General features: G+C 39.7%; 3 protein-coding genes across 3 annotated transcripts; 2 read left to right on the top strand and 1 right to left on the bottom strand.

The window, feature by feature from the left end:
• The first annotated feature begins 11117 nt into the window (after positions 1-11117).
• LOC126381033 (uncharacterized) lies at positions 11118-15469 on the top strand. The gene is made up of 2 exons (XM_050030592.1): positions 11118-12044; positions 15331-15469. The coding sequence occupies exons 1-2, from the start codon at positions 11188-11190 to the stop codon at positions 15341-15343; spliced, it is 870 nt and encodes a 289-aa protein (XP_049886549.1). The 5' UTR covers positions 11118-11187; the 3' UTR covers positions 15344-15469.
• A 1642-nt stretch (positions 15470-17111) lies between these two features.
• LOC126381066 (uncharacterized) lies at positions 17112-28065 on the bottom strand. The gene is made up of 5 exons (XM_050030608.1): positions 27946-28065; positions 24927-25095; positions 19407-21537; positions 18049-18838; positions 17112-17192 (listed from the first exon to the last, which is right to left on the bottom strand). The coding sequence occupies exons 1-5, from the start codon at positions 28063-28065 to the stop codon at positions 17112-17114; spliced, it is 3291 nt and encodes a 1096-aa protein (XP_049886565.1).
• Positions 28066-31307: 3242 nt separating this feature from the next.
• LOC126381067 (reticulon-4-like) lies at positions 31308-38906 on the top strand. The gene is made up of 4 exons (XM_050030609.1): positions 31308-31338; positions 33397-33922; positions 34255-34321; positions 38682-38906. The coding sequence occupies exons 1-4, from the start codon at positions 31308-31310 to the stop codon at positions 38904-38906; spliced, it is 849 nt and encodes a 282-aa protein (XP_049886566.1).
• Positions 38907-72089: the final 33183 nt, after the last annotated feature.

Here is a 72089-nt window from a genome sequence, read left to right on the forward strand (position 1 = left end):
TCAACGAGGGAAAATAATCCTTACTAATATTATAAGGCTTATTATTTTCGAGGCGACTAAAAACTTAAAGGGCGACTAATTGTTTTGTAACAAATAATTTCCTGTTTAACTATCAGGTCCAGGGGTGGCAAGCTTAGAATTACTTCAAGTGCTGCAGTAGGTGTAGTCCTCATGCAGCCGGTGATAGCAGAGCAGGCCAATCTCTGGAACTGCTGTAGCTTTGTAATGGTTGTGCTGAGCTCGGTCCTGGGCCACCAAACTATTGCTCCATATGTCAGTAATTGTTTGTATTTCTTGATAGCATTGTATTGATGGGTAATGTTTCGCTCATGTTGATAATAGGCTTCCAAATCCTCGTGCAGCTCTTCTATTAGTTCTCGAGGGCGAACCATGAACGTTTTCTTTAGGTATTTGGTAACTGTTCGAGCATTCTTGGTCTTGGGGTCGTTGTAACTTTGTTTCTCAGATATCCATTTCTTAAATTCAATAGGCTTGCTTGCTATCATCAAACTCCCTGTACTCAGGATTCTTGTCAATACACCGTTGGCAGGTTCGTGACGAACATACCTCGTCATAGCGATTACAACAGGTCTTTGCAAGCAGTGCAGTGTGACTATTGTAAGTCAAAATTCTTCGCCTGTGCAATGCTGACAGTTTCAGATCGACGTTTGCGTGCTAAAGCACAGGCACGTGTCACGTTCGTTTACATTTGGTGTTACGACCCAGAAAGGACGTAGGCGACAAAACATTGTGTAGCTTATTTTAAAATGTTCAGCTTGAAACTTCTTGTATAAATTTGCGATTTTGCCAATAGATATATTTTCTGTTTTTTAACCCCTTTTCTGGTCAGGCATTCTCGTTTTCCTGCGCCAAGTCTGCTGTTGTCATCATTTTCATAGAATGTTCGTACAGTGTTTATGCAATCAGATGAAATTTTGTCTTTACGAGTCCGAGGCTTGGATACTAAAAGTGATTGACGCGCTGAATTCTGAATTGTTTTATAAGATATAAAATTACCTTTACTTCGCCATAACTAAGACTTGTGTATTAGTTTACCAGACACTACTTTTCCGAATATTTGTTTTTCTTTGCAGGTTCTACATGCGCTTGCGGTATAACAGCTGTTGAGCACTGCTCCCGTATATTTTAATTACTAGCTAGTACCCGCGACTTCTTCTGCGTACTTTTAATTTGAATATTAAGGATTTTATAAAAGGAACGGTATAGCATTTAATTAAAAGAGAGTAAGTAGGTATATTTAAAAAAAAATCTGTTTACAGTAGGTATAAAGTACCTATGTATTCCATTGAGTGGCAGAAAGTACCAAGGAACATTTATTGGTTAATAAATTTAAGTCGCGGGTACTAGCTAGTAATTAAAATATACGGGAGCAGTGCTCAACAGCTGTTATACCGCAAGCGCATGTAGAACCTGCAAAGAAAAACAAATATTCGGAAAAGTAGTGTCTGGTAAACTAATACACAAGTCTTAGTTATGGCGAAGTAAAGGTAATTTTATATCTTATAAAACAATTCAGAATTCAGCGCGTCAATCACTTTTAGTATCCAAGCCTCGGACTCGTAAAGACAAAATTTCATCTGATTGCATAAACACTGTACGAACATTCTATGAAAATGATGACAACAGCAGACTTGGCGCAGGAAAACGAGAATGCCTGACCAGAAAAGGGGTTAAAAAACAGAAAATATATCTATTGGCAAAATCGCAAATTTATACAAGAAGTTTCAAGCTGAACATTTTAAAATAAGCTACACAATGTTTTGTCGCCTACGTCCTTTCTGGGTCGTAACACCAAATGTAAACGAACGTGACACGTGCCTGTGCATAAAGCACGCAAACGTCGATCTGAAACTGTCAGCATTGCACAGGCGAAGAATTTTGACTTACAATAGTCACACTGCACTGCTTGCAAAGACCTGTTGTAATCGCTATGACGAGGTATGTTCGTCACGAACCTGCCAACGGTGTATTGACAAGAATCCTGAGTACAGGGAGTTTGATGATAGCAAGCAAGCCTATTGAATTTAAGAAATGGATATCTGAGAAACAAAGTTACAACGACCCCAAGACCAAGAATGCTCGAACAGTTACCAAATACCTAAAGAAAACGTTCATGGTTCGCCCTCGAGAACTAATAGAAGAGCTGCACGAGGATTTGGAAGCCTATTATCAACATGAGCGAAACATTACCCATCAATACAATGCTATCAAGAAATACAAACAATTACTGACATATGGAGCAATAGTTTGGTGGCCCAGGACCGAGCTCAGCACAACCATTACAAAGCTACAGCAGTTCCAGAGGTTGGCCTGCTCTGCTATCACCGGCTGCATGAGGACTACACCTACTGCAGCACTTGAAGTAATTCTAAGCTTGCCACCCCTGGACCTGATAGTTAAACAGGAAGCCACGATGGCAGCGATGAGACTTCGCAACACCGGGATATGGAATACAAATGGCATAGGCCCACATACCAAAATTCTAGACAGGGCAATACAACATCAAAAACTTTTACTCGCCCCATGCGACAGCATCCCACAAACGCAGATTACAGAAAGAAACTATGTGATAAGTCTGCAGGAAACAGAGCGAGATCAATCCGGCATCAGGGAACTTCGCATTTACACAGATGGTTCCAAAATGTCCTCAGGGACGGGTGCCGGAGTTTTCTCACTCGACTTAAACATTCAAAAATCAGTGGCTCTAGGAAGATACAGCTCCATTTTTCAATGTGAATGTGTAGCCATAATTCAAGCCGCCAGCACAGTGAGGAAGAGAAAGGTCAAGGGTTATGACATCAGAATCCTCTCAGACAGCGCAGCTGTCTTACAAGCCCTAAATAGTGACAACATAACCTCAGGGCTAATATACGAGTGCCACAGAGAACTGCAGAAGATGGCTTTCACTAACAAGGTTACCCTGCAGTGGATTAAAGGGCACAGTGGATCGCTGGGTAATGATGCCGCCGACGAACTGGCAAGGAGAGGATCAGACACCAGGGTATATGGACCCGAACCAATCCTGCCGATACCCTTCAGTCAGTTACGCTCGTGGGTACGGGACCATACCCAGCAACTACACAGCGACAGGTGGGCACAGCTGCCCACATGCAGACAGTCGAAGGATATCATGCCGATGATATCCAAGAGCTTCTTCACTCGCCGACTGCTTCGTTTAAACCGCAATGACCTTCGAATAGTAGTGGGCAGTATTACGGGTCACTGCCCACTCAACAAGCACCTATTTAACTTAGGGATAACGGACAGCCCACTTTGCAGAGGCTGTCTGGACGCAGAAGAAACTGCCCCCCATGTAATCCTGGAATCTGTTTTGTATGTTGTGTGCAATAAAGTATATTTGATTTGATTTGATTTGAATGCACGGGAGTGTCAGCACAACGGGCAAAAATCCTCAAAGGAATGGGGTCGCTCCGCGAAGCCTGTGAAAACCCCAGGAGGCTTCTGAGCTTCTGGAAGGAGTTAGGTTGGCTTACGTAGTCAACAATTACACGCATAATGGGCCATCTTAGAGTCTAAATGCGGAAAACAGAGCCCACTAACTAAACTAAACTAAACTAATAGAAACAAAACCTTACCGACTAAGACGCTATCATACATATGGATTTTTCTGAAAATTATTGTTCCAAATACAGCCAAGAAATACAAGCATTTCATTTTGGAGGGTCGAGACTTCAGCTAAGTCTTCATACTACGGTAGTGTATACCAAGAACTCTATCAAATCTTATTGCACCGTTTCCAAAAATGTCACACATTCACCAGCTGCTATATGGGCACATTTGCGGCCAATCTTTAAAACTCTCCCTCTCTCTCTCTCTCTCTCTCTCTCTTAAGGGGCATCCACTTCGTCAGCGATGGACCCGTAACTCAATACAAAAACAAAACGATGTTTTACATTCTGACATCACGGCTTCAACAAGAGGTTTTAAATGTGAAGAAGTTTACCTGGAACTATTCAGAGAGTGGCCATGGCAAAGGGGCCCCTGATGGCATTGGAGCGACCTGCAAGAGAACCGCTGACGCCGTCGTCGCTACAGGAGGTGATATTGATAGTTTGGAGTCATTTGTAGAGGCCATTCAACGAAGATGTTCCGCAATTACGTTGTTTACAATCGAAGATAAAGCCATCCAGGAATTGACCTTCAAAAAGAAACACGTAATTTAAAAAGCTTCAATGGCACTTTAAAAATACACCAAATAAAGGCTGAAATATTAAGAAGTCCCCTGGAATCAACTCCAAGTGCCACTAAACTCATAATGAAAAGTTTAAGTTGCATTTGTGAAGACGAGTACCAGCATTTCAATTTAGGAGTGTTAGAATAAAAAAACAAGATAAAACTTAACGTAGATGATATTTACACAGACTCTGAAAGTGAAAACATGGACAACTCACAGGATTCCACAATAAAGACCGACGACGACGCTGCACTGGCTGAACCTAGTTCAATCAACCAACAGAATTACACTATCGGAGATTACGTCTTGGTTAAATTTCAAGGAAGAAATATTGAATATAGTTATGCTGCAGCAATCAATAAGATAGACACGGAAGAAGGCGAATTAACAGTAACCTTCTTAAAACTTTGTGATGACAAAGGATAGACATTCAGAGTCGATGAAAATGATGTTTCTGATGTGTCCTTTAACCAAGTATTAAAGAAGTTGCCAAACCCAGATATTGCCCTAAAAGGGAAACGAATATTTTATTATTTTAATATACCTGTACCTGTTTTTGAGAAATAAGTCTGCGTTGATGTGCAAATAAGGCTGATTCTTAGTACTTAAGCTTAATTTTGATTATAATTATTTTAATTCGTTACTTAGAGAGCTAAGCTCGCAATTTGTTCCTGATAAATATAAGTATTTAAATTCTGTATGTGATACAGTATTCAATAAAGAAGATAATTTATTTGATTATTACATTTAAAAATTAATATTGTGTTTTTATTCATATAAACATTGACATAAACTTTATTCTGGGTGGAAAAAACAGTCCTCTGGTAGGCGAAACAGTCCTCTGCCGCATTTTTTTTACAAAATTGTCTATAATTCTAAAAATAAGGGAAAATTGTTATTGTTTCGTGTTAATGTGTATGTATATTATAATTATCTATCGACTTAACATATATGATTTTACATTTTCTAGAAAATAGGGTTGGGACAACTGTCAATAGACAAGTTTCCAGTTAGTAGAGAAAGGCCCATATACAATCGTAATATAGTGACAAAGTGATTGATTATACAATACATGAAACATTATTTAATATACAACATATTTATCTTATTGAAAAAATGAAATTAATAAAAACTTGCAACAACATTAATGGTTTTTGCCTTTGCTACATTATAACATAGAAAGTAAATAGGTACTTAACTGTGCACACCTTATCTAACGTTACTAATTGCAAACTAAGTTTATCAGTTTGTGTTATGTATGATATAGGCGTCATTTACTCCTTAACTTAATTTTACTTGACACAACGACAGGATCTAATGAAATACAAAATAAAGTTCTACACTTTTATAAACGCAATGCGCTTAGTGCGGCATCATTACTCGTTAAAAAGCAGAATTCTCGAAGTTTAAGAAATCTGTGTAAGAGAAACAAAATGGTGTACTTATTAACTGCCATTTTTCTTTTTCGTTTCGTTCCAGGAACTGCGAAAATGGAGGTCCTTTGTTTAAAGTTGCACGAATTTCTACTATTTCGACGGAATGAACAAGGATAGCGAATAGCCATACAGTAAGTGTTGCTTATGCAGATTTTATTTGCTGGGACTGAAGAAAACCCGCGGTGCAAGTGAAGATCCGGTTTATTTGTCAAACCACATTAAAAATACAAAGTTAAAAAATAAAATACAAGTAAAAAATCTTAAGTAAAAATTCGTAAATAATCGATGTAAAATCAGTGAGAAGTAGAGAAGAAGTAATTCGTGTCGTGTCCAATCGGATTCTTATTGGGAATTTTCGGTCCGGAACTAGCGGGCTGTGCGCGCATTACGTCGGCCAATCAAGAGCGCCGCGCCATGTATCCGCTCCTCGCGTCGCTCCCCGCGCCATGCCCCGCGTCGCTCCCCGCACCGCTCCCCGCGTCACTCCTCTGTTTCGTGACGTAATTAGCGGGTCGTGCGTGAATTTTCTTAGCCCGCGACCTCCTCTTCTCGGCTGTCCGTAACATCCTCCCCTCGGCGTAGATCTTCGCAGCCTTCTTTCACCGGGAGGACGGCGAGACGTCGTAGAGGTCGGCGGAATATCCCTCCTCTTGTTCGTACGTCAGCGACTCTGGTCAGTCCGTCGTGTCCTTGATGCAGTCGGATTACTTCACCTCGTGGCCAGATGTTCCTCGGCAGTACTGGATCAGTGATAATCACGACGTCACCAACTTTCAGGTCCGCTCCGCGCCCGCTCCGTGTGCCTCCACGTGGTATGAGTGTAGGTAGGTACTCCGTTAGCCATCGACGCCAAAACACGTCAGCCAGCGCCTGCGTGGCTTCGTCCCTGGGGTAGCGCTCGTGTAGTGTGGCGACTAACGCTGTCTTAACCGAGCGTATTAGCCGCTCCCATGCTCCACCTTGATTCGGTGCCCCGGGTGCGATGTATTTCCAGTTCGTTCGTTGTAGTAGAGCGAAGTCCTTAAGTTGTGGACCCCACTCTCGCTGCGCTGCTCGCAGCTCTTCGTCCGCGCCATGAAAGTTCGTCCCATTATCGCTGTAGATTGTTACTGGCCACCCCCGCCGCGCCGCCATCCGCCGTAGGCATATAATAGCAGAATCCGTAGATAGCGACGGTGAGATCTCTATATGGACCGCTCGCGTAGTGAGACACGTAAACAGGGCGCCCCAGCGCTTTTCCTTATGTCGCCCGACCGTCACGTACATAGGGCCGAAAAAGTCGAGGCCCGTGTAGCTAAATGGCCTCGCGTGCGCTGCGAGTCTTTCGCAGGGCAGGTCTCCGTGAACTTGCGGTCTCGGTCTGGCTTTCTTCACTTTGCAGAGTTGACATGAATGCTCCACGGCTGGTACTGTAGGTCGTATACGTGTGATATAGAACTTCTATTTCAGGTCGTTGACAATTTGCTCTCGGTTAGCGTGGTTCGCCGCCTTGTGTGCGTGCGCGACGAGTAGCCGGGTGAAAGCGTGGCGGCCGTCCATTATTAGCGGGCTTTTTGACTGCTCGCTTATTCTCGCCACGCCCACGCGACCGTGAAGTGTAAGTAAGCCTCTGTCGTCTATCCGTGGGTCGAGCTTACGCAGCGCGCTGTTCGGACGTAACTTCAAGTCCTTTTTCAGTCGTTCTATTTCGTCGGAGTACGAGTCCTCTTGCATTTTCTTATACCATAGCTCTTCTGCCTTTGTGATATGGGCGAGTTTCAGTGTTCGCGTTCGTTTCTTCATTTTATCGACGGCTAGTAAGACGTAGGCTGTCGCACGGACGAGTCTCTCGTAAGAGGAGAACCGACTTATGTCAGGTAGGTAGGCCGGCCCCTCGCTGTTGTCCGTGGCGCAGACTATCTCGTCTTGTCCGTTGTCATTTTCCTCTTCGGTGCGTTCCGATGGCCACCTTTCTTCTTCTTCCCGGAGGAACGCCGGGCCAATGAACCATCTTTGGTCGGCTCGCACCTCGTAGTTAGGTCGTGTGGCGTCGTCGGCTACATTTAACTCGCTCGGTATCCATCTCCATTGTTCGACGTGCGTGAGGTTAGCGATCTCGCCTACGCGGTGAGCTACGTACGGTGTGTACTTGATGATGTCGTTGCGAATCCAGTGGAGAGCGGTCTTCGAGTCTGACCAGAGCACGATCCTGTCAGCCTTCTGTCTATGTTCTTCTTGTATACTGTGGGCGAGTCGTGCGCCTATGAGGCTGGCTTGCAGTTCCAGTCGCGGTATGCTCTATGCCTTCACCGGTGCTACCTTAGCCTTTGCGCCGGCGAGCGTGATGATGACCTCTCCGTTTTCGTACTTGATTCGCCAGTACGCTACCGTGGCGTACGCTCTGTCGCTCGCGTCGTTAAATACGTGTAGCTGACGTTCCAGTACTCCCCTCGTTGGCGCATAGCAACGGGGCAGTTTAACTTCTCGCACGCTGTAGACCGCTCGTATCCATTTAGTGAAGTCCTCGGCGGCTTTTTCCGGCACTTGGTCATCCCATCCTATCCTCTGTTGTCTCCATAAGTCTTGCAGTAGGATTTTAGCCGTTATGGTGAGATGGCTTAGCAGTCCAAGTGGGTCGAAGATCGACATGACAGCGCTGAGGGCTTCGCGCTTAGTCGGCGGGCGTGCTGACGTCTTGACCTCCTCCGGTACCTTAGGCAGCGCGGTGTTGAACATTAGTTCATCTTTAGTGGCCTCCCATATTAGACCTAGAGTCTTGCCTTGATGACCAGCGGTTCCCATTTCCTTAGGTAGCTGCGCGCGGCGGTCCGGGGGTATGTCTCGTATTACGTCTTCATTACTCGAGTTCCAGCCGGCTAGTATGAACCCGGCTTGCTCGTGTACGTAGGTTACTTCGTGTACTGCTCGTGTTGCTTCCTCCTTAGTAGCATAGCTCTCCACGAAGTCGTCCATGTAGTGGCTCTCTGTTATCGCTCGGAGGGCCACGGGGTGTGTCTCAGCGTGCGCGCGTGCGTTGTGGTTGCGCACACAGTGCGCTAGGAATGGTGAGCTCCGAGCGCCGAATATCATCGATGACATGACGTATTCCGTGGGTGTTTTGTTATGATGGGAATTGCGTCAATCAAACTCCGGTGTTGGGCAGAGACTAAATATTTATTCAAAATAAAGGTACCTACATATAAAAATAATAATTATGAAACCACCTACAATCTCCCCGTTTAACAAAAAAAAATATAAATATAAATAATCCAAACAACTAATAGTTAAAATAAAATAATTATAAAATAACAATAAAATTAAATCCATCTATCCTCTTATTAAAACAAAATAAGTAAGTGAAAGAGAATTTATTTAAATACGTAGGTAATAACATTGCATCATTATAATAGTCATTTCATTCCAATTGCTAATTTTAACTCTGTCTATATACCCTTTTAATTTTATTTACTCTGTTTATAATTATACATAGTCTAGACGTGCAAAATCAATAATTGTATAAAAAAAAATTTGCTATATTGGTACTATTCATTCATTTTCAATTATATGTTTATACAATGTTTATTATCTTACCTTAATCATCATTCATTTGAATTATGTGTAAACATAACATAGACATGCAAAATCAATAAAGAGCATGAACATAAAAAAAACGTATAGAACTTGAACAGCTGTTTACAAACCGCACCGTGAGTCGCACCGTTAGCCGAGGCTGACGGCTCATGTGGAGGAGTAGCCCCACCGATCAGGAGGTCGCACTGTCCTGCCGGAACGAGTGGTATAATGATTACTAGAAGTACTTCTCGGACTACTGGGACTGATGTTAGTGCGTGCGTGAATGTCGTCATAGTTAGGACTTTGGAATGTGTTTGGTCTTTGGTTTGAGTCAATGATTAAATGCCTTCTATTTCTACGTATCGTATTTCCGGTATATGTTCTTACATTATACGACCTCAGTCCTACTTTACCACAAACAGTTCCACTTACCCACTGATTATTTAATTTAACTTTAACTTTTTTACCTTTTTCTAATTCCGTTAATGTTCGCGTTCCCCTATCGTAATAGTGTTTTTGTTTTGTTTGCCGTTTTTTCAATTCGGTTACGGTCTTATTAATGTTTTTTATTTTAGGTAATAATTTTATTGGTACACAGGGAAGAATGCTGCGCAATTTTCTACTGTTTAACAATTCCGCTGGAGATGCTATTTCCGAGTCTATTGGAGTATTTAAATATTCCAATAATGCCAAATTAAAGTCTTTTTGATCATATTCTGTTTTTTTCATCATTGTCTTGATAGTTTGGACTGCACGCTCAACCTGGCCGTTTGATTGAGGATATCGTGGAGATGATGTGACGTGTTGAATGTTCCATTTCATAGCAAATTCTTTAAATCTTCGTGATGCAAATTCCGGTCCATTGTCTGACATAATTATTTCAGGAATACCTTGCCTTCTAAAAATCATTTTTAATTTATTTATTATATGCTCAGATGTCATTGAATCTAGTGTGTCCACTTCTATATATTTGCTAAAATAATCTACTACAATCATAAACGTTTTTCTGCCAAGATGAAATAAATCTATGCCTAATTTGTACCAGGGTCGTTGAGGTATTTCATGAGGTATTAATGGTTCTCTCGGGTTTGATCTTTTATATGTTAAGCATGCCTGACAATTAGATAGGAAATCTTGTATTTGGGTGTTCATATTGGGCCAATACATTATTTCTCGAGCTCTTAATTTTGATTTTTCTAATCCCATATGGCCTGTGTGAATATTTTGTAACATTTCACGCCGCATACACTTTGGTATTATTACTCTTGCACCCCGCCATACAATTCCAAAATTTACTGTCAACTCGTCCCTGCAATCCCAATAGCATCTTATATTTTCATTTACATTTTTCTTTTCATTCGGCCAACCTTTTTTTATAATTTTTATTAATTCTTGTAAGTCATTGTCTTCCCTAGTGTATCGCTGTATCCTTAAGAAATGTGAATCAGTAAGCGGATTACTCGCGGTTAGCGCACACACTTGCGCTTGCGCATCGAGATGGTCGCGCGGCTGTGTGGGTGCGTTTGGGCCCGGTGCTACTGCACGTGATAGCGCGTCGGCTATATGTAGATATTTGCCTGGCTTGTAAACAAGTTTGAAAGTGTATGGCTGTAATCGCATAAGCATTCGCTGCAATCGGGGTGGAGCACTGTTCAACGGTTTGTTTATTATGGTAACAAGTGGTTTGTGATCCGTTTCTATTATTACGTCTGTCCTACCGTAAATATACATGTAAAACCTTTCGCAGGCGAAAACACAGGCATATAGTTCCTTTTCGATTTGTGCGTATGCTTGCTCCGTTTTGGTTAGTGATTTTGAAGCATAACTGGTGTATAAGTACGTAACCTGTTGTGAATTGTATCGAGTCATGTCGATTGTACCTACAGCGATCAGTAATAAACCAGTTCCTACTGTGAATAGACGTTTTACTTGCTCTAAACATATCAGTGGCCGACGAGGTAAATTCTACCCACTTCGAGGAAGATGAGTGCCTTATTTGGGAATCTTGGAGTTTTTGACCATAATACCCAAGATTGGGAAATATTTCACGGTCGCATGCAACAATTCTTAATATTGAATGCGGCTAATATTAAGGAGGAGAGCAAGAGTGCCTTGTTGTTGACACACTTGGGGGATGATACCTATCGCCTAGCGCGTAATTTAGTACATCCGCAGGCACTGGAAAAGGCAAGTTACACGGAGCTGGTTACTGCTCTAAACGGTCATTTCAAGGCAAAAAGAAGTACGTTCGCCGATAGGGCGAAGTTTTATGGGGCCAGAAGATCGCCGGGGGAAAGCGTAGAAGAATGGTCAGCGCGGTTACGAGGACTAGCCATTCATTGCGATTTCAGCAGTGCGCTAGAGATGTTGCTAAAAGACAAGTTCGTGCTGGGCATGAACCCGGGACCCGAACGGGATCGGCTGTTTGAGCAAGACGCGACTACGCTCTCATTCGCGAAGGCCGTGGAGGTGGCGCAGCAGGCGGCGTGTGCGCGGCACGCCCGCGAGCAGTTACAGGTGAAGCCCGAGCCTGTGTTCCGAGTGACAACACGACCCGCGACAGGCGGCGCGCCGGCACAGGCGTCACGACACCATGATACCGCGTTACGTTGTGGAGTATGTGGAATGAAAAATCATGCTTCCGATAAGTGTAAATATAAAAACTACCGTTGCCGTATATGTGGTGTAAAGGGCCATTTATCTAAAGTTTGTAAAAATAAAAATTCGATTCGCGTTAACAACATTGATGTGACCGCTGATTCGTCGATGTCACCACAGTCGTCGCCAGTGGAAGAAGCCGAACCGCACGACTGCGTCGAGTGCCAAATGTTTAACTTAAGGTCGGTAAATCAATCCCCTATTATAGTTCCGATTACTGTTAAAAACATAGATCTTAAGATGGAATTAGATTCGGGGTCAAGTGCTACTGTCATTTCTGATAAGTTATATAATATGTATTTTGTTAAGGAACGATTGCAAATGAGCGATTTAAAGATGTGTATGTATACGGGTCATAAAATTATGCCGTTAGGATATTTTGAAGCAAACGTCACCTATTCAGGGTTTACAAAAACATTAAAAATATATGTTATTAAAAATGGTGGGCCGCCGTTGCTGGGGCGTGATTTTATGACCAAGTTCCAAATACAATTTTCTATTACAAATAACAATTACGTTAGCTCGGAGGTTCACATGAGAGAAGTGCAACAATTACAGGACGAATATTCGGAACTATTTATGGATGAGTTAGGTTGTTTTAATAAGTTTAAAGTTGAATTACATTTGAAGGAAGAAGCAACACCAAAATTTTTTAAGCCGAGAACTGTCCCATTTGCTTTGAAGAAACAAGTAGAAGGGGAGATTGACCGATTAGTGGGTTTAGGAATATTGCAACCGGTTAGTTATTCAAAGTATGCGACGCCTATTGTTCCTGTTATGAAGGAAAATGGAAAAATACGTATTGCGGGCGATTACTCAATTACGCTAAATAAAGATCTTAAAATAGATAAATATCCACTTCCGCGCATCGAAGAGGTTTTTGCCAAAATCGGAGGGGGTGAACGTTATACAAAACTAGATCTCAGTAATGCATATAATCAGTTCCAGTTATCCGAATCATCACAGGAGTTAACCACAATTAGCACTAGCAAAGGGTTATTCAAATATACTCGGCTAGTGTATGGCCTCGCAAACGCACCTGCAATATTCCAACGTTCAATGGAAACATTATTAATGGGGATCGAAGGAGTCAGCTGTTGGCTCGATGACGTATGCGTAACCGGTCCTAATAAACAAACTCATTTGGCGCGGCTGCGTGAAGTGTTATGTAGATTACGAGATGCGGGACTGAGACTCCAACGGCAAAAATGCGTTTTCTTCCAACCTTCCGTAACGTATTTAGGTTACGTGATTGACAGGTTTGGTTTAAAAACATGCTCGAGTAAAATTGATGCTATAGTAAAAGCTCCGTGTCCTAGTAATGTATTAGAATTAAAAAGATTTCTTGGAGTAATAAATTACTACAGGAATTTCGTACCTAATGCATCTTCAATTTTACATCCCCTGCATGAACTATTAAAAGCGCGTGTACAGTGGCAATGGGGCGAAAGACAACAGAGTGCGTTTGATCGTATTAAAAGCGAATTGTCATCAGAGCGAGTGTTGAGTCATTTCGATCCGACCGCTCAGCTGATACTGTCGGTGGATGCAAGCCCAACCGGTTTGGGTGCCGTGCTGTCGCAGCGCGGCCGTGATGACGTGGAGCGCCCGCTGGCGTTTGCTTCTAGATCGTTGTCCTCCAGTGAGTGCAATTACAGCCAGATACATAAAGAGGCGACCGCTATTGTATTTGGGGTGAAACATTTTCACCAGTATCTTTATGGAAGACTCGAGCCTTTTATACTGAAGACAGATCACAAACCGTTGCTGTCAATATTCGGGAAAAAGTCTGGAATATCCGTTATGGCCGCATCTAGGTTACAAAGATATGCGTTAATTTTGTCTGCATATAACTACAATGTTCAATACATATGTAGCAAAAATAATATTGTGGCTGATTATTTTTCGCGCGCGTCCATGCCATTAAATAAACATGATAATCATTGGGAAGATGTCGATACGTCAATGTTTATTAAGTTTTTAGATGAAAGTATTGAGCCGGTATCATTTGACAACATAAAAGATGCAACGCGTCGTGATTACATCTTACAGACGGTAATTAATTACGTAAAAAACGGTTGGCCGCGTAAAATAACGTGTCCTTCTATATTGCCTTATTTCCAATGCAAAACAGATCTTGAATTAAATAACGAATGTTTATTTAGGAGTCATAGGGTCATTATACCGGCAATATATCACGATAGAATGCTAAAAGAATTACATTCAGGGCATTTTGGAATTGTAAAGACTAAACATAATGCACGGAGTCGCATGTGGTGGCCGGGCATTGATAAAGACATTGAGCGATGTGTGAGTGCGTGTGCGACGTGCAGCCACACGCGCAGCGCACCGCCGCGTGCGCCGCCCGCGCCCTGGCCGCGCCCCGCCGCCGCCTGGCAGCGGCTGCACATTGATTATATGACTATAGGTTCCAAGATATATCTCATCGTCATTGATGCGTATAGCAAATGGGTAGAATGTTTAGTCATGAATTGCGGCACTTCGACTCGTTCATTAATAAATAAATTAAAATATTTATTCTCAAGGTACGGTGTACCGACTACTATAGTGTCAGATAATGATGTCAAAATTAATTCATGGGAATTCAAAATTTTTTGCAAATTTAACGGGATTCAATATGTAACTTCTCCAATATACCATCCTAGTAGTAACGGACAAGCTGAGAATTCAGTCAAAACTTGTAAAAAGATGTTAAAATGTATTTTTAAAGAGGAAACACCTGTAAATGAAATAGAAAACAAATTATACAAGTTTTTATTCGATTATCGAAATACAGTCCATTGTACGACGGGGGTTACACCCGCAAAACTAATGTTGGGCAGAGACTTGCGTTCTAGGTTGGATTTAATTTTACCATGTAAAAATGATAGTTTAACTAATGACAGATTAAGGGATGCGACAACATTAAAACCAAGTAGACAGTTTGATGTAGGAAGTTTTGTATGGCTAAAATGGTATATTGGAAGAAAAGAAATGTGGACTCATGGAACTATTACAGCAAAGTTAGGCAACAGATTATTTGAAATTTATGTAAATGATTACGGGGTAGTTTGTAAGAGGCACGTTGATCAAATTTTAAAATATACTGGTGTACCCCTGACGGGGGAACGAACACTATCAAATGAGGATAGTCATTCTGCGCCATTGTCAGAGCCAGCGACGTCCTCTGCGACATCACCAGCCTCACAAAACTTCGGAGTGTCAGTGGATACACCCAGTAATATTCAAGAGACTGATGTGTGGGAGGAGGCGGTGGATGTTGTCGGGGACGAAGTGCAGGCTGAGGCGGAGAGCACGCCTATGGCTCTCCAAACTGAGCCAACGGAGGCCGTCGGCGATCAGGTTGTTGAAACGCCACCGGCACCTGTTCACCGCCATCTAAGACCTCGTAATAAGGAATTGGATTTTAAAAAGTTTTTCTAACTTATATTGTTTTTTCTATTTTAGGCTTGAAAATTAAAAGGGGAGGATTGGTGTATAAGTACGTAACCTGTTGTGAATTGTATCGAGTCATGTCGATTGTACCTACAGCGATCAGTAATAAACCAGTTCCTACTGTGAATAGACGTTTTACTTGCTCTAAACATATCAGTTTTTTCACAAACACTGGCAAGTTGTTCTGCAATAAACATGCTCCCAATCCGTTTTTGCTCGCGTCTACTGATAATATTATAGGCTTTTCCATATCATAATATTGTAAGACGGGCCGATTGGATAAACATTTCTTTATTTCCTCAAAACACTGTTCCTGGTTCGTGTTCCAATGCCATTCTACGTCCTTTTTTAATAATTCTCTTAATACTGATGTTTTTTCCGAAAAGTTTGGCACAAAATTACTTACATATGTTACTAACCCCAAAAATCTTTCTAAATCTTTTATATTCCTTGGACTTGGCATATTTTTAATTGCAATAACGTGTGAATCATCTGGATAAATGCCATTTTTAGTTATTTTATGTCCCAAATATTTTATCTCTGTTAATCCAATTTTACATTTTTCTTTGTTTAATTTGATGTTTATTTCTTGACATCTGTTTAGTACCTTACGTAGACGTTCATCATGTATCTCTTTCGTTGGTCCATATATCAACAAATCATCAACAAACAATACCACCCCTTCAATATCATCAAAATGCTCGTATAATCTTTTATGAAATACCCCTGAAGCTGATGATATGCCATACGGTAATCGTAAAAACTTGTACCTACCGAACACCGTATTAAAAGTACACAAATCTGTGCTTTCTTGGTGTAACTTTACCTGCCAAAAACCTTGCTTAGCATCCAAAGTACTAAAGAATTTTGCACCCATTAAGTTAGCAGTTATTTCTTCAAAGGTAGGTAATTTAAAGTGCTCACGTTTTATTGCATTATTAAGGTCCAGTGGGTCTAAACACAAACGCAAATCACCATTAGGTTTTTTTACAACTGTCAAACTGTTCACCCAATCTGTAGGTCCTTCTACCTTGGCAATTATCCCATCCCTTTCCATTTCATCTAATTTACTTTTTACTTGTTCTCTAATGGCAATTGGCAGCTTTCTAGGTGCATGAATTACCGGCGAAACATCATCTCTCAACTGAATTTTGTATTCTCCTGGCAAGCAACCTATTCCAATAAACACATCCGGATATTTATCTAGTATTTTTTTACTATTATCATTTTCTGTTAATAATGAAATCCTTTTAATTAACCTTAGCTCCTCACACGAACTTTTACTTAGCACTGGAGGTGAGTCTACATCAGCAATAATAAATTTTAGACAATATTGGTTATTATTATATTTTATTTTCAAATAACATTTTCCTACGACATCAATATTTACACCAGAATAACCCTGTAATCGCGTCGAGGACGTAGTTAAATCATTTTCAGTTAAATTTATTTTTGTCAAATAACGTCTAGGTAAAACATTTACATCAGCCCCAGTGTCTAATTTAAAACGTATATCATGACCGTTTACATTCAAATCAACTACCCAATCGCTACAAAACCGACTACTATTATGTAAACAATGATGACTTGCCTGATCAGAGGACTCTTCCTGCACGGTGTACACCCGACACATACGGGCAAAATGATTTAAACGTCGACACTTCATACACCGCTGCCCGTAGGCTGGGCAATCATTTCTTCTATGTATTTTACCACAATATCCACAGTTATTAGCACGTGTTTGTCTGGAGTCATTATCTTGAGGGCGATACATCGTCGATGATTCACGATTATTACGCGCGGGCGGTTGCGCGGGAGGCGGCGGCGGTTGAACAGGACGACCGCGGCCCCGCGCTGATAACGGACGACGACGACTAGTGACGGCGTGAATATCCGAGCACCTACCTTCATTTTGGGTTCTTTCTTGTTTTATTTCATGTACTTGATGATTCTCCGACTTAATACTCATGGCTTGCATTCTCGACATTTCTGCTAATTTACATATTTCCACTGCTTTTGTAAGTGTAATGTCCGGTTCTCTTAATAATCGTTCTGATAGTGAAACATCTTGAATTCCACAAATTAATCTACTACAGACGAGGTCGTTCTTTAAACTTTGGAAATCACATTTGGATGCTATTTTGTTTAGTTCAAATGCATATTGTTCAATTGACTCCATTTCCTGTTGGTCTCTTTTAAAAAACTTCTGCCTTTCTACAGCTAGATTCTTTTTCGGTATGAAAAATTGATCAAATCTCAGCAGTACATCTTTTATTGTTTTTGACTCCCCCGTAAATTGATCGTAAATTTCGCGACATTTATCACCAATAATATGTAGCAATATATTTATTTGCACTTTCGGATCTTTCTTTGATAATTCGCAAGCTTCATAATAAATAAAAATATTGAACGCTGATTTCCATTTTTCCCACTCTGTACATAAATTCCCTGATGTCACATTCACTAAACTATTTTCAAAAATGAACTGTGGCGGCGGTTGTAATACGGTCTCCATCCTTCTATTTTTCTCACTTCAGTTTTTTACTTCACTGTTTAATCTTCTTAAATCACTATTATTTTCCTTAAAACGTATTTATTTCGAGCGTAACTGGGCCATGTTTTGTTATGATGGGAATTGCGTCAATCAAACTCCGGTGTTGGGCAGAGACTAAATATTTATTCAAAATAAAGGTACCTACATATAAAAATAATAATTATGAAACCACCTACAGTGGGTGGCTTCTTTCGTTCGTTACCTCTCCACAGGAACATTTGACCCGGTCGATCTTCAGGGCGAATCTTTACTTGTAAAAACATCTCACGTATGTCGGCGGTGACGGCGACCTCTTTCTCCCGGAAGCGATAGAGAATTCCCGGTAAGGCTCGCAGTAAGTTGGGTCCATCTAGGAGGTGATCGTTCAGGCTCTCTCCTCTCGACTTGGCGGCTGCGTCGAAGACTAGGCGTACCTTCCCTGGCTTGTTAGGGTTCGTCACGGCGAAGTGAGGTAGGTACCATGACTTTTCGTTGTCTCTCACGTCTCCGTTAGCTACTGCGGCGTATCCCTTCGTGAGTAGGTTCTCTATCTGGCTTGTGTAGGCTGCCTGGAATTCGGGGGACTGATCCATCTTCCTCTCGATAGTCCGCAGTCTCCTGAAAGCCATCTCATAGCTGGGCGGCATGACTAGTTGCTCGTCTCTCCATGGCAGGCCCACTTGATATCTTCCGTTGACTCGTTCGATGGTTTTATTGAAGATGTCGATCGCTCTCTCTTCGGCCTTCCTCGGCTTCCTTATCAAGGCAATTCCTAGGGCGTCGACGTCGTAGTGTGTTTTGATGAGCGCGTTTAATTCCTCATCTTCATTAGCGAAGTTCCTCACGTCTTTTTCCGTCTTGGCGTGTACGTGGAGGACTAGTTGATCCTCCCCTCGGTACAAGCTCCGCGGCACCGTGCCATGGTATCGTCCATCCCAGCTCGGTGCGTGATGCGATGGGCTCGTAGCGTTTGCCGATGAGGATTTCCTTCGAGATAAGTTCCTTTAAGGGAGCTGTTTAAAGAAATAAATATACTGACGGTCGCAAGTCAATATATTTATGAAAACATTATGTATGTGCGTAAAAATGTATCTCTCCTTCCGAGAAACTGTGAAAGGCATACTTACAATATAAGGAATAAAAATAAAATTGTTGTTCAAAATTCTAGATTAAGTAAATTAAATTCATCTTTTTTGGGGTTATGTATACGTTTTTACAATAAAATACCAGATAATATTTTAAATTTGTCAGAGAACAAATTTAAAGCTCACGTGAAGCTTACTTTATGTAAAAAAGCCTATTATAAGATTAATGATTACCTAAATGATAAAAATGTCTGGTATTGAATGTGTTCCTCTAGTTATTAAATAACTTGTAATGTACCCTCATTGATTTAAAAGATGTGTTGCTGTTGCAGTTTCTTGTCATTTCTTCTCCTCAGCCATAACACCTTGCGAAATGACGTAAATTCAAAAATGTTACATTGACCTTCAACAAGTTTATCCATGATAATTACGTTGAATAAATGATTCTGATTCTGATTCTAATCAGATGCCAGTTGTCGGCGCCGATCAGTAGGCTCGGGCGCGCCGATTCGTAACTCATGTCATCGAGTGGTAGGTGCTTCAAGTGTTCGTATTCGATGAACTTCCTTTTCACCGTCTGGCTTCCGATCGTAAGTTGTTTCACCGTGTGGGCGGTGATGTCGTGAAACTGCTCTTCATGTTGGCCTCGTACTTCAATCTTGACGATACGACTTTGCGTCTCCTTTTGACTCGCTGTGGCACCGTGTATGTGTAGCGGGCTCACATGTCCTCTGGCGCCGAGGTCGTTCGCTAGGCCTTCGTCCATGAGCGTGATGGTAGCGCCTTCGTCTAGTAGCGCGTACCTCTTCAATACCGGGCACACCTTCAGTAACACCTTGACCGGGCCGCTTGTAGTGGCCGACGCGGACAAGACATTTTCCTCGTTTACTGGCGGTGACTTCGGTTGAGTAGCTGCGGCGGGCGACGTGTCCATATGCAACGTACTGTGGTGAGGTAAGAGACAGTTTTCTATTCCGCACCTCTTTGCTTTACATGTGAATCTCCTGTGCTTTCCGTTGATGCACTTGAAGCATATTTTCTCTTCTTTCACCCACTGCCATCGTTCGTTGACCGTCATCCTCTTGTATTTCTTACAATCGGGTACGTCGTGGTTGCCGCCGCAGCATAGACATCGTTTTGTGACGGCTTCCTTTTCTCTCTCGACGGTCGGTGCGGTGGGTGTTTCAGTGGTTGCGTAGACTTTCACGTCTTTACGTGGCCTTTCACATGAAAACGACTTCTTTTCTTGATTGTTGAAAGTCTCCTTCAGCGACTGGGGCGATGTGGCGTATGAAAATCGCATCGCACGGTCGACCTCACGTTCCAAAATTCTTGACAGGGTTGCTATCTCGGCTTCCGATGGGTCTCCGTGTTCGTAGGCGAAGTCATACCACCTAGACTTGAGATGTGGGCTTAGCTTCTCGATGACCTCTCGTGTGAGCATGGGGTTTCGGAGATATCCTCTTTCATCGACGCCACCTAATACGCATACGATGTTCTTTAACTTGACCGCGAGGGTGTTCAATTCGCCCGCGGACGTACCGGACTTAGGTAACTTCTTTATATCTTCCAACGCTCGTTCGATCAACATCTCTGGTCTTCCAAAACATTGCTCCAGTGTTCGCATAATCTCGTCGGGGCTAGTCGCCGAGTATAGTAGCGCGGCGACTGTCTCCTGTGCTTTCCCTCGTAGACAGTTCCGTAGCCGTGCGAGGTTCTCGTAGTCGGAATACTTGTACATCGTCGTAGAATCCCGCATGGCCGCCTTGAAGGGTAGCCATTCCGTCGCGGCGCCGCTGAACGTAGGTAGCTCGTGGGCTCGGCGAGGCACCGGACGTTTATTCACGATCTTTTCTAGCGCTTGTGCTATTCTATCGACCGTGTCCTCTTCTTTATTCGTCGCATGAAAGCTCGTACGTTGATTAGGAATAGGGCTAGGCGGGCGTAGTTCCGTCTCTTTCCCTCGTGCCTCTCGATTCCATCTTCCATCTCGCTCGCTCGCGTGCGAGTTTCTCGCGCATAGAACAGGCTCCATACTGTGCTTAGGCGGGCGTCGTCCCTCCCCCCGCGGCTGGCTGTATTCCATTTCAATCAACCAGTCGTGGACGCGTTGCTGTTCCTCCGTGTGCGTTTCAGCGGCGATTTCCTGTTCATCGATTTGGCTTCCTCTTTCGCTTTCTTCCCTTATCATTGCGACGCTCCGTTCAAGTTTCGCCTTGACCTTGATGGCTTCTAGACGGAGTTCCTGCTGTTTCATTTCAGCTAATTGTATCTCCGCGTCGAGCTCGGCTTGTCTGATGCGCGCCGTCGTACTTGCTGTGGAGCGTATCGATCGCACGGAGCGGTTACTTGCTCTGACAGGCGGGACTTGCACCTGCCCCCCTTCCGTGGACGTGACGAGTCGTCGTTGCGGGACAACCGTGTTCGCGGACGCTGCCGACGTGCTGGCAGGCTGTTCATCGATGTGCATGGCTGACGTCGTGGTGCGCGGGAGCGCGGCCGTGTCTCTCTCGATGAGTACCATTGGCGCGGCGGAGGCGGGCGCGGACTTCTCTCTATCTTCAAAGGTCTTCTCTCTGACTTCAAAGGTGTTCTCTCTAGCTTCAAAGGTGTTCTCTCTAGCTTCAAAGGTGTTCTCTCTAGCTTCAAAGGTCTTCTTGCTCCTCGTGATGGGCATTCTTCGGCGTAAGCCAGAAGCTACCGCAGCCTCGAAAAAGGCTATACGGCTAACTCGTAACCTCGAAAAAGGCTGTGCGAGTAGCGACTCCCGCTTCAAGGAGTCACTTTTCCGTCCTAACGGGCGTATGATGTGCACACAGCCTCCCGTTGGCACCGTTAGGCGGACAAGACTGCGCTACCTTGTTGAAATTAGGACGTTGAAACTAGAAGTTGAAATTAAGAATATATCGATGTTTTTATATCGATGTTAGACCAATCTTCAGTCTTGCGGTTCTTGATTGTTCCTCTTCCCTCTTCAGACTTCCTCTTCCCTCTTCTGACTTCCTCTTCTCTCTTGAGACTTCCTCTTCTTTTTTCCGTATTAAGAGTAGGCCTTCTTTCTTGAGAATTCGTCTTCGTTCTTGAGGGTTCGTCTTCTTTCTTGAGAATTCGTCTTCTTTCTTGAGGGTTCGTCTTCTTTCTTGAGTATTCAGGTTTCTTCTATCCGACGACGAAGGACCACCGCTGTTGCTTATGCAGATTTTATTTGCTGGGACTGAAGAAAACCCGCGGTGCAAGTGAAGATCCGGTTTATTTGTCAAACCACATTAAAGATAAGATAAGATAAGATAGATCTCAGTGAGAAGTAGAGAAGAAGTAATTCGTGTCGTGTCCAATCGGATTCTTATTGGGAATTTTCGGTCCGGAACTAGCAGGCTGTGCGCGCATTACGTCGGCCAATCAGGAGCGCCGCGCCATGTATCCGCTCCTCGCGTCGCTCCCCGCGCCATGCCCCGCGTCGCTCCCCGCACCGCTCCCCGCGTCGCTCCTCTGTTTCGTGACGTAATTAGCGAGTCGTGCGTGAATTTTCTTAGCCCGCGACCTCCTCTTCTCGGCTGTCCGTAACAGTAAGTATGAGTGAGACAACATCATAAAATAAATACAATAGGACGATTGGCAACCGGATGAACTTTCAGTCAGTTTGCCACTTTGATCTTCAACGTGCGCACGCGCTTTTCTCTGTTCTGAGACTCTATCCTGTTCATTCTGTTGTATTTGTTACCACAGTTGAGTTTGTTAATATTCCTGTTGAGTTTGTTAGTATTTTTGTTTACTTTGTTAGTGTTATTGTTGAATTTGCTGTTGTTATCTTGGCAAGATGTCCAGTCATGTTGGTACCTGGCAATGTTTTTTTTTGTGGTGTAAGCACTGTTCGTGGCCCGCGCCGAAGATCTCGGCATCCTATACAGTCTTACTTGACAACTGAAGATTATATTGCGAGGCACCCCATCCTGAATTATGCTCGCCACTTATTTTACGATCGAGAGCTAAGTATCTTACTTGAACATTGAAAAATACAAAATCTCAGTATGCAGTGTACCTGGTATCTATATTATAGTCCCTGGTCAGTAATTTAATTCGGCTCGTTTCTCAATCGTGCTTTTCATAATCGAAATGTCATATGAAAAAAATTCGTGTATGGAAATATCCCACTTTATCGAAGCTCTTTCATTATGTAGCGTCTTAGACGAAGTGTAATCAAAGCAAAACATTTTTAACAGAAAGTCGTGAACTTAATTCTATTATAATAAGCCAGAGATACGTTTTCAATAGATTTTATAGCCAACTATTACCACTTATATGTATAATAAATGATATGTTCATTTTTTTGTAACAGTAGAGAGTAATCAGTTCATATTAATGCAAGCACAACGGTAAGGCTGTTTTTTCATCTGACATGTGCTACATTGCTAGGTTTAATATCCACCAATCAGATAATTGGGCCTGATTCTGATCGGCACAATGAATCCGATTGTATTATATGCAACGTAGAATCTAGCATGTTACTGGTGGAAACGCAGTCTAAATGTGACGTACTTGCTTCATTATTGTTGGAACAGTATTATTATCGTTTCCAGCTAACTACGCAAGACCGAATATGCCACATTTAAAAGAGGATGTGAGGATTGCTTTCGGCCTGATAAATGCCTCCGGAAAACGGGTGACAGATCACCCACTCGTAAATGAAATAATCAACGAAATATAACATTAAGCACGACGCCCCAAACTATCTGTGCGAGTTAGTAATACAAAACAATTTAAATCAACGCAGAGCCGCTTTCCAAGCTATAAACTCAAGTGAATGCTTTGAACAGTTTCCCATCTTATCATATGAGGATCTGGTGATAATGTTTCTGGGGCCGTATCAAGTGACGCAGGCAAGAAGCTACTTTGGCGAACACCTAAAAGAAAACGGAACGGTTTTCGTTGAAGTGTATGAAGATTTTGAAGTTGACTATAATTTAAATCAATACAACATAGTAGCTTCTGATCCTTGGCTGACAAGAGCTAAAATATACTCGAGGCAGCAGAGCAACGGAATTTATTTTGTATATATCTTGCTAGATATTAGTTTGGAAAGCAAAAATAAACTTGTCGGTCACTATTGCAGCTGTATAGTTGGAAAACGGAAACTCGGGTGCTGTGCTCATGTCATGTGCATAGTTTGGTATATGGGATGGGCTCGGCACCAAGAAATCCCCATTCAACCCCCTGCTGCCTTTTTAGATCAAGTTATTATTTCTGATGAAGAAGAAGATTGATTATTGAAGAAGAAGACTGATAATCATTATCCTAATAGGTACGAATTTGTATAAAAAAGCCTATTTGTATATACACTGTATGTATTCAATAACAATTATTATTGATTTAATTTTTTGTATCATCATTTCACTTTGTATCATATTTTTTTACATAATGAACGTATGATCCAACCGCTTAAAACTACTATAGCTTCTCAACTTGTATAGCCGGAGAAAAGAAGCTGCAAGAAAAACCTTAAAATATTGTTATACAATTTAGTAATTAGGCTGCCTAATACCAGTTCCCTGACAATTAATCCCATGTATTCATATCATCTAAATAATCACTAATCTTTCAATAATAGGTAACCTTTTTTACGAAGTTTCTGTTTTATTACTATCTTAAAACTGTTCAAATGTAAATTTGAATGTCGATGGGAATTTTATTGTAAAAATGTATTCATTGCCCCTTAAAAGATTTAGATTTTTTTAAGTTTATTCTGGGTATTAACAATGTGCCAATCACTATTTTCCAAAGTTTCTTGAACTTCAAGTTCACTAGTACTCTCCTGTCCTGAAAATTCAGTTGTGCTACCTAGTGCAGATGGATTGTGTCCCTCCGATGATTCCTCTTCAGTAAGGATAGGTTCGTGTGTGGCATTTTTGCAAGCTTTGTTCCAACTGACCTACTGGCCATGGTTGGCATAACTTGCACAGTTTTATTACTGTAGTAAGGCACACACTGAATACCTTTATCTTGTGTAGCTGGCACAGGTTCTTCCCAGTTTAATCCAGAAGGCATGACACTGCTAAGATCCAGTCCAATATTCCTTAACATTACAGGCATTTCAGGTTTAAGCCTTGGCTTTGTTACTTTATTCTCTACCCAGTCCTTATAATTCAGTAAATCTTCCTCTAGCTGAAACAAATTCATAATTGTGAACAAAATGATTTATTAACAGAACAACATACTAGTTACAAACAGTTCATGGCTCCTGTTAGATGTCCATAATTAGACATTTAAATTGTTGATTTTATAGTAATGTACTTACATTTAAATGATCTTCGCATATTATATATACTACCAGATTTCGGAACAATTGATTTATTTACTGCGGAACACCACTGCACTCTCACCGATTTCGGTACATAAAAAAAGTGCTTGTTGGGATTTTTCATTACCGTATTTTTGCAGACGGGAACAATACAAGAAATGAGAGGATCTAATTTACGTGGTTGCACATTCATTTTTTATTAAGTAATGGGGAAACGGGAATTTAATCATTTAACCAATATCACAAACAGACGCTGAATGATGACTTAAATGACAATGACATTTGACATCCCCACAGACTATATCAAGCAGCTATTATTTTAAATGCGCATGCAAAGGTACATTACATTATACTGCCTTCATTATATCAATGGCAGAATCCAATTTTCAAAAAAATATTTTTGTAACTTCTGGTTGAAAAATTTTGACAAGTAAAAATGCGTGTCTTCTATTAAAGAACTGTACCGCTATTCGAAACCTAATAATATTAAATTATGAGAGTGGCAACACTGTTTCTTCTCTGATTAGTCGATGGTTACTATACCTGTCCTTTTCTAGCATCATCTATCTCTGTCATGCCCCCTACTCCACCAGGCAGGCACTTGGGGGTATTTTATACCCCAAGTATTATACTTACAGCTATCAATATTTTTAAAATTTAACGGCTCTTGCCGTTCGTTATTACAATCGTAGAAATACAGGTCCTGACATATTATTTCAACAACATGGACGAGTTCGTAAATCCGGAACCAACCACCTTACAAGCGGGCACGAAAAGGCAGGCTTCTCCCATGCCCAGAGAAGCCAATAAACGACCCCGCGTTAGCGATACAGAGGTTTATAAACAATTTGGTTGAACAGGTCAGTAATATTCAAAACTGTTTGCTAGGCCTAATATATAGAAACACACTGACCCACAACACTCATCCACCCGAAGATCTAACCCCTTGCGAAGGCAATGAAGATGTTCTATCTCTTCACAGCAGCGAAGAACTATTCTGTGAGGGGGAAACTGATGTAGAACCCGGGATATCTACATTATCTACCCAAAACCTTTCCCACAACAGCAATCCTTCCGTGGAATACGAATTTTCTTTCGATGTCAACACTACAGTGAAAGATCCGGACACGCCAAAAACAGAGCCAGCGCGGCTAGAACGTTTAAAATCCATTCAACATTTTGACTCACCGGATTGGGCTGACGTCCGCTACGCTGATACTCAAAAACGCTATTGTTCGGTACCAGGTTTTAGCACTCGAGTCTTCGCGCGATCGTGTAAGCGAGCGGGTGCAGAAAAAATGACTACCGAGTTTTTAAAGTGTTCACAATGCAATATTGTCATTAACGAGCTATTATGCTTTGTACAAGATAAAATTAATATAATGGACGAAGAAAGCATAGTGCGTTTGTGTGTCAGTGCGTTTACTACCTCGGAAATTGATGAAGGAAAGGCGCTTCTTTTCAAATCGATCTCCACGACGCAAAGAAATATATCACGGCGTAAGAATAAGGAACAAAAGGACATCGAGGATATTATATGCACTTTTAAGAACACAGATCCAGAGAAAACACCTATTTTTGTCGATCGTGAGTTACGAAAATTGCCCCCCGTGACTTTCGATCACGTAGATGTGAGTAGGTTATTGAAAGACATTATAATACTGCAAACCGAAGTGAAACACATTAAAGAGTCATACGCCACACTTGAACAATTACAGTGTATCAAGTCTGAATCTGAAGATTTGAGATACGCGTCATTAATTAACGTTGCCGATTTCAACGTAAACAAAAGAAGAGGTGCACATAATCCGTTGGACAGTGGTCCGGTCGGTTTTATGAATTTATCCGTTGACAGTCAAACGGTTGTTACGCCTGTGAAGCAGGATTTTAGCAGCGCACGAACGACTTGTCATCTGCGGTCTCACTCTTCCTCGCATCTAAAGTCTAAGACGCGCTCGAATGGCGTCTTGCTCCCACAACACTCAGCGGAACCTGTAGCAACAAAAGAATCGAGCGCGGTGGACACCTGTGCGGTATCAGCTGACTACTCAGACCGGTTATCTACGAACTTAGCAAAAAACGAGACTGATAAAGAATTAACTGTTGTTACCTCGGCGATTAGCGGCGCTCAAGTAAATATAAACAAATCGTTTGCGGCTGTAGTTAGACATGAAGAAAAACGGAATACGATAGATTCTGAATGGATACATGTTGAGAGAAAGAAAAGTAGGTATAGGTACAGATCAGAAGGTATAAGAGGGAAAGCTGAAATCCTACCAGAAGATAAGTTTAAATCAGCTGATTTAAAGATATCATTATTTGTTTCAAATGTTCACAAAGACACGTCGGAGAGTGACATAATTAATTTTATACAATTAAAAACAAATGAGAAAGTAATGCTACAACAGATAAAAATGAAAAATGATCGTAATTATAATGCATATAAACTAATGGTGCCAAAGCATAAACTATCATTGTTTTTAAATGATGAACTGTGGCCAGACGGCATAATTTGTCGTAGGTTTATGCCTTATAGAAATAAAAAGGCCAGCGATGGTCCAGCACAGAAAGATACAAATTAGTTATGAATAATACAACTTTAGTAACCTATAACTGTAAAAATATCAAGCGTTCTATTGACGGCGTGAGAGAGTTATGCGGCTTAGCTGACATAATTGCGCTCCAGGAGACTTGGTTGCTGCCCCATGATCTACCTTTCCTGGCTGGCATACATGAGGACTTTGGGAGTACAGGAACGTCTGCAGTGGATACATCGGCAGGTCTGTTAAAGGGTAGACCATACGGAGGAGTAGCGCTTTTATGGCGTAAGACATTGTTTCAATCTGTGAGGATAGTACCGTGTGCGAACCCGCGAATTACGGCAATACACATTACGACGAACGACCGACCCGTATTAGTGCTCAGTGTATACATGCCGATAGACACTGCTGAGAATGTGCCGGAATTTACTGACTGCTTGAGTTCGATTAGCGCTATTATTGAAGAAAGTGGGGTTGAGTCCGTATTCATTCTTGGCGATTTTAATGCGCACCCTGGCGAGCGTTTTTTCAGTGAGGCTATGGTTTTTGCGGATGAGCAAGATTGGTATTGTGCGGACATAAAGAAGTTACTAAATTCACCCGATAACTTTACTTTCATAAGCGATGCTCATGGTTGTCAAAGGTGGTTAGACCACTGCTTTGTAACCAAGGCTGCTTGGCCCTGTGTTACTGATGTATACATAAAGTATGACGTATACTGGTCTGATCACTACCCCATGGTAATTAATTGTGATATAAATTTAGTTAGCCGAAAGTCAGTATTGAATAAACTAGAACTAAACAAAGTTATCTGGGGAGAGAGAACTGAAGATCGGATTGGTATGTATCATGATTTATGTAATTCTAAATTAAAATATATCGATTTTCCGGTGGAAATGCAAGTTTGTAGTAGTAGATATTGTAGTGATTGCAACCACCAGAGTATTATTGACCGCATGTACCGTGATATTGTAAATATTTTGTGTGAGTCCGCGACTATGTCTTATGTAGATGGGACAGCCAAACGTAAACCTTTGGCAGGATGGAATAAACATGTGGCCGAGGCTCACCGTTACGCCAGGGTTAAGATCAACTTGTGGGTGTGGTATGGAAAGCCAACGAATGGCTCGATTTTTGAGGACATGATCGCGGCACGTAAAGTTTTTAAGGGTAGAGTAAAGTGGTGTCAAAACCACCAAGAACAGGTGAAAATGGACTTGATGGCAGAACACCACTCTAAACATGATTTTAAGAGCTTTTGGAAACACACTAACAGGATGAATGCCAGGCCTGGTGTACCTGTGAGCATCGAAGGCGTGACCAATCCAAAAGAGATAGCAAATATATTTGGAAGATATTTTCAAGTTACATCTTCATTGGGGCCTCCATGTCGTGATGCTGATGTTAAGAACCTAGATTTTGAATTTCGATCCGTCGTGACAGCTAACGTTATTAAATCTGTTCTTAAAAAAATGACCCGAGGTAAATCACCGGGTCATGATGGTCTTAGCATCGAGCATTTACGATGTGCAGGTCCTCATTTACCGCGGGTGTTAGCGATGCTCTTTAACCTTTGTTTGTGTCACACTTACCTGCCTTCAGATTTGATGGAAACTTTGGTTGTACCCATTGTAAAAAATAAAACGGGGGACGTGGCGGACAGGTCTAATTATAGGCCTATTTCGTTGGCAACTATCATTGCTAAAGTGCTGGACAGTGTACTCAACTCGTATTTGAATAAGCATATACAGTTAAATGACGCTCAGTTCGGTTTCCGGCCAGAGCTGTCCACAGAGACTGCTATACTTAGTTTGAAGCACACTGTTAGGTACTACACCGACAGGCAAACACCGATCTTTGCCTGCTATTTGGACTTGTCCAAAGCGTTTGACCTTGTCTCGTACGATATACTGTGGTCAAAGTTACGAGAAACTGGGCTGCCACCTGAAATGATCAATATATTCAGGTACTGGTACCTGAATCAAGTGAACCGTGTGAGGTGGGCGGGAGAGATGTCGGAACCGTGCAAACTGGAGTGCGGAGTAAGGCAGGGCGGTTTAAGCTCGCCTATGCTCTTCAGCCTGTACGTGAACGAGCTTATAGCGCGACTCAGTGACGCGCATGTTGGTTGTTTTGTTGACGGCGTCTGCGTCAACAATATAAGTTACGCAGACGACATGGTCCTGTTGGCCCCCTCAGTTTCTGCCCTTAGAAAACTGATAGGCGTGTGTGAGTCGTACACCACAGCACATGGCTTACTTTACAATGTAAAGAAAAGTGAATACATGGTCTTCGGGTCCGGAACCAAGTGCCCATCTTCAATTCCACCTATTAAGCTGAACGGTGTTGCCTTAAAAAGAGTTCATCAGTTTAAATATCTTGGGCATGTGGTAACCGATGACCTGAAGGACGATGTAGACATGGAGAGGGAACGCAGAGCATTGTCCGTGCGAGCAAACATGTTGGCTCGCAGGTTTGCCCGATGTACAAATGCAGTAAAAATTACACTATTTAATGCATACTGTACGTCACTGTACTCGAGCAGCTTGTGGGCCAAATATACTCAAAAAGCGTATAATGCTCTGCGTATCCAATACAATAATGCATTCAGGGCTCTATTGCGGCTGCCTCGCTACTGCAGCGCGTCGGCCATGTTCGCGGAGGCGGGTGTGGATGGTTTTGACGCTGTCTGGCGCAAAAAAACCGCATCCCTGCTGAACAGAATGCGGGTCAGTAGCAATGGGATCCTGGCTGCAATCGCTAATAGGTGTGACAGTCCTCTGATATTGGACCTCATAAAGCGTGTCAAATCCCCTCTAGTTATAAGGTACTAACATAAGTTAAGTGAATTGTACTAACAAATAAATGGATCTGTGTTGTCTTTAATAAATAAATTATTATTATTATTATTAGCAATTTAGATTGCAATGACGAATTAAAACCCTACGATAGATTATAATCACCTATCATTGACCGAAAAAGGCTTTGCCGCTATTACACACGGGTTAGTTAAGCAACAAGAAGCTGTCGAATGTGGTTTCCGCGACTTTTAACTTGGATAAAATCTTCAGACGTAATTGAGGTAAACTCGTTAGAAAACAAAATCAAGGAATTTTTTTCCAATAATTATCAAAAAAATATCTAATGACTTATTGCAAATGGCATGCGGACATCGCGCCGATCTTATTCAACAACGCCGTGGCGCAATTTTGAGATACGTAAAAGATAAGTACACAAGAGCGAGTTTTCGTAAAATACCCCCCTCTTGCGAGGTTTTATTCAACGCGGAAAATTTTACCGCAACTGTAGACAAAAACGGAGGTATGAATAAAATATTTTGGCCTCTGAAATCATAAAATGCCAAAAATACCACAGTTTCGTCTCGACAAAGACAGCTTGCGCAAGGTTATTGTGAATATCCTAATCCTACCTTGCAAGGTAGTACCCGTCCTTTGGCGCCAGCGCATGGTATGCCTGCATTCTCATTCCCATTTGCTCCTGCGCAAGGAGCCGTACCTATGTATAATCAACCAATTATGCCGGTGTTCAACCGTTTACCCGCGCAGGGTAACTTTCGACCTCGGGCTCCAACGCCCATCGAAAATAATACTACCACGAGACAGACAAGATCTCAACCTCGCCGAGGCAGAGGGAGACGTAACTACTGACTCACTGTTTCAAGCCGGTCGCCTAAAACATCATTATCGAGCCTGGGAAGCCCTAGGGGCTCCGGCGCCAATTATGAAAATAATCCATACTGGCTACCGAATTACATTTCAATCAAAACCTCCACTCTATCTACCAAATCCTGCTTGCACAAGCACAGGAGTTCCTTTCTCATACGAGATGGAATCCCAAATTCTAACCTTAAAACGAATGGAGGTTCTAGAATCAACCCATTTGTCGCCAAGCTTTCTGTCGTCCCTCTTTCTCCGGCAAAAGAACGATGGCTCACACCGTCCCATCTTCAACCTGCGGAGGTTGAACAAATTTGTTTATGTAAGCAAATTCAAATTAATATACCAGAAGAAGATTGCAAATTTCTTACAAGCAAACGACTGGGTCGCGAAGGTGGACCTATCCAACGCCTATTTTCATATACCAGTGGCACGCAGCCATCGGCGATTTTTAAGGCTCCTTTTCAAGGGCGAAATACTGCAAATGACTTGCCTTCCATTTGGATTGGCTACAGCGCCGAAAATATTTGCGACATTTACAAATTGGATTGGGCAAAAACTCCGGGAGAAATAATAAAATATTTTATTTCCTTCACAACATGATACAAAGTGTACATTAGACATTAGATTAAACAAAACTGGTGATCATGTGTAAAGGCTGGAACCTAAACTAGGATACCCTGTATTATAGGATTCCAGGCCTCCACCTCCAGATCGGCATTCATAATGGGTAGCGATACTTACAACCTTGAAAAATTATTTATCATGTTCTAATTATTATGTATGCCGTGTGTGTATGAGTGTGTGTGCGCGTGTGTGTGTGCGTATGTGTGAATGTGTGTCTGTGAGTGAGTGTGTGTGTGTGTGTGCATGCGTGTATGTGTGAGTTAGTGTGTGTGTATGTGAATGCGAGCAATTTTCTTAGAGTGTGTGTTACTTAATAGTACTTTTTGCAAGTACCTATGATAATACCGCTAGCAAGTTTTCTGTTTCGTTATAGGTCAGCCCGATTAGCCATTCTGTGACAGCTCTTTTACAGTTAGCCCTGTTCATTGGATATATATTTAGTAGTTGATTTGCCATATTATAGAGTCGACCGCCTTGAAAGCCGATAAATCTTTTTGCAAAGCTCGTCCTGGTAGACGTAGAAGGGCGAACAGCGTATTTTCTTCTAGATGTAGAAACTAATACGTCTGTCGTAAATTCTAACTGAGCATGTTGCCTAAGTATAACTGATAAGACAAAAAGTTGTCGTACATTTAGAACCCTGCTCTCTCCATACAAGTCCTCCGTTGGATACATCCGTGGTCTAAAATGGCATATTTTTAATATTAATCGTTGTGCTCTCTCAAGTTCCTCGAGATGGGTTTTAGCTGCACCTCCCCACGAGGATACACAATATGACAGCACAGACTGGCAGAGAGTTAGATAAATAGTGTTAATAAGATTCTTATCTGCTACATACCTGAGCTGTTTAAAAACAAATGAGAGCTGTCGCACTTTTTTAGCCATATAATGAATGTGATCATCAAAAGTCAGGTTGTTGTCAATCATAATTCCCAAGTACTTGATGCTGTTTGTTTGCACTATGTTCGGACAGTTACAGTGATCCATATTGCTGGATAGTGAACACGAATGAGCAACTATCTTGTACTGTGAAGACTGATTATACGGAGGATTTCGAATTGTGAAGGGCATGAATTTGGTCTTACTCGCATTAAGGGTAAGAGAATTTGCAGCTAGCCAACAGCAGACTCTGTCAAATCCTTGCTGCGCATATTTAAAGACATTATCCCAAGAATCGGCATAGAAAGTGAGCAGCACCCAATTGCTCGAGGTGTTAACTGACGAGTGTACCACAGCCTGCCCAGTAGTGCACGATCTTCCCACGTCTGTTCCGACCAGAACAGATGTTGAATCCGTGGAATATGTGAGTGCGGTGGCACAGGCTGGCGGCCGGGGCAGCCGGCGGGGGGGGGGCGGCGAGGCAGGAGACGCGCGCGCTCGCAGCGCCCCGGACCCGAGGCGCCCGCGCCGTCTCCTCCCGCCGCGCGCTCGCCCTCCCCCACCGCCGCACCGCACCCGGCCACACACCAGAGCGCGCCCGCGCCGACTGAATGCCGTGTGCCACCGTCGCGGCCGCCGCCGTCGCCGCCGCTGCCGCTGTCGCCGGCGCTGCCGCCGGCGCCGCGGCGGCGACGTCAGCAGCGGCAGCCCTCATGTGAGGCAGCCGCGCCTCCCATTCCCACTGCCAGCACTGGAAACGCAGCTCGTAGCAGGAAAACATTAATGTTTTCAGACGAGATGGGCAAATCTTTAGGCTCTTTAATTACTCAGTGTTCGAGTAAAAAAGTAATAAATAATTGCTACGTAAATTTGAATTTCAAGGAAATCGTAAACAAAATTACTTTAGATCAATTAGATGACTGCACCACTGTTGTCATTATGGTGGGCAACCATGCGCATTTAAAGAGGTCAGATGCGAATGATTGTATGGGCAAAATTTTTAATCTTCAAAATAAGTCAAAATGTAAATTTGTAATTAGCGCTTTTCCTTATTGTAACAACTTGACCAGCGCACATAACGAATGTATTCACAGGATGAATCAATATTTTTACAATTTGACATACCGTCATAGTGACGTATTATTTTTTGACATTAATAAATTTAGTCCTAATTTTATATTGACACAAGATAGCTTGTATCTATCGATGTATTTTAAACGTAAGTTAGCTACTATAGTAGCTTTTTCTATTCAACATTCGTTGACTAATGTTAGTAATGTTACTAACGTACCTCTTTTAGATTTAAAAAACTAGTTAGTTCGACAAAAGATACTCCTAACGCTGACATTGTCATTGGACAAAACAAGGTGGGAGTTTCTGGCAAAAAATTGACAAAGGATAAACAAAGGACTTTTAATATTTTTCATCAAAATATTCAAGGTTTCTCCAGCAAATTAGCAATGGTTGAATTGTTTTTAGAAAAAACCAAATTTGACGTAGTCTGCCTAACAGAACACTTTCAAAAGGAATACCAGATGTTATGTAACTACGAGAACTACCATATTGTGAGTGCTTTCAATCGAGAGACGGCTAGCTGTGGAGGTTCATTGATTTTGTTAAGGAAACATTATAAATATAAGGAACGTAAAAACATAGCTCGACTGTCGGTTGAAAGACACATTGAGTTATCCTGTGTTGAGCTGGATAAGTATATAGTAGTATGCGCATACAGCCCCCCCACCAGTTCTTTTAAAACTTTACGCGAAGTCTTGGAGGATGTTCTACGAATTATTTGCAAGTGCAAGAAATGTGTAATTGTATGTGGGGATTTCAATATAGACATTTTAAAAAGTGATAGTCACAGTGTTGAGTTTGTGGGCCTTTTTAAATCATTTAATTTGGATCACGTATTTTTTGAGCCGACTAGAATAACAGATACATCGGCCACCTGTATTGATAACGTATTTTGTAATTGCCCATATCTGCAGAAGTCGATAGTGAAATCGCTCAAGTCAGATCACTTTGGGCAAAGTGTAATCTATACTGTCACAGAACAGTTACAGAGTTTTACAGTAGTAAGCCGACCTATCACAATTCGTAGAGTAGACAGATTCATTGAAGCTCTGACTTTAAAATTAGATCTATTTAATTGTGAACACGATGACCCAAACAAGTTATTTATCCGATTATTTTCTATTGTCAGTCAGGAATATAACCAATTATTTACTAAGATTTCTAAAGTTATACGCCCCGGGTTTAAGTTCAGTGACTGGGCTACTAAAGACATCAGAAAGAGTCGAGATTTGCTTTTTGATTTGTATGGAGAGAGAACTATAAGACAGGATGATGAATTCAAGAATTACATTAGAAAATATTCTGAACTTTTCAAAGCTGTTTGCGCTAAAGCTAAATCGAATTTTTTGACGAACAAGATTAAAAGCGCAGATAATAAAACTAAAACTACATGGTCAGTGATTAATATTGAAACTTGTAAAGCAAAACCCCGAGATAATGAATTTGTGCTTAACACACCTCGTGGTCTTACTAAGTCTGATGCAGAAGTTGCGCAAGAATTTTTAGATTACTTTAGTAATATTCCAATTGAAACTACAAAATCTCTTAACTCTTCTTCGCTACTTTCAGCTCAGATACTTAAGAAAAATGTGCCTCTCTGTGAATTAGAATTTAAATTTAAGTATATAACTCCGCACACTATTGTAAAAACCTTTAGAGAAATCAAAGTAAAAAAAACAGAGGACTTGTTTGGGATGAGTGTGAAAGCCTTTACAGCGGTCATTGATACACTAGCTCCATATCTAGCTGTTACTTTCAATATGTGTATTGACAAGGGTATGTTTCCTGATTTGATGAAGCAAAGTAAAATTGTACCGTTATATAAATCCGGTGACAAAAAAGATCCTGGAAATTATAGACCTGTTGCTATATTACCCGTTTTTAGTAAAATTTTCGAAAAAATTGTACTGCATCAATTGCTCTTACATTTTAACCAAACTAAGGTGCTACACGAGCAACAGTTTGGTTTCACAAAGGGTCGTTCGACAAGTGACGCGGGAGTTGCTCTCATGAGACATATCTTCGCAGCCTGGGAGCAACGCCAAGATGCTATAGGAGTTTTTTGCGACCTCTCAAAAGCTTTTGACTGTGTGGATCATGAAACTTTGCTTCTCAAATTAGAACACTACGGTATTAAAAGTAAAGAATTGGAATTTATGCGATCTTATTTGTCTGGTAGATCACAAAAGGTTCAAATAAATAATACAGAATCTTTCGGCTCTGAAGTCAAGATAGGTGTTCCGCAGGGCTCCATTCTCGGGCCATTTTTGTTTTTAGTTTATGTTAATGACTTGGCCCACATGGTGGAGGGTCAGAACTTGTCAAATATCGTACTTTTTGCGGACGATACTTCCCTTATTTTTAAAACAGACAGACGAAAGCCCAACAATGACCATATAAATCACGCCCTTTGCCAGATCCACCACTGGTTTACAATAAATAACCTAGTTTTGAATGGAAAGAAAACAAAATGTATTAAATTCAGTTTACCTAACGTAAATTCTGCTGATTGTGATATACTTCTAAATAACCAGAAACTAGACTTTGTTAAAAATACAGTTTTTCTGGGATTAAATATTGATGATAGACTCAAATGGGACACACATATTAAATCATTATCAGGTAGACTTAGCTCAGCTGCATTTGCAGTCAAAAGGATTAGAGAACTGACTGACGTGACGACTGCAAGATTGGTATATTTTAGCTACTTCCATAGTATTATGTCGTATGGTATTTTGCTTTGGGGTAGAGCAGCTGATATTGAAACCGTTTTTATTCTACAAAAAAGGGCAATCAGATCTATCTACAAACTGAGATGCCGCGATTCTCTCAGAGAATTTTTTAAAGAGATTTCCATTATGACTGTACCTTGTCAATACATATATATGAACATTATGTATGTTAGGAAAAATTTACACTTATATTTAAGAAACTGTGATAAGCACAAATACAACCTAAGGAATAAGAACAAATTAGTAGTTCCTAGTTCCAGACTATCCAAAATTAGCACATCATTTGTAGCGCTGTGTGTGCGATACTATAATAAGATACCAAAAGATGTACTAGGCCTTTCGGGAAACATGTTTAAGAATGTTATAAAAACTACTTTAATCAGTAAAGCTTATTATAAAGTAGGAGACTATCTTAAAGATAATAATATTAAATGGATTACTTCAGCTCAACACAAGAAAGACAAGAATGTTTGCAATAAAAACTTGGCCCTAAAATACTGAATTTGAAATAACTTTGTAAGTGGATTAAAAAGGATTGTGAAACACTTGATGATATTTGAACAGTAGAGTACTTTTTTTTTTTATATCCAGGCGGAGGATTTTTGAGCTTCTTTATATAAGTGGTGCATGCTCGCCTCGAAATGTTCGTGTACGCGGTGGCGTCCGGAAGTCGGGTCGCACCTTTCCCTCAAAAATGTGCGAAGGGAGCGATGGCTGGCTTTCGCGTCAACTCGTGATCGGGTGCTGCGTATGTGGACAGGCCTGCTTCTGTCAGGGAGCTCATAGAACACTGTTTCTGTGATAAAGTCACATAAACTCTTTATGTTTCACTTTCCTTCCACCGACTGTAATTGGAATACCATTGTATTTAAGTCTATAAATTATGTAATACAAACTGGATTAAAAGAAAAGAAAGGAAAACATGAAACAGTAGGACTAGGGCCCTGTGCTGGGAGGTTTTCTGGCCACGTCTTTCCCTCAGCGTTACAGATTCCGATGTGGTAGTAGTTTTACAGCTAGTTACATAATATGTAATTTAATTTTGACGTTCAAAAAGCGCTAACTTTGTAAGCCAATTTTGAAAAATAAATATTTTTGAATTTTTTTTTTTTTTTTTTTTAAAGAAGAGCTTGTGCCTAAAAGAAGCGCAGAGCCTTTCAGGCATTCTAAACTTCTCAAGTATAGTAGTTCCGCACGGGCGGCTACATTTTCGCAACCTGTTAACGTTCACCAACCGACTACTGAAGACACACCCGGGAACGCAGTACTCGCTACCCCAAGAAGTCCTTACCGAGCTACACTGGTGGATGAAATTTCACGCGACGGGTTCCCCATTACATACCCCGGCAGTAAGTCACTATCTCGTGACCGATGCCTCAGATCTCGGTTGGGGTGCTCGACTAAACAACATGCAGCTGAAAGGGACCTGGAACCCACAAGAGAAGCGTCTCCATTCCAACCAAAAAGAGATGACTGCAATCCTGAAAGCACTAACGAGTCAAGGTCACCTGGTCGCGGGATCCACCATTTCTGTTCAATCAGACAACAGAACAATCCTGGAATACCTCAGGAACGAAGGGGGAACGAAGTCGAAGCCGTTAATGGCACTGACTTACGAGATTTTCCATCTTCTCCAAATGTTCAAAATTCGACTAAGCCTTCATCACATACCAGGCAAATACAATGTGGAAGCAGACGAACTGTCACGGGGTCTGACTCGTGCGGAATGGCATCTCCTCCCGACGCTAACAGAGAGAATTTTCAAAAAATGGGGAATTCCCGAGATAGATCTTTTCGCCTCGAATCGAGCACATGTCGTTCCCCAGTACACCTCACTCGATGTTACAGACAGACAAGCAATGTTCGTAGATGCATTCTCGCGGGAATGGAATTTCAATCCTCCACCGTACTTAATCCCCAGAGTCCTAGCGCACATGAACCAGTCGAAGGGCCTGTACTTGCTAGTGGTACCCCGATGGGACAAAGCTTTTGGCGGCCGGACATCAAGAGACGGGCGATAGCAGCCCCATATACAATACAGGATCTCAAGACGGTGTTCATCAACACTGCCACGCATCGCCCACCTCCAAAAGTACACGAGCTGGAGCTAGAGATTTGGAAATGTGGGGGTGAGATAAAGCCCTAAACGACTGGACTCCAGATCAGTTAACTCTGCTGCAGCACATCTGGCGTGACTCGACTAAACAGTCTTACAGAGCAGCCTGGCGACGTTGGCGTCTCTGGGCCACAAAAAATAAGGTACAATGTAACTCCCCTTCTGGCCCTGACCTAGCTAAGTTCCTTGCTGATCTCCATCTAAATAGTAGTTTTTCATATAGTACAATAGTTTTTCACAAATCAGTCGTTTCAACTCTAAGGGTCGGGGTCGGCGTGTCGCAAAAAGGGTCCCATACAAAATTAGGACTTAAATTTTTAAACAAAAATCGCCAAAAGTAACATTCGGGATCCGGGGGGATGTGGGAGTATTAGGGTGGGGGGAAACCACGGGTGACCTTAGATGACCTTGGGAGGTCACTGACCTTAAAGTCAAGGTCATGACCTTATTCCCTTATTCTTCACAAATATAGTGTAGGTCAGACACATCAAAGGTCAAGGTCATTGACCTTAAAGGTCAAGGTCACTAATCCAAAATCAGAAATATTACCATTATATCAACTTTATGCAGTAAACTTTCGATTTCAGTGACCTCAAAGGTCAAGGTCACCAAGATCATTGACCTTAAAGGTCAAGGTCACTTATCCAAAATCAAAAATATTCGCATTATATCAACTTTGTGTAGTAAACCTTCAAAGTCAGTGACCTTTAAAGGTCTTCACCGCCACCTCTCGGCCCTTCGGGCCTCGATGGTCACAAGTAACCTAACCCACTCGGCCTTCGTAACCTATATCTACAGTGTCGGGGTGCCGCGAATTTCCGTGCTCGCTTCGCTCGCACCCGTGACAAAAGGATACCTGTAAAAAAAAATTACGCGTGGCGGACACCGAGCGTGGACGTGTTTCGCGGAGCTCCATAGAAAAAAATAAAGATATATTTTAAAATGACATAAAACGCATTTTTTAAAATATCTCGAAAACGGTGCGTCGTAACGCAAAAATATCAAAAAATTGCTCATACAAAAACAACCAAAATTATTCTAAGTCTCGGACCCTTTTTGCGACACTACGTAGAATCAACTTTTGAAAATTTTACAAGTCCAGCTTCCATAGTAATTTCATTCGAAAATTCGGCTAAGTCGATGGTTCATACAAAATCGATCAAAATTTTTCTAAGTCTCTGCTCCATAGTAATTTCACTTGAAAATTCGGCTATGTCCCTGCTTCATACAAAATCGATCAAAATTTTTCTAAGTCCCAACTCATAGTGCCCCCTTAGGTACACTCCAACCCTAAACTTCCCTATCGATGACATTTTAAGCAGAGGGAACTGGAAATCTCAGAACACATTTATCAGATTCTATCGACGAGAAATTAGACCCCACAGTGAAACTCCTACGACTTCTAGTTTATTTCAACCAATCTAATATTGAATTGCTTAGTAATTCACTTAATTTTAGGTACTGTTTGTGATTTGATCAAAATGATTATAGAATATGCTTATATTTTTACTTTGTAATTATTTATTAAAAGAAAATATTATTATGTTCCACTGTTAAAAATTATTATGACGATAATTCCAATATATTATGACGCTATTCTTATTCACGATAATTACCTATATTCATCGTTACATGGAGTCCTAATTGCAAAATAAATTAATTCACTAATGCATGTGTAATATATAAATGGGTAGGCATTTACATGGGAAATAATAAATAAAGAATATGGAATCAAATTCGTTTATTATTGAATAACACATAATTTCCACTTCAGTTCATGTCCATATGTATTATTACCTGTCACACAATTATTTACCACAATAAATATCCTAGATAGTAAGATTTTGGGAACGCGGTAGAGCGTTTTTAAAAAATACAAAATTGAAGTTTGAATTTTATATTATTAAAAATGGAGCTGTGCTCTACATTCGAGTTATTAGACAAGACTAAAAGCTAAACTAAAACTATCATGCATATCTCGCTGGGCCGGATGCATCCCACACCTCGCTTCCAGTAACAAGAATGGACGAAAGCTTACGCGGCAATTCGCGGTGGCCATGGCGCGACTCGAGTCAGCGGCGGCCACCCGTACTGATAACAATTCTAGGAGGTGTAGGCTGCATAACTCCTCCCCCGTTAGAATCAAAGTCATCATTTCCATTTTGATGACTTTGATAGCATAATAATAAATGTAACTTAAATTTATATACTATGAATATACAGAGACTTATAGCTAAAGATACATATAAAATAACCGTTCCTAAACTAATACTTTTCACCTTTATTACACTTTCACTTTCACCATCACGATTGAATGCTCTTTCCGCTTCCATCGAAACCGTCTGCAGTTCCATCAGTGCTGTTTCATCTAAATTGAGATGTCTGCTTGCTGGTACTGGTTCGGTCTTTAATATGTCAGGTAAGGTCATGAAGGCCGTTTTGTATGAGGTTACAGGTGCGCCAAAAGTTTGATGTCTTTCCAGCATCAATTCGTTGATGTTCACTTTACAGTCATCATCTATAGTAAGTATGTATGTGCCCTTTATGATTTCCCGGTTTTCCTCTAGCCCACACGATTTCTTCAGTATGTTTTCCAGTTTGCTATATACAATCCACTGATTTGGTTTTAAGGGCTCTATTTTGATATTGTTAACTGTGACCAGGATAGGGTTGCAATTGCTGGTGTTAGATGAAAACCTGATGAGATCTTCGATACATGGATCCGCCGGAGGTTGCTGCCATTCATCTTTAAAACACATAAAGAATTCTTTGTCGACTTCTCTGCAGGGTTGCTTTAGCCAGACTGCTTTGGACCCTTCCAGGATAAGGTAAGGATTTTTGGGTAGAATGAGAGTCGTTTGATTAAATGGATTGGTAATAGGTAACGGGATCATTTTATAGTATATATAATTTTCTTTTGAAATTAAAGGTATCTCTAATATAAACGTTATCTGATTTCCTTTTGTGTATGCTTTCAATTGGATATTTTGCTCCAATTTCTGTAAGTTTTCTAAATTAACATCAAATAGTAATCTATGAGATTTGGCGATAGAACTTAATATATTTAACAATTCATTAGTATTAATGATAGATTGATGTAGAGTGTAGAGCCTACTAAAAGCTACAGCAGTTTCAACCTCGTCCAGTTTTATATATATCATTTCAAAGGTGTGTAAAAATAAATTATAAGCATTTACCAGTTGAGTGTACAATAGGGTTTTACTTGTCTCATTTAGTTGTTTGCGAATTTCCCACAGTGATTTATCTACCTGGACGAAATTGTTTCTGGCAGATTTTGAAACATTAACAAATGAATGCATAATTTTGTAGATTAGAGTAATCCTTTCCATAAGTATGTTCTCACGTTTACCTATGCTATTTATCAATTTCTCGTATTTGATTGCGTCCTCGTTATCGAGGTTACCGGTTATGGCCTTTATCAAAGAGCCTAAAAGATTTAAAATTCCACGCCTAGATCTCTGCAGCGGGATGATTTGACTGAATTTGTCTATTGTCATGTTCATTAGATGATCTGTCTGGATTTTAATGTTACGTATCTCGTATTGTAGTTTCTGTTTATCAAAAAAGGATAAGACATGATTGTTTAAATTAGAGTATCGGTTGACGTTGAATTCCAAATCCTCTCGTAACACTTGCAAATCTAATACTTTTAGAACAATCCATTTGTCAGAACTAATAACCGCTTGGCCTTCCTTAACGGGTAAAACGCCTGGGTTGTTATTGATTTTTTGAAGTTGAAGGCCGAGGGCTGCCATTGCCGGCACCAGTAGCAGCGTGAACCTGTGAAGGACGTTTGACGTCTTTAATGGGGACTTGTGTTTCGCGACCCTTAACTTCCACAGGTAATATTCCTCTCATAATCTCACCTGTTACGTGTGCCTTCTGAAAACGTGGTTTATCTTTACTTCTTCGGGTATTCACACCTTTTACAAATACATCATCCTCTTCACTCACTCCGAACTCTTTCTCACCTCCCCGTTTATTCCTAATCTTTTCCTTTCTTTCAATCATCTTGTCGGTCAAATATTTGTAAAGATATTCAGTTCTCTTGGCATGATCCCTAACCAACTTTTGGGTATATTGTTTAGTAAAATCTACATGAAACGTGCTACATGCATTCGTATGTCCAAAGGCGACCTCAAAAGGTGTCAGACCAGTAGTGGAATGAATAGTATTATTGTATGACATAACTGCATACGTCATTACCGTTGCAGCATCTGTTAATTTGTGCTCGTACTTGGCAAGTCTGTATATTTCCAGAATGGTGGAATGGAAACGTTCAACTAGACCCATAGAATTTGGGTTATGAGGTGTCGAAATATGAAGGTCGATTTTGTAAAATTGTAATGTTTCTTTGAGTAAGGCGTTATTAAATTCACTTCCAGAATCTGCGCTAATTTTGGAGGGGGTCCCGTAGTATGAAAAATATTTAATTAAAGCGCGCACTACTTCCGGGGTGGATTTGTTTGATATTTCTAAAGCTTGACCGATTTTACTGAAGGCGTCTATGATAGTAAGAAAAGATTTCCCTTCGATTGAGAATAAATCAATGAAAAGTTCCTCAAAAGGTTTCAACTGAGTTTGCGTTAGTTGTAGTTCGGGCTTAAAGGGTTTTCGGTCATATTTCATTTGTTTGCAGACTTCACACGCATTTATAACACTTGCGATCGTCACTTCCATGTTATTCCAATAATAAGTTCGTTTCAGTTTTATGAGAGTTTCCCGAATACCACGATGTGTCGTAGTACCAGAATGGTATTTCAATATGATTTGACGTTGTTCTTCTTCATCTTCAACATTAATTACTCGTTGTGTGCATTCGAAAATTTTAACTATATCCTTTTTAAAAAGTTTAATGATCGCATTTGTAAATAATTTTCTGTGTAAGTCGTCTTCAAAATATTTGAAATATTTTATTTTAGGTTTAATGTGCTTCAAAAGAAAATCTTTTACTAATTCCGAATTATCTGTAGGTAAGTGAACTTCTAAGATTTTTTGTTTTTTGTTAGAAAGATCTTTGACTGTAGTTTTTTGTCTATTCCATGAATATATAAGTAACTGATTTGGTTTGGTATCTATCGCTTCGTGAAGGATTGGGATGCCATTAGTATCTATGTCCGGGGCAGAGTGAATTGTGTCCGATTTAGAGCTTGCTGCGGTGATTGTACTAGAAGTAGGCGACACTATCGGATATTCACTTTCCAGTTGGTTTCTGTCAAGATCGTCATAGCTATTTGCAATACTTAGTGTCTCTTCAGAGTCAGAAATTTCGATCGTCTCATTGTCGTCTATATTCACCCTAATTGAGGAAGTCTCGTCGTTATTTAAAATATTTAATTTTATTCGCGACAGTGCGTCTGCATTGGTGTTCTGTTTACCGTTTTTGTAGATTATCTCAAAGTCGTATGCTGCTAGGTGTAATTTCCATCGCGTTAACTTACTGTTCGGCTCTTTAATTGAATTTAACCAAGTGGTCGATGGTCAGTAAATATTGTGAATTTTCTTCCGTATAAATAGGGACGGAAATGTTTCACCGCCCAGACTATGGCTAAGAGTTCCTTCTCTATCGTACTGTATCTAGTCTCTGCAGCGTTTAGCGATCGACTAGCATATGCCACTGGTTTGTCACTACCGATGGGGCCTTGAGAAAGTACTGCCCCTAAAGCGTAATCTGAAGCATCTGTAGTAAGTATGAATTGTTTAGAAAAATCTGGAAATTGAAGTAAGGGCGCATTTACTAACAGTTCCTTGCACTTTTCGAAAGCTGTTACAAATTCAGGAGTAATTTCAACTCTTTTGCCCTTTTTTAAACAGTTTGTTAAGGGTTGAGTTAATTTTGAAAAATCTTTTAAAAACTTTCGGTAATAGCCAATCAAGCCTAAGAAACTTTTAATTTCTGTAGGGGTTTTAGGTAAGGGAAATTCCAAAACAGCTTTGATTTTATCGCTGTTAGGTTTTAGGCCATTTTTGGTAATTTGATGGCCCAAATATAAAACTTCTTTTTGTAGGAACTCACACTTATCTAAGGTCACCTTTAAGTTGGTTTGCCTTAGTCTCTCAAAAACTCTACGTAGCTTGTCGAGGTGTTCCTGTAAACTTGAAGAGTATATGATTATATCGTCAAGATAGACAAGGCAGTGAATGCCTTGTAGACCACGTAGTACGTTGTCTATGGTACGTTGGAAGGTGGCAGGCGCCGTCTTGAGACCAAACGGCATTCTCAGAAACTCATAATGCCCTGATGATGTTGTGAAGGCTGTCTTCGCTCTGGATGCTTCTTCGACCTCTATCTGGTGGTAGCCACTTGCCAAATCGATCGTACTAAAATAAGTTGCGCGTCCCAAACGATCAAAAAGGTCGGAAATATTAGGCAAGGGGTATCGATCATCCACAGTTATTTCATTTAGACGTCGATAATCGATAACCATTCGGAATTTTCTTTCACCAGTAGCATCTAGCTTTTTAGGCACTAGATGCACGGGTGCACTCCAAGGTGAATAGGATTCTATGATGACGTTATCCTTAAGAAGTTTTTCGATTTGCCTCTCTATTTCATCGTTTTCGGCGGGTGCGTGACGGTATGGCTTGGAATAAATCGGATTTTCGTTATGAGTCCGGATTTGATGCTTGACCTGGTTCGTAAAGGTCAATGGCAAACTCTCGCAGTAGAAGATGTCTTTGTATTCATGACAAAGAGCAATTATCGCCTTTCTCTCCTCAGAGTTCATGTGATCGGTACGTAATCTATTTAAATTTTGTTTGAGCATTTCGTCAATTTCAAAATCGTTGTTGTTTACCGTGTTTACTTCACATGCGTCATTTTGGAACTTCGTAACTTTGAACGGTCTTTCAAAGGTTAGGGTCACTTTGTCGTTTGATATATTTTGTAGGACTGTATAAGCGAATGAGTTTTTACATGTTATAAGGGCGCTTGGCATGCGTACACCTTTACCAAGATCTAGGTAGTCTAAAATCGCCTCACCATTTGGAAGGTCAACGGGAACCTTTACACGAGTTTCAGTTCTTGGTTCAAGGGTGATTTCATACGGTGGATTATAAATGATCGGAATCTCTACATTTTTTGTACGTAAGACTTGATTTTCCATGTCCACTATCGCGCCTAACTGTTTTAATAAATCTGACCCAATCAATCCGTCGTACCGCTCATCAACACTGTAAATGTAGAATTTATGTTTGTCGAAGCTTTTAAAGGTCTTGAAAAGAGGTATATATATAACTTCACCGTGGCAACTACGTGCATGTGTGCTCACTACTTCGAAGGGTTCGTTATATTTAAAATCAGAAAAGTACTGATTAGCTTTTGTAGGGCTAATGAATGATCTTGTACTACCGGTATCGATCATGAAACGAGATTTAATTTCAGGGATGTTAATATAAGGAAGTTTCAATGTGTTGTTACAATTTAACTGTACTATCTCGGGACTGTAGGGCATGAGGCCGTTGAACGAAAATTTGACTCCTTATGTTCACATTGTGGGTCACTCTCTGTAGATTCAATAACTTGAAATTCGACAGGGGTCTCGTCAATCAATTGGGGTTCGAATGGGGTACCATCATTAAAATAAAATTGATCTTCGCAATAATAGTTTTCGTAACCGACAGGAGTCGATTCAGTCTCAGAGTCAGTGTAAAATACGTCTTGTTGGTCATAAATCATATTTTGTCTAATAGGCGGTGCGGTGCGCATTGAAACGTCTCCAGACCCTATTTGAGGGTTTTGAACGCGATTTTGTTGCGGTTGTGTATTCGGAACACCAAATCTAAATTGATTTTGATTTTGGTTAGGTTGGAAAAAGCGCGTATTTAGTTGAGGGTATGGATTACCGAATCGATACTGATTAGGAACGCCAGCATAATTTTGCCGAGGTATTATAAAACCGGAATTTGGTACTGGGGCTCCAAATCGGTGTTGTAACGGAATTCGGAAACCTGAGTTCGGTACTGGAGCTCCGAACTTATGCTGTACAGGAAAACGGAACCCTTGTTGCACAGGAAAACGGAAGTTTTGCTGGTCAACGGGTTTAGTAAAATTTTGAATAGGAATAGTTTGAAAGTTTGTAGGTTTAAAGCCAAATACATTTTGGGGGTTCTGTGAAGTTTGAAGATTTTGTGAATTTTGGTTACTTTGCCTGGTTTGTTTTTTAGACATGTACTGATTTCGAAAATTCTCTTCTTCAAGAACCACGCTCAAAGCCTGCTCTAAATTACTACAATTTTTTAACCGCACGATACGAATCATGTCTTCGGACAGGTTGTATAAAAACGTATTAAGAGCTGTGTTATTATATATAATCATCTTTGCGGCCTTAACACCCTCGTCATTCAAAAGGTTTACTTTCGAGAAGAGCGTGCTACGCACGGATTGAATACGATGGCAAAAGTCTAAATGAGATTCACCCTGCTTTATTTTAAGCGACTCTAGTTCTATTGCGACACACTCTTCCGATCGCGGATCACCGAAATGTTGCACTATCAGAGATTTCAATTGCTCCCATGTAGTCACATCCTCTCTCTCACTTATTAGTGCTGCCGCTCTACCACCAAGCCTACTTGAAATTGAATGCAGAACATAAGTGTTCTGGGCAATATTGTTTTGTCGCGTAAAACAGTCCAAAACGTATTCGCTCTTTCTGACAAAAAGATTGATCAAATTGGGTTCCCCTTCGAATCTGGGAATGAGACACAGCATCTCTCTCGGAATAACAGTAATGTTTCCTTCCATTTTTTATTTTTTTATTATTATTTTTTTTGGGGTTTCACAATTATAAAAGATAAAAAAAAAAAGAAACGTAAGCTATACACAAGTAAAATAAGACACAGGAAATAGCACGAAAACACAAAAATAAAATAGTTAAAAAGGTAAAATAGAATGATAAAAGCTTCTTCCTAAATTAAAAGCACACTTATAACTCCGATTTAGTGAGTTATATAATTTAAATCACTTAATTAAAATATGGGTATTGACAATGTAGTGCAATACGAGCAAAAGAAAATCAGATAAGGTTCAGCTATGTCGTCTGAAACGTTACGTACACTAAACTAGACTGCCAAAGGGAATAGAACTGGACAAAACAGGAATGAAGGGTTTTACTCACAGCCTGGCTGCTCTCATTTCCTCCCTCTATAGCAGTGCTGCTCCAGATGTTGAGTCTTGTCTCTCGCGCCGATAATCGTTACTTATTTATTTGGTTCGCAGATTATTCACTCGTTTCACCCGAAAACCGATGTTTAGAGTCCTCGAGATCAGTCCTTTTTCGCGAATAATCCTACCGGCTGCGCCAGTAAGATTTTGGGAACGCGGTAGAGCGTTTTTAAAAAATACAAAATTGAAGTTTGAATTTTATATTATTAAAAATGGAGCTGTGCTCTACATTCGAGTTATTAGACAAGACTAAAAGCTAAACTAAAACTATCATGCATATCTCGCTGGGCCGGATGCATCCCACACCTCGCTTCCAGTAACAAGAATGGACGAAAGCTTACGCGGCAATTCGCGGTGGCCATGGCGCGACTCGAGTCAGCGGCGGCCACCCGTACTGATAACAATTCTAGGAGGTGTAGGCTGCATAACTAGATATTAAATGTAGTGGTGGGTATTTGTAAAAGACTTGTCTTATAAAATAAATCAGTTGTTGTCCGAACGTCGCGCGTTTCATTGCAATCACAACATGGTGGCAGCGGTAAATTGAAATAACAGGGTTATTTGTCCAGTATTTGTGTATTTCAAGCAAGTATATCGTTGATAATTGGAGTGCGGGTTGGAGTGTAGTGTGGGACTTTCGTGTATTATTAAGAAAAAGTCGTTTCAACAATTAACAATGGAGCACGCGCGGCCACCGTCTGAATTGAACATGGAGGGAGGTCCTGTCAGCAGAGCTGATGCGTGGAAACGGTGGAAACAACAATTCATGATATTTATGAAGGCGTCGGGGGTCGTGAAGAAAGAGTCTGCTAGCGTGCAGGCTAGTTTACGTGGTGTGAACCTGATCGGATCCGAAGGTTACGACGTGTATCAAACTTTCCAATTTAAAAACGACGATGAGCGCGATGACGTGGACGAAATAATAAGAAAGTTCGACATTTATTTCGGAACAAAAGTAAACATAACGTTGCTGCGATATAATTTTTTTATGCGTAACCAAGGAGAAGGGGAATCAATTCAACAATATGTGACGTCATTACGTCTTCTCAGTAAAAGGTGCGAGTTCGGGTCGCTCGAGGAGGAGCTGATTAAGGACCGCATCGTGTGTGGGGTGCGCAGCGGAACGGTCCGGGACCGCCTGCTGCGGTGTGATGACCTTAATCTCGATAAGGCTGTCAAAATGTGTCAAGCCGAAGAAGTGTCACAGGAGACTAGTCGCCATATGACCGCGAGGGGCGCGGGAGGCGGAGATAGTGTAGTGCACGTAGACAGGGTGCAGCAGCGCGGGGCGCGGACGACGCAACGAGGGCGCCAGCTGGCCGGCGGCGGCGGCAGCGCGGGCGCAGGGCCGGCGCGCGGGCCGCGCGGGGCGGCGGCTAGCGCTTGCCGCGGCTGCGGCGGGGTGCGCTGTGTCACGGGCCGATGCCCGGCGCAGCATGTCACCTGTTACGTATGCGGTAATCGTGGACACTTCGCTCGAGTATGTAAGTCGAATGCTTTTCATAATAATCACGTGAGAAGGGTGTACGAAATTGAGCGTGAGGACAGTTATAGTGGGGAAGTTGTCGGGTTGGATGAGTGCGAATCGTTTTATATTTCAGTGATTAAAAGTGAAAAAGTATATTCGGAAGAATGGTATGAAACTCTTTCGTGTGAAAATGGATCAGAAAAAATTAAGTTGGACACTGGTGCAGATATAAATGTAATATCATTCAATTTTTGTTACTTGGGATTTGATAGCAGTATGATAAGGAAAAATAAAATTAAGTTAGAATCATACAGTGGGAATCAAATACCAATAAAAGGAATCTGTGATTTGTTATGGTCACATAAGAATGTTACTTATAAATTACAATTTGCAATAGCGGATATGGAATGTCAAAGTGTGCTGGGACGGAAAACTTGTGAAGAACTAAATTTAGTAAAACGAGTTCATTCTATTATTTGTAACAAAAACAGCGATTTATTTACGGAGATAGGATGTTTACCGGGTAAATACCATATAGTAGTCGATGAGTCAATACAACCAGTAGTTTGTGCTTCACGAAAGATACCATTAGGTTTACGTGACCGCTTAGTTGAAGAGCTCAAGAGAATGGAAGACTTAGGCGTCATCAGAAAAGTAAGCCATCCTACTCGATGGGTGCATCCACTAGTGCTAGTAGCTAATAATTGGTTTCGACACGTCAACGTGGCGGAGTCCTCCTAGCGAGCTGGATGCGGCGACACAACCTTTGTCATGATTATTATTATTTTCCTTCGGGTAATGTTTGCATGGTCTGAAAAGTAATCGCAATATTATACACAGGCTTAATTATGTTATCCGTCAATCAAAAATAAAAAGTGCGTGCTTATTCAATATAAGTGGATAGTATAGGTAGGTACTTTAAGCATAAAACACTATATTTTGTTTTGGCTTACCTCATGGATTGTTTATTGGGGTTTTCAAACGACTGCACGTTTCTATTATTTACTATGGATGTTGTTGAGTGTATTGGACGTAATTTATTGTTTCTAATTTGGTTAATGTATAATATTTGCTTTATTTGATTCACTTTATTTTTTCTTTTTAATTAATATACGCAATTCTATTACAAATATATAATCTCGCTTTACTTTAGGAACACGTTGTGCCCGTTCGGCGGCGCGGCGGTCGAATGGAAAAAAAATATTTTGTTTGTAAGTACTAGTAGTAACCAAACTACTTTACCGACCGAGCTAGAATCGGGGTGCGGCGCGCGCGATATACATATAGGTTCTAACACAGACAGACTACACAATACACATTCATGGAATTCGTATTTGTTTATATTATTACATTTGTTTACTAGTTTTACCTATATTAATAACTTTCTTTTTTATTCTAACCTTAAGTATTTACGTATACATCTTTGCGATAATATTTGTCTATGTACACTCTAATTCTATTAAAATAATTTGGTATATATTATAAAGTATATTTTGGAATTGAATTGGAATATATACACCATTAACACATGTTTATGAAATACGATATTCGTGCGTCACCCAACAGGGTCCACATATTATCAGCGTCGTGGTTCACGCCGCGACTTGTGCTGAGTGAGGCCCTTTTATCTCAGGACGTCCACCACCACCTTATGGTCATTTCGACAAACATCCGTCTTGCTTTTTTGTAATTGTTTTAGTGGAAATTTGATATGATGTTGTTGTCTTTTTTTGTGAGTGGCGTCCTTTTATAATAAACTTTTTCTATTCTATTATATTCTATTCTAATAGTATTTTATGCAACAGTTGTATAAGAAGGGTCAAAAAATGCGAGTGGCGTGAGTTGCGATGTGAGCCTTGGCGAACATCGCAATAAGAGACGCCACTAGCATTTTTTGACCTAGTTATACAACGTTGCATACAATACTTTTTCTACGACGACGTAATTTTAAATGAAACAAAAATTTTCCAATTTATTTTCCAACGCGCGGGAAAATGGCGGCAAATGTATACTTTTTTTTTATAGTATATCTATGGCACCAAACAAAGTAAAGGTGCCAGTTTCCAGGTCAAAAAAAAAAACAACAACAATGCTTTTTTGGCGACATTATAGTACAGTTACACTTTGTAAACAATGCTTTTATAGGCCATAGAGCGTACACTTTTTCAAAGAGTTTAATTATGTATGTACTTATATTAGACTTTTTGGTTATTTAAATGCCAGATTAAAGTAGAGGAGTAGAAAAAAAGAATAACGGCATCCGCGTGTGCCTAGACCCGCGCGAGCTGAACCGCGCAGTGCGGCGCGCGCACTTCCAGCTGCCCACGGTGGCGGAGCTGGCGGCGCGGTTGGCGGGCGCGCGCTACTTCAGCGTGCTCGACGCCAACTCGGGCTTCTGGGCGGTGCAGCGCGCACGCTCACGCCCGCGCAACGCCGCTACGCACAGATTGAAAAGGAGCTTCTCGCCATAGTATTCGCGTGTGAAAGGTTCCATCAATACGTGTATGGGAAACAAAGAATAGTCGTGGAGTCGGATCATAAACCTCTGGAAAGTATATTTAGGAAACCTTTGATGTCCGTTCCAGCACGCTTACAACGCATGATGTTAAGAATACAGGGGTACGATTTAGTGGTATGTTACAAGCCGGGAAAGTTCATGTATATTGCTGACACATTGTCACGCGCACCGCTACCTGATTTATATAGTGAAGAAATTCACAACAATGTTGTAGATCAAATCAAATTGGTAGTTAACAATTTGCCTATATCAAACAAAAAGTTAACTTTGATAAAAAAGGAAACCAAATCAGATGAACAATTTCAAAAGTTAATACAATATGTTAAAGAAGGTTGGCCGAATCATAAATATAATGTTAATGAGAACATAAGGGAGTATTGGGCTATGAAAGATGATTTATATGTTATTGATGACGTAATATTTAAAGAAAATACGGTGTTGATACCAGCCGCTTTGAGGTAACAAATGTTATATATAGTGCACGAGGGACATCAGGGCATAGATCGGTCTAAGCGGCGCGCGAGGCAGGTGATATTTTGGCCGAATATGTCAAGAGATATTGAACAATATGTCAAACGGTGTAGCATTTGTCGGGAGTGCTCATACATGCCCGCGAAAGAACCATTGATGAACATAGATGTACCAAATTTACCATGGGCGAAGTTGGGTTCAGATCTGTTCGAATACAGGAAAAAATACTTTTTACTCATCGTGGATTATTTTTCGAATTTTGTGGAAGTTTTTGAACTAAATAATATATCATCAATCAGTGTAATAAAGTGTATGAAAAAAACATTTGCACGCCACGGGATACCGGAGACGCTAATCAGCGACAATGGTACACAGTACTCCAGTCGTGAGTTTAAACAATTTGCTAATGAGTGGGGATTTGACCATGTGACGTCATCTCCTAATTACGCACAAGCTAACGGAAAAAGCGAACGGGCTGTGCAAAGTATAAAGTCTTTATTAACCAAAGCGGTTAAAAGTGGTACTGATTTTCAATTATCATTACTGAACTATAGAAACACGCCCCGCGATGGTTTGAGCTCACCCGCACAAATGTTAATGAGTCGGAGATTACGATGTAAACTCCCAGTCAGCTCAGACTGTTTACAACCAAAACTAATAGATCAGTCAGAGTATAATACAATAAAAAAGAAACAATTGAAATCAAAATTAAATTATGACAAGCGAGTAAGACCCTTGTCTGAGCTGAAGGAGGGTGACCGTGTTATATGTATAAATGGAAAAACAAGCATTCCCAGCACTGTACTTCACCGAGCTGCAACTCCGCGTGCTTACATTGTTCAAAACAAATTGGGAGCAAGATACAGACGCAACCGGCGTCACTTAATCAAATGTGAGAATGCGGAATGTAGCAACATAAAAATGAAGCGCAGAGTGTAGGCGACAGTGTGAATCCCAAGAAAGATGAATGCGTACCGGAGGTTCCTCCATTAGATAACCAGTTAAACTTGAAACCAGACTCAATTAAAGAAGAAAGTTCAAATCAATTGGGATCCACAATGCCGCCCCCGCGATACAGAAGACCTATTACCCGTAGTTTTGCAAAAAAGCTCAATTTGGAAATAGATTAAAAATTAATTATATATGGTAACTAATTTTAAGGGGTGGTGGATTAGGATTATAATTATGAGATTAAACGAACTTACCTGTAAGTGAAGTTCTATCTCAATTATACGAAGCTCCTTGTTCGAGAGGTTTTTAACAGTGTAGTCTACGTCTTATGCTCCAGCATCGTCACAATTTTCAAAGCTCATATCCAAAGCTAAAAAAAAAAAGTTAGTTTCCCGCTTCCTGAACGCAGCTGTCAACTAATGTCATTATGTTTAAAGCATGTTTCATGGACAACTCCATCACCTGTGGAAGCTTTAGGGCGGGATATTAAAATTGAAGGGAGGGAGTCCTCTCGAACAAGGAGCTTCGTATAATTGAGATAGAACTTCACTTACAGGTAAGTTCGTTTAATCTCATAATTATACTCGCTCCTTGTTCGAGAGGTTTTTAACAGTGTAGATGTTCAAAGTTTAGTTGGGAATGAAACATTTAAATTGAAACGAGTACCAATAATATGATTATTCATTAATGAATAAAGTACATACATTGTTATCACAAAAGCTAATTAAGCTGCTCATGACTTTAATCCCAATAAAGGCAGTCAGAGGCACAGCCGTCTCCTGATAAACTCAGCGCGGCGTTCCACCAAACGTTTTGATATTATCATGTAAAAAACAATAAGAATAATAACTGTTCGCTAAACAAGTTTCACCAGTTCTCAAGAATGGAATCGATATTATGTATGTTATATATGGTTATACTATACTGTACTAGAATAGATACATAGTTCTAAATAATAAAGTTGAAGTTGAGCAAGTACATTAAATACCTATTTCACATTACTATCAATTTCACAACAAAAGAACTACACAAGAACAAATTTCTGATGGAGCTCAACATCAAGATTGGCTATAAGAGCCTCACAGGGACCTCACCATAGAGCACATTTCCGAAGCTCTTGAACAACAACGATAGTTATAGTCGAAAGGACTGTGAGACTTCATCATATAGTATAACACTCATTTTTCATTGGCACACCAAGGGCTACAATAATTATCAAAGTTACACATTATTTGTTTACATACATAAAAGAAGAAGAAATACATAAAGAAGTACGGGTAATGACGAGGGCACCCAGACACAAGATTGATTGTAACATCCTGTGCTAAGTTGGCAATTGTTGTCGACATTGAGTAGTTAAATGAATCCTAAGACAACATGTCAAATTGATTAGAGAAAATACAAATATAAGTGCAAGTAAGAATTTCGATACATTTATTCAAATGACCTTTTTCAATAAAATATTCAGAACCACTGAACTAAACTTTCCTCTTTATTATAAGATATTGTTAAATGAGGCTGAAAGTATAAAGAGGGGAAGTGCATTTACATTATGTACTTGTGTGATAATTATCTTCGGAATAATTAAGATTTTGTTTTTATTAAAATAGATTACCTGAGCCCAAGTTATTGTGTATTACCTAATATCGACCATATGGGCTTGGTAATAACATTTAGTATATTTTTTATGTGGTAATAATAAATATAACTTGTTGAGGAATTTTTTCCTATTCCTCTATGCAACCTTTCACCCACCAATCAGATGATAGAACAACGTACACACAACACATTAACACACGTAACATTGTTTACGCAGCTATCTCTTTAGTGTAATAATTATTGAATTTGTTTTTAGGACAGTAATAGTAACGTCCTATTATTTACTGGAAAAATAGGATAAACATAATATTTGTCATGAAAATATTATTGTTACTTCTCCACTGCAGTTTGGTTCCGATTGATTAAGTTGAGGGACATTATTGTTGTAATTTTTATATTAATTGTAAACTGTGTTTTGGGCTGATCAGCAACAACATAATAAATCTACAACAACATAATTTAGAGAAAACGCTAATGGTGATGTAAGTTATATGTTAATAATGAACTATTTTTCCTTCCTTTTCACCTATGAGTTAATAATAAAAAGGGCAACTATTCTATCTAACCGAACTAGGTATCAATATTTTACAATTTCGAATGTAATACTTGAAGGAAATTTTCATTGAATTTATAATATTATCAGGTAGGTACCTCAATTTATACTGAGATTAGTATTGTTATTCCTGATTAACAAAGACAGGATTTGAATCCCATGTCTTAATGATAATGCTAAAACTTTTAGTGATAGACATTCGGAATTAATTCTAATTTTGAAAAAGTAAATATCATAAAGGTAGGTATATTTGCTTGTGCAAATTTTCCCATTATAACTTTATAGGGAATTCTTCCTCCTCATGAGGTACTATTCTTAAACGGCCTTGCTGCCTGGGCCACTGTTGATACTAATGGCTGTGAGACTGCTAATACATCTGGTTGTAGCTCTGCTACTACTGCTGGCTGTAGGGCTGCTGGTACTGCTGGTTATGGCACTGCTGATCATGACTGGTTGCATCACTGCTTTTATTGTTGGCTGTGGGGCGGCCTGCTGATACTGTTCCTTGTGGGCTTTCTGTTCATGCTGTTGGCTGTGGGGCTGCCTGCTGATACTGTTGTCTCTGTTCCACAGATCCTGTTGCTATCTCGTTTACTCACTCTTCGGGCAATGTTATTCATTATTATTTATGTGCTATTTGAATTTTATGATGTTGGTTGAAAGAATTTAATAGCAGTATTCTCTAACTCGAGAGAGACTCGAGGACTTTGAAATGTGGTGTTGGAGGAGGATGGAAAGAATAAGTTGGACAGAAAGGGTTACAAATGAGGAAGTGCTAGTAAGAGTAAGGGAAAAGAGACAAATACTGAGAATTATTGAGGACAGAAGAGGCAAGATGATTGGACACCTAATAAGACACGACGAATTCATTAAAAACATCATAGAAGGAAAGCTAGAAGGAAAGAGAGGAAGGGGAAGACCAAGAAGAGCTTACATGGAACAGATTAAAGAAAAGGTTAACGTCGTGTCTTATAGGGAAGTCAAGGAATTGGCCTTTGATAGACTGGAATGGAAAATGCTACACCGACAAGAGCGTGGCTCTTAAATTGATGATGATGATTCTCTAACCATGTCTTGTGTACAGTTATCTCTTTTGAAAGTAATCTCTGACATTACATACTATTAATACTTTGATTTCTAGCACAGTTGGATCATCTGATAAAGATGTAAAGGCCTGTGATGATGAGGTTGATTAATAGAACAGAGGCTTTTAGGTTTTGAATTGTCGGTTATTTCTTCAGAATTTGTACTCTCATCATTTTATAATAATCAATTTGACATAATAGTCTATTGTTTCTCAGCATTAGTCTAATCTTGAGTTTCAACATGGGTAGGTAAGCCCCGACAATTCAATGGTTTATCTTCGATTCCTCAAGTGACAAACCAAACATGGAAATAAAAGTATAAAAAATAGTTGGTCTATGTTCTAGCTATCTACTAACGTTTAGCAAAAGGCGATACTTGTAGTGGTAGCTTTATGTTATTTGAGTTGATACCATTAAGTCCATTGTCTATCCTCTAAGTGATAGCTCTAGGTATGGAAATGAGAAATAGGTATATAGCGCTTGCTAATGCCGACCATAATCGTGGTAGCTCTTATATTAATAGGGTTCATACCATAAAGTCCATTGTCTATCCTCTAAGTGATAGCTCTAAGTATGGAAATGAGAAATAGGTATGTTAGCGCTTGTCAATGGCGACTTTCTTCGTGGTAGCTCTTACATTCATTGTGTTGATACCTTCAAGTCCATTGTCTATCCTCTAAGTGATAGCTCTAGGCATGGAAATGATAAATAGGTATATTAGCGCTTGGCAATGGCGACCTTCCTGGTGGTTGATCTTTTGTTAATTAGATTGATACCATCCAGTCCATTGTCTATCCTCTAAGTGATAGCTCTAAGTATGAAAATGAGAAACAGATATGTTAGCGCTTGTCAGTGGCGACCTTCTTAGTGGTAGCTCTTATGTTTATTGCATTGATACCTTCGAGTCTATTGTCTATCCTCTAAGTGATAGCTCTAGGTATGGAAATGACAAATAGGTATATTAGCGCTTATCAATGGCGACCTTCCTAATGGTAGCTCTTATGTGCATTGTGCCTTTAAGTCCATTGTCTATCCTCTAAGTGATAGCTCTAGGTATGGAAATGTAAAATAGGTATATTAGCCCTTAGCAATGGCAAACTTCCTAGTGATAGCTCGTTCATTAAGTTGGTACCATCAAGTCCACTGTCCATCAGCTAAATGATAGCTCTAGTTATTAAAATAAGGCATAGGTATATTTGCGCTTTGCAACAGTCTTAGTGGTTGATTTTTATGTTAATAGGGTTGATACATCAAGCCCGTTGTCTATCCTCTATTGTGATAGCTCTAAAAGGAAACAAATAGTCTGTCTATCCTCTAGTCAGACAGTTCACTACTAGTGCTTAACTAGATGACTCTCCAAGTAGTGTTCTCTTGTTGGTTAGGTTGGTACCAATAATCATCACCCATACGTTGGAAGCTTGAATTATAATAAGATTAGAGTAATTTGGAAGAAATTGCTTACTATAATAAGGCTATCTTTTGCCTGTACCCTCTTAACACTCTTTCTGTTTTTATTGTTAGGGTATATCATCATCATCTTATACTGTAAGTATCATTCGGAGAATATAACATTATTAACACCACTTAACAGAGACTGTGGGAAGGGATTATGTACTGTTATAATATATATAATATAATTTTTAAGTATGGTTATATTGTATTGAACCAATTATAATACTCTAAATGCTTTAAGTGTTATCTTGAATAAGTTATGTATCTTGTCTACCAATGGTGTAGATGACCTCTGTGATATCGAGTACTACTGTCTCATAGGTACTTCTTGATGAACAGGGTAAACATGAAGTGCTTCTGTCATCTAATTATCTGAACTTGTCAAATTATTTCCGAGTTTATTATTTACTTTTCTATGCCATTCTGCGGTTATATTTCACTGGTTCTCTTTGTTTTATTATAAAACTGCTCATTTCATTCGCTGATAGTAAGTTATCAACCGCAACATAAGTCAAGAACACGACTTACAAAAAGAAACAAAAATTTTTTTTTTTTTTTTTACAGGTGAAAATAAAAACGTGGTTATCAGGGACTGAAGACAAGGCTTAGGCCTATTTTGATCGTGATTTTTGAATATTAAATTACTAAAGTCAAGACTGTATAGTCCTCAGATCTTTGCCTGCCTTATATAAGGCGAATTTAAACAACATCAACATCGGAATAAAGTATAACTTTTAAATCACTGTTATAACACGAACACGATACAATTTTAATAATATTATTATATCTGTTAATAAAACTAGTTACTATTATTAGTAATAAGTACCAACTTAAGTTACTTCTTCGAATGATAGGATTATAAAATTATACCCTCAAAAAAAGTAATTTGTTTTCGACAATAAAAGGAATTAAATTGAATTGATCATAATTATATCTTCTCTTGTTTTAGTAGATGGATAATGTTAAGACTTAACCAGTTTAATCCACATTTTGTTTTATCAAAAAGAACTTACGCTCGTCGTCATCCACATTTTTTCTTTGGTACTGTTTCTAGCTTTTTTAGAGAAAAAAGCACTTGATTATGTATGTAACAGATTTTTCGCACTATATCAATCATGTTTTTGTATTAAATATTGGTTTTCAATTAGTTTATTTACGGAGGCGAAGTGACGCGCCGGTGCACAAAAACCGTAATGACATTAGTTGACAGCTGCGTTCAGGAAGCGGGAAACTAACTTTTTTTTTTTAGCTTTGGATATGAGCTTTGAAAATTGTGACGATGCTGGAGCATAAGACGTAGACTACACTGTTAAAAACCTCTCGAACAAGGAGCGAGTATAATAAGTTATTATGTAAGTTTTAAAAGGGGGAAATGTAGTGGTGGGTATTTGTAAAAGAAATCAGTTGTTGTCCGAACGTCGCGCGTTTCATTGCAATCACAACATTAAACACATACCTTGGTCTTGGGACTTGGTCAAATATGTAAATACAGCGCACACATAATTTTAAAAATATTTCACTTATTCCATTATAATGCAGTCACCAAAATATGTAATCACTATGCTTTGTCTTCACAATTCACACGGTTAACCAATGGTCAACAAACTACCCACACTAATGAATATTACGTCTTTCAGGACGTAATATCGTTGATATCAAATGTCACATGGCAATTTCTCCACCAGGCGATAACAGACAGCTCTCATAATATTATTAGGTTTCGAATAGCGGTTCAGTTCTTTAAGGTGATGCGTTTCAGTCAGCTAGGTAACGCTGCGTCAGCAGATGGCGTTACTTCTGCAGTTTTCGTATTTTTTTCCATTTATTCGTTTAGTGTTGATTTCTGACCCGGTGAAATGTTAGTTGGCGAAATCTCACATACATTATCTTTAACTTAAGCCACAATTTTGAATTATTTACTGCAGATATCATATTGAAACATTGCATCAAAAGTTGGTGTCATTTCAATTTGTATCCGCTTGATTGCCCCGTAAACTACCAGTCTACACAATTTCTGCACCTAATATGCCCCGTAGACCACTAGTCTACAAGATTACCTGTGCTTAAATTGCCCGTGTGGACTAGTGGTCTACAAGCGCTTTCGACTAGACCTTTCTCTAGTTTTATGAATTATATCCGTCTTCCTCGTTCATTAGCGTGTTTATATATATATCTATCCTGCTTCTTTGATAAATTTCCAACCAAATAAAACCATAAAACCGTATTCCATTCCTAGAAAAAAAATTAAAAAAAAAAAAGTTGAAGTTGACATTTTCGAATGTGTGGTTCGCGAGTGCTGTGATTTTGTGATTGTGTGAAATATTTTTGTAGGAACACGTGTATGTTTTTATTTACTATCCTCATGTTTATAGTATATATATATTGTAATGAAAAATAAAAAACCCTATGTTATCGCTTTAATTTTTGAAATATGATCGTGCTCAAAAACGTGCTCAAAAACGCACTAGCTCTGTGTTCAACCTATGATAACTTTACACTGTAGTCAAATATCGATAAACAAAGCACTTAAATAAATAGCTTTGTTTATTCTAAACATAAAAAACAACACTTGACAGGGTTCTAATAACAAGTTGAGTCACAATGAACGGTTTCGTCGAACTCGAGCCACGCCGCACGGCACCGCGCTAAGTAGCGAAAACGAACGGGCAAAGTTGATTCACGGCGGTCGGCAAACGGGGCAAAGTAGCGCGCAGGTCGAAGGCCAACACGAAGCTGTCACACACACATGTGAAATAGGTTAGCTATTAAAAGAGATGCATAATTTGAAGTCTGCTTCTAACGTCTATATGGCGCATTTGGTAAAGCAGTCGCCGCCGTTCTTAAGTTTCACGGTTCAAACCCAACTGCTTGTTTTTTACTTTTTGTATTATTTTTTACAATTGAATTTGGCGAACCCGTCTATTTGTTACGGAATTTTCAAAAAGTATCACTTTTACCAATAATATTTATTATAATTATACAATAATGTACTTTGCACTAAAGTACCTTCCGTCTTTACCGTATTTTTTATTTTGTAATATTCTAACAGGCATTAACCGCATCAGGGAACATGCAGCTAACTCGAAAACTACTGAACGGATTTTCATACGGTTTTTACCAATGAGTAGAGTGATTTATGGGGGTGCTTTAGGATATATACAAGTATATTTTTTTGTATAAATTGGTTCAAAAATGATGATAAATTTCAAACATAATTATCGTTACAAATGTAGCCGACTGGGAGCTTTCGGCGAAAACGCTGCCTGAGCCCATTGAGATATAACAAAACAATGTATGGTTGAATTTTTCCTCTTTTGCATTTCGGACCCACGATTCCCCTGTAGGTCTACCGAAAAGTCCACAATAGCATAATATATTATGTCTATCTTTTGAGGATCACTTACTATAACTTTGATTAGAGTCCGTGAGATGACATCTTTCAATCAGATTCAAACAAAGATCGACCTTATTATCACGGCACTAAGTCTGTCCGTCAATATTACCACAATATAAACAGCATAATATATGTCATATGTCATAATAATTATATTATGTATTAAGAATTGTGTAAGTATATGTATTGTATGACCTTACAAATAACGATCACAGTACAGTAATTATAAGGTAGATTTTTTCTAAATTGCGTCGGTTCAAACTTTGTCGCATCGCGTTTGAAAGATGTAATAGCGCTTCAGGAAGTCCCGCAATCACGGCGCTGATGTCGCAGTATCCGCATATAATTATTATGACTTGTCATTTAGTTCCAATAAAATCTGCGGGACTTCATACGTGGGCCGGACTCGTCGAAATACTTGGATACGTATGTCAGTGACAGCTAGTGATAGCATGCGGGACACTTAGCAACTAATCGAATTCTATGTTGTGTATATTTACGCGTGGTGTTTATTGTTAGGTTAGTTAGTTCAGGTTAGGGCGTCTTTTTTTAACGAGGACGTTAGGCTATGACGTTTTGAAGTACAGTAGTATTTCGATATATACGCGGCCTGAAATGGGCTGTTTCGCGGACCTGAACTGATTAAAATTCATAAATAAGTCAAATAGAAAAAAGAAAAAGATTTTCGTTAGTTTAGATCTGTCATTTATTATTTTTTATTATACCTACATAAGAATTTCAATTTTTTTTTTTGTTTTGGTTTTCCCCGAAGGGCAAGGCAAAGGGAACTATGCCCATACAGCCATGTCTTGTGTTTTTTTTTTCTTGACGATGATTAATGAAATGATGAATGGTGATGACGATGAATGATGAAACCTAAGCCGCCACCCTCGGAGCAGACTCCTACTCCGAACCCCAAACGAAATAAGCGGCTTGTGGGCGCGAAACGAAAATAGATAGGTACACTTTGTTTATTGAATATTCCGATATAACAACACTATCGCCAATGTTTTCCGACTAACTTAATGCGATCATTAACCACAAAACATCACTTCATGTTAATTATTTATATTATTCAATGAAGAAAGCAACCTTCCCGTTCCCGTTCCCACCAAAAAGTCCGCGGCAAAGAGAATATAAATAAATCTCTACGTTGGATGGAAAAACAATTCGAGGGTTGAAAGCCAAATGGGTTTAAGCGACATTTTGGGCGAAACTGACTTATATATATATTCGGAATCAGCGATTTTTTCCGCGTCGACTGATCTTGGTTTCAGATCAATCGAAGCTACTTTTTGGCGCTTCAACCAATTAGCACTTTGGGTATATTTTTAAAAACCCGTGTTTCAACCGACAAAAAAATGCACAAAATTCTGGGCGGGTGGCAAATCAGTCGTATTCCGGGATATGAGTCGGTCACATAAGCTGTTATGTCTTTTCATTTTCATGATTTGAAGTCTGTTAAAGCGTTTTCCCTGACAGTGTTTTGTTATAGATAAGTCGGTTAAATCATTTGTCCTTAGACGAAACGAAAATAGATTTGGCGCTTAAATCTTTTTGCTTTAATCCAGATTTTATAAATATTGTCGCTTCAACCGTTTTGCCTTCGACAGTTTAAAAGTAAAATTGGCACTTGAACTGTTTTGCCTTTACCGAAAATATTCATAGAATTTGACTTCAGCTATTTATGCTACATTTTTTTAAATTTTTTGTCGTATAAAACAACTATCATTTTCTTTTGAAAGGACTTAAAACGTTTTTCCAAAACAAAAAAGAAATAATGTTAACATTTCAGTCATCGCAATTTTGTATGAAACCTTGTGCCCGCATCACTTCAACATATCAAAATAAGTATGGGTAGGTCCTGGTTGGGCGGTTCACACAGCTAAAAATTACGATTGGGAAGACCGGGAGTGTGCGTGTCATCATGTCACCCAAGCCGTATCCGTTGATGGTGACTTCTATTTGTGTCTATCCCAAGTCGTTGTTGTGGTAGACTTTGACGTGGCTAGCGGAACCGAACTTCGAATTGAAGATCTGGTAACATGGCATACAATCAAGCTGGCCAGCCGAGTTTACCGTGTAATTGTAGGAAGGTTTCCGTTGAGTTTTCCGTATTTGGCGTCTTGGACTAAGATTTTCGAGGACTATATCACGCGCTATTCCAGGTTCAGACACAATCATCCCAACTATCAGTTGGCATGTTGAAAGCCACATGTTTGCGCTTGAGTACGTCTTTGTACCGCAGGTATTGTCCACCTTGTTTACAGTTCCTTCTAGACACCTCGAAATAGAAAACCTTTCTGTCATCCATTCGCATGACGTGACCGTACCATCGTAGGTGATGTTTTATGATGAGAGCTTCTATTCCGAATATGCCAGAACGACGTAATACTTCTGTAATTGGAAAACCATCTTGCCGCTTTATGCGAAGGATGGACCTTAGACATTTAAAGTGTTACGTATCAAGTACGCCGCTGAGACTTTGTACACTAATATTTTAAGTTTTCCAAAGGCTGCAACCGCACCTGTTATCCGGGCTGGCAACTTCGATGACTTTGGACTCATTTCATATTTGAGAACCCAAATATTTTAATTTTGAAACTTCCTCCAGCTCAGCGCCATTTAAAGCAACATTGTACATCCCCGAAGCATCCTCTGGATGGTTATTTTAAAAGGGTTTTGCACAAAACTATAAATATTCTGGTGTATAACTTAATTGAATCGGCCATTCCTCGGCCAGTTTGGTTAACTGACGCATAGATGTGAGACGTGAGAGATCAAAAATGATCTTATTCATTTTAGCCTTAATTTCAATTAAGCTATAAATAACAATTCCACAGACTATACCACTTATGCGTGATACAGAAGCGATATATAAAGAAAATAGACTAGGAACCACGGCTCCATGTGTTATGACATAGCCTTGTTTCGCGCCGTAGGTAACGACGAATAGCTCTGAAAAGTTCTGAAAGTTCTGTTCTGAAATCAAACTGTCGTCATCATGTCGTCATGATATTGTCGTATCAGGATAAGTCATAACTTTTCAGGACAATCTGTTTTCTTTAGAGCAATCCACAAGCCGCGTGAAGCCTCACGCAGCACATAACAAAGGCCGATGTTGTTCAAGCCTTTTGGCCTGAATCTGTTTAATAACAAAACCGTACCCCATATCTCTGTCCGGACAAAATCATCATTGGGTTTCCGGAAGTACCATTTCTGCATCACGGGATAGAATAACGTTAAGGCTAAAATTTAATATCGATCGCCATCGACTCGCAAAGAGGAAGAAGGCTAAAATCATTCCAGCAGCTGACTCCCATATCTTCAGGATGAGTTTGTATAACCAGTTATTAATGTGTAGGCATTTATACAGTTCAGATGGTATTTTTGATGTGTTGGTATTCGTCATCCTTCTTAGCGCGGTAAGTAGTTCTTCAAAGGTCGGGGGTGCCGCTAGATCTTAAGCGAAACCCCCGACCTTGTTGTAAGAAACTCGACCGATATGTTGTAACAAACAAGTCACTATTGGGATTACTGACATCGTTAAAATGTGTCCAAAGCGCTGCTAATAAGTCTTTCTGATCAGTGAGGCGTTGGGTCTTTTCCTTGTTGTAGATTGAAACTCTCTTCAAAGTTTGTGGCCGAAAACAGTCTTGAAGCTGTCGAAAATCTACCGGAACTGGATTGATAGGAATCAGCATAGAGCTGAATTTTTATTCCACCTGGCATTGTTTTTGAGACATATGGTGACAGAAAAGCTCGCCTGTAGTTCCCCACGAGCTGATTTTCACGTTAGAACCATCGCACCAATCTTAGTTTTGCGGTCTGGTTTACCAACCAATAACTTCGGTAGAGCAGAGCACAGCTATAAAAATGCTCGGCAAAGGAACACCATCTATTTATTATTATTATCATCTATATTATCTCATCGACAGATGTGTCTGCTGCGATGTCCGACGTATCTCGGCTTTAAAAGCATGATCGAGTTCTGTTATTGTTTGTCAACTTCGACGGTATCTTATGGCCAGCTCGAAGTGGAGGTTTTAGGCGCAAATGTAACAGAAATTTTGATCAAACAAGTCGCTGATCTACCCACCCCTGGTCGCCTCTTAATATGAGAGCAATCAGTACTTCACTGCAGTCTGTCCTAGTACCGCGTTCCATCTAGTAGGAGCCAGTGCTTGGAACTTGCATCCAGCCATGTGGTCTTAAATTTTTCATATAAAATTTTTCATACAGTAAATCGGAATCTTTAATTTTTCATACAGTAAATCGGAAACAGGTTGTGATAGTGAGATTAAACTCAGCACAGAGTATAAGCATATTAAGTCTTTTTCAAAGCTATTTGTTTCTTTTATTGCCCGCATTCAGTTGGTGACAGTCATCTGTCATCCGCCATCATACGCGGTTTACCATATACTTAAAAAGTCGAATTAAGCATGTGTAACAATCTTTATGGTTATATTCTAGATCCTGTTTCTTAATTAAATCGATTTACTCATTATATCCGCCGTGATTTTTCCTAATATTGTAAGGTACAAATATCTGTAAATGCCTTGCCCGACTAAAATCTCTCCCAGGAAAAACGGCTTAAGGACCGACTTTATTTCCGATCTTACTAATATTTGGATTTCATACAATTGAAATTAGTAGCGGATGGTCACTTAAGATATTTTCCTTCCCTGTCATATAACCTTTTATGGAGGTTAAGCTGATTTGCCTCTAGTCTTCTTTTTTTAAGAAGTCGTTTAACTCATTTAGCTTTAGTCAAACTAATAAGTGAGAGGTCTCTTAAAGCATTTTGCTTTTAGCCAATATTTAGCTCTAGTGGATATCAACCGTTTTTCCTTCAACTGTAATTTAGTTCAATTGAGCCATTTTGTATTAAGCGACTTCTAAAATCTATAAATGATGTGTTTTTCGAACCAAATAAATACAGAATTGTGCAACGTTTAATTTAAAATAATTCTTAGCATTTTGAACACTTTTGATTCAGTAGTTTTTTTTATATGAATTTTTTTCGAAAAAATAAAACTTTAAATGGCTCTCCTGTAAAGTTCACAAAATGTCGCTTAAACCCATTTGCCTTTCAACCCTCGAATTAATTATAATGACCACTATTTAGGCCGGCAAATGCAACAACGTTTTTTATTTGTTTGATTTCCCCGAAGGGCAAGGCAAAGGGAACTATGCCCATACAGCCATTTCTTTTTATGTATTGACTTTTTATTATAATAGTATGTCCTCTTTTAAAACACGGTACTTACCCATTATATAAAATGTTTAAATAATATGCGTTTAAACAAAAATATTTTTCCAATATTCCTTTTCTTAGATTGTAGTATTTTGAGTTTTTTATTTATATTTATTCTGTTTATACCTCAGAACAATAACTAAAGCATAGAAGGAAGGCTAAAATAAGAATTCAGAAACTATAAACCGGCTCTCTTCTAGCTTACGACACAAACTATGAGTGAGAAAAGGACAAATGATTCGCTCTTTGCTTCATTTTTTCCGAGGTTGTCACAAGTTGTCACAACATGAAATGTCATTTGGACCTATTGGACTCATTTTAACTCGGCCAAATACATAGTAACATACATAAGAAGATTTTACTTATATTTACCGAACTATTTGACACGGTCGCGTGAACTTTGTTTACGAGTATCTTGTGTTCAGATTGTTTTAAGTGATAATTTAACAATATTTTTCCAAATAAATGGAAAGAAACTTTTATTTATATCAAATAATTGAGTGTCTCGACTCTGTGACATTATGTCTTGTGTGGTATGGGGCTGCAGCTCACATTCAGGAAGAAAAGAAAATAGCCAACAACTTCTGTCGTTTCATCGGTAAGTTTTTTGTAATTTTCTAGTGAAATGTGAACTGCTGAACAATTTTAGGAAAGTAATATGTTTTGCTGAATAGATTTGTAGCATAAAATATTTGAGATATCCATTATATTATACGTTTCATCGATGAATACGGAATTGATTTGAGGTTATGTTGATTGTCCATAGTGATGTACTAAAATTATCGATACTATTAATTTTTAGATTTCCTGTAGACGATAACAAAGAGAAAGAATGGATAATTCACATTAATAGACGAAATTGGATTCCAAATAAGTACAGCCGTATTTGCTCGAAACATTTTACTGCGGATTCATTTATGTGTGTTCCTAATTCGAAGTGGAGACGTCTTCGAGACGATGCTATTCCTACATTGAACATTATAGATCAGACAGATGAAATGGTAATTACGGCCGAGCACCACACACCCGAAGTCTCGACGGCAAAAGGGACAAAATTGTGGGTCCACGTTAAATTCCCATATTTCGCCAGTTTTTGGCTAGCGGCCCACTCGGCAGCCGGCCCTGCGGTTCGAGTAGTACGGGGCAGGTGCGTTGCTGCAAACCTGCAAGCGCAGGTCGCGTCCCACAATAAAGCACGCTCCCTCTCCTAGGGTATGAGCGTGAGCCCATCGGGCCTCTTATCGTCTGTGCGGCTTAGACCCGGCGGTTCCAATTTGCACGGCACGTCGATCAACATCAGTGCACGGCGGATGACATCATAAATAAATTCGAATATTACAAAATACTTACCGATGAAACGATAACAGTTGGCTATTTTCTTTCCTTCCTGAATGTGAGCTGCAGCTCCAAACTAATAATAAACCAGACAATGGTGCTAATTCCTGTAAATACCATCTAATTTTATTTTAAGTTATATCTGTCATTTTCTTATCCGCCGAAAAGGAAAAGGACGGATAATCGACAAGCATAAAATTTATGGAACACACGTCAATTTTAAGGACAAATCTAAAACAACCGTCTAAAAATTTTACATCAGTCAATAACCCGACACAGGTAAGTAGACAGCACGTCAAACGGATTGCATACCAGCGACATACCTTTTTGATTCGCCCGGGTTATTCATTCATTTACTCATTCTTCCTAAAATTAAGAGCTGTGAATCATCCGTCCCTTTCCTTTTCGACGGATATGAAAATGACGGATATAACTTAAAATAAAATTAGGCGGTGTCTGCAGGAATCGGGGCCAATATAATCCAAAAATGGTTAGATACTTACCTATCAGAGACAGAGTCTCCTTTCATCAAGAAGAAGATAATTGCGTCCAACACAAAGAAATCTTGTAAAAAAAATTATCGACATTAATTGTAAGTACGTAAATTTAATTTTATCGACATATTACTAAAGTGAAACCCAACACTAGGCATTGAAAAACTTGTGACAACCTACGAAATTACGAAACAATTTTTGTATATGCGTCTTTGTCTAACATTACGCCGGTTCCGTAAGATAAAGTAGAGCAGAATTATAGAGTTCTGTTGCTATTTTAGCCTTCCTTCTATGCTTTAGTTATTGTTCTGAGGTTTATACAAAATCTCTTTATAAATTGTCACTGACATTCTATTAACTTGTCAATCAGTCAAAGCCTTTAGAGAAAAAAAAACTATCACGCACACAAACTAACATTGACACCTCTACACGCTCAGCAAATACACTGTAATCTGCACCACTGCAAATGTAGAATTGATCAAAATTGAGGGTCTGAAATATGGTACTTCTCCTATTCGGACCCTAAATTTTTGTTAATTAGCGAAAATAATACACCAAAATATTACTATTTATTGGTTTTAAAACAATATTCCTCTATCCTTTTTCCTGTAGCAGTGCATCAACTTTTGTATGGAAAACGAATCACCTTAATAGCAGCGTTTTACCATCAAATAAAACGCATATTAAATAACTTACCCTATTCGAAACCTAATAATATTATGAGAGTGGCAACACTTGACAAAACGCTGAAGAAAACAGTAGGAATCTTGACTTTAAACTAACAAAACATTAAACTAGCAAAAACCCCATCTGCAACGAGGAATGGCAATGATTAGCATGTGGTTCAGGTGACAGCGTGGCAAAGCAACTCACAAGAGCAAAACAAAGGAAATAACTTACAGGTTCATCCGGAATAGTTGGGCATCGCTCGGATGGAACCTAAACCCACCCACTGGACCTTCGGCGCTCTCGCGACGTCCCCACTTTCCAAAACCTGTCTCTCCTCTCAGCTCAGCTGTCAGTCTGACACACGAACCAACAATGTTGCCAACATAAAAGTCTACCTAACCATAGATTCGCCGAATCAACGACAACAAACGATCGACTTACTTAATCCAAAACTAAACCAAAATATAATTTTAAATAAATGTTGCAGATAATTTAAAGTGCCTAATGTAGAAAAAAAAAAAAAAAATGTTCGGGCCCATCGATAACCCTGCAGCGCCATCTGTGATGTCATAAAATTACGTTTGTATACGTCAGACACCACAAGATGTCGCTACAAGGCTCGTTTGGTCCGAAAGGCTTCGTTACAGCTTCGTGAAAAAGAACACCTCCTAAAAGATTTAAAAACATATCTAAAGAAAATAAAATTTTCCTTAAATTAATTGCCTTGTTAAAATGAGCATTTTAAATATTTTAGAATCTCCTATGTTAGACAACAGCATTGAAAGTTTCCAAGTACATTCTTACAAACCATACGTAACAATTGTTTTAAGTTTATGCGGTTATTGGCCCCGATTCCTGCAGACACCGCCTAATTTTTTTTTGGGTTATATCCGTCATTTTCGTATCCGTCGAAAAGGAAAGGGACGGATGATTCACAGCTCTTAATTTTAGGAAGAATGAGTAAATTAATGTGTCGGGTTATTGACTGACGTAAAATTTTTAGACGGTTGGTTTAGATTTGTGCTTAAAATTGACGTGTGTTCCATAAATTTTATGCTTGTCGATTACCCGTCCCTTTCCTTTTCGGCGGATAAGAAAAGGACAGATGTAACTTAAAATAAAATTAGATGGTATTTACAGGAATTAGCACCATTATCATAATTAAAACACATAATAACGGGTTCTTACCGCGTTATCAACAGTGGCTGCAAGTTGTCTTTGATTACTTGTGGCTCTGCCCACCCCATTAGGGATTACGGGCGTGAGTTTATGTATGTATGTATGTGTCTTACCGCGTTTAAATGGGGATATGAGACTCCCGATATTTCGACACTGTTGCAAGTGCCATTATCACGGGATGACTGATGAGATTGGAGTGGAGTAGGTAGATCCATAATTTTCTACGGGCAGACATATCCTGTCTACCCTCTTTCTTTGCCGCTTGTTTATGTTTTTGATATCGGAATGTTCGGAACCATCTGAACTCGCACCAAACTCACTACGACAGAAAGAGGGTAGACAGATATGTCTGCCCGTAGAAAATTATGGATCTACCTACTCCACTCTAATCTCATCAGTCATCCCGTGATCATGGCATTTGCAACAGTGTCGAAATATCGGGAGTCTCATATCCCTATTTAAACGCGGTAAGAACCCGTTATTATATGTTTTACATACGTAACAAGTTTCAACAAGAACGATGAAATACGAATACCTATTAATCAGCAAGACTTGTATGTGTTGCCATCTGCAAGTACTTTGTATATAGAGGGTAAAGTAAATGTGTATAAGAAAAGTGATAAAACTGAAGCAATCGATATACATTTTGTTAACAATCCAATATTATACCTGTTCCAAGATATTCGGTATGAATTGAATGGAATAGAAATTGATAAAATAAAAAATGCAGGTTAAAATCATATTTTACGACGACGTTAAAATCATATTTATCTTTAAATGAAAACGAATCAAGATCAGCAAAAGTGTGGGGTTGGTACATCAATGGTTCTGTAAACTCCAACAGTAGTATATTTTCTGTGTCTTTACCACTAAACAAAATATTAGGATTTGCAGAAGATTACAAAAAATGATTATGAACTGTAAACATGAATTGGTTTTGTTAAGAAGTAATACTAACTGAAATGATTTGATTTTGAATAGTGATGAAGTTGTAGATGATATTTTTATAAGTAAAATTGTATGGAGAGTGCCTCATACCAAAGTTTCTGATCGTGAGAGAGTAAATCTTTTTAAGCAATTAGAAAGAGATCGAGCTATAACTTTAGCGTTTAGAAATTGGGACCTTTACGAGTATCCCTTACTTTCTAAAACACGAAAACATAGTTGGTCCATCAAAACATGTTCTCAAATAGAAAAACGTTTTGTAATAATTGGGCTACAAACAAATAGAAAACAGAACACAGAGAGTTCTATGTCAGAATTTGATCATTGTAATCTATCAGATGTAAAAGTATTTTTAAATCAGACGTATTTTCCGTACGAAAACTTGAATGTCAGTTTTTCAGAGAACAAAATTTCTTTATTATATGAGTTATATGCAAAATTCCAGCAGTCATACTATGGTGAGCGTGCTGAACCGTTGTTAAATTTAAAAGAGTTTAAAGATATTGCACCTTTGTTTGTTATTGATTGTAGTCGTCAACAAGAAACATTGAAAGGTTCTATTGATGTTAGAGTGGAATTAGAAGTCGAGCAAGAAATACTGCAGCATATTGTATTGTTAGATATTAGTTAGGTTAAGGATAGGAGTACGACGGCTGACA

The sequence above is a fragment of the Pectinophora gossypiella genome, unplaced genomic scaffold, assembly GCF_024362695.1.
Source record: "Pectinophora gossypiella unplaced genomic scaffold, ilPecGoss1.1 Pgos_34, whole genome shotgun sequence".
NCBI lineage: Eukaryota > Metazoa > Arthropoda > Insecta > Lepidoptera > Gelechiidae > Pectinophora > Pectinophora gossypiella.

Coding starts and splice junctions, on each gene's coding strand:
- LOC126381067 (XM_050030609.1), top strand. CDS start 31,308: ATGCCGGTGTTCAACCGTTTACCCGCGCAGG. Junction 31,339..33,396: donor CAACCGTTTACCCGCGCAGG/GTAACTTTCGAC, acceptor GCGGTGGCACAG/GCTGGCGGCCGGGGCAGCCG. Junction 33,923..34,254: donor AACCATGCGCATTTAAAGAG/GTCAGATGCGAA, acceptor TACCTCTTTTAG/ATTTAAAAAACTAGTTAGTT.
- LOC126381033 (XM_050030592.1), top strand. CDS start 11,188: ATGAGTGCCTTATTTGGGAATCTTGGAGTTTTTGACCATAATACCCAA.
- LOC126381066 (XM_050030608.1), bottom strand. CDS start 28,065: ATGTCTTACGCCATAAAAGCGCTACTCCTCCGTATGGTCTACCCTTTA. Junction 25,096..27,945: donor ATGTATGCCAGCCAGGAAAG/GTAGATCATGGG, acceptor AATTTGTTTCAG/CTAGAGGAAGATTTACTGAA. Junction 21,538..24,926: donor GCCAGCTACACAAGATAAAG/GTATTCAGTGTG, acceptor ACACCTTTGAAG/CTAGAGAGAACACCTTTGAA.